Here is a 72,089-nt window from a genome sequence, read left to right on the forward strand (position 1 = left end):
CTTCAGCTGTTTGTATTGTAAATTTTTGGACATTTGAGCAGTAATATTAACAGCCAAATCTCTTCTCTGAACAACCCTTCCTTTTCCCCAGCAGAATGCCATGATGCGGATAAGAAGCATGTGTTAGCTGACCCAAAAACTTTTTTTCAGCTTGGTTTGATTTAGAGAATGAGAACTCTGTAACCCCACGTTTCATTAAAAAGAGTTATATTTAAAAAGTAAACTGATTAAGGGCTAACTTATTCCCCTAACATTCAAGAGGTGAAAATGTGGTTAACTGCTTAATTTTTAGGATATTGTGCCGACAGAGAATTTGCAGATTTTTTTTCCAAAGCATTTTCTGATTACAAAACAGTGCAATCAATAATCCACTCTCCCTTTTAATGTTGAAAAGTAAAGAACAAAAGCCCATTGTGCTGGTAATCTATCTTAGGTATTTGGCCCAAGAACAAAATTCTAAAAAGTTACAAAGCAAAACTTCACTTTTGGGATGGGTTATTTATTTGGAGCCTTGATATTTTTAAGTCAGGTGCATGAGGACTGGGGTAAGGATAGAGCAGCAGTCATTTTCCAACAGTGCTCCACTTAAAGTAACCCACTAGTCTGTAGATTTCACAGTGGTGGAAATCTCATCTTTGTTCATTCGCTAATCCTCATTACTTAGCACAGTGTCTGACCTAATACTGTTACAGAGTCCCACCTCCTTCTGCTCACTGCACAACAGGCCAGTAACTAGGAAGATGTGGTGTTGGGGCAAGGTACAATGACTTTATTCAGAAAGCCAGCAGACTGAGAAGATGGCAGACTAATGTCCTGGAGAACTATCCTAACCCAAGTCAGAATTCAGGCTCCTTTTATACTGGAAAGGGGAGGGGGTGTGGTTGGTTGTTGCAAGCGTCTTTGTGTCGGAATCTTTTGTTCTTGCAGCTGCCCACGTAGGTCAGGTCATGGTGTCCCTGTAAACATCCAACTAGACAAATGTTATTCTCTTCTGCAACTTTTTATCTCTGTATCAATGGAAAAGTGTTATACCCTTAAAAGTCAGAGCCTGGAGAATGGGCTGTCCTGTATATTTCAGGCGACAGGCAACATCCTTTTACAAAAGGTGCATAACCAGCATGACTAAGCACAGGAAACAGAGCACAGGGTTAGAGCTAAAGGAACAGATCTAGTATGGAGTCAGATTTATTCTTCCCTATTGCAGTATTACATTCTCAACAAAGATCTAGTGAATGAATCAATGAACAATAAATCAATTAATCACTGACTGAGTCCAAGCTTATGGCTTACAACAGGGATCAACAAACATTCTCCATAAAGGGCTAAATAATAAATATTTTTGGCTTTACACCATATGGTCTCTGTCTTAACTACTCACCTCTCCTGCTGTAGCAAAAGCATCCATAGACAATTTATAAACAAATATGCATGGAGTGTTCCAGTAAACTTTATTACAAAAACAGCCATTGGGCTGTATTCAGCCCATATACCATTATTAGCAAACCCTTGATTTCTGGGATACAATGTCCTGAGGTTTTGGCTTCAATTATCCTACCTTCGACTTTATGTTCTTCATGTACTCACTCATAAATTTCTTAATATTTATTGAGTAAAGCACAGTCCTAGGGCTGGGGAGAATATCTAAATATATAAAACATGCTTTCTAACCTTAAGGAACTTTCAGTATAATAGTCCCTCTTCCAAACTCAATCAAGTAAGTCCTCACTCCAGGGTCAGCGTAAGAAAAAGTCAGGGTTACACCAACTGGTAAATCTCCATTGATTAAAAAAAAAAAAGAAGAAGCAAAACAAAACTATCACATTCGAGGAAGGATTTACCTCCTAAAATGTGTTAACATTTTTTAAAAATTTTAAGTAGACTTTCTATTGAAGTATAAACTTCATATAGAAATAGGCAATCATAAGTATGATTTTGAAGAATTTTCACCTGACACCAGCACCTGAATCAAAAATATATGTTACTGGCATCCCCAAAGTCCTTCAGACATTACACTGCATACACCCCACCAATCCCAAGTTAGCTATTGCCATGGCCTTAGCTACATTGCCTACTTAAGACATGCATCTCTTAAGATGCTACCAGAGAATCCATGTGTTACAGAATTTTGCTTTGAACATATAATCACTTCCCTCTTCTAGCCCATGTCTTTCCGTTGGGAATTATTCCATTTTCATGGAACTTGGGTAGAGTCTGCAACATATACCAAAACAAACAGTGCTTTCTCATTTCAGGCTGCCTGTGTTTCAAAATAAGCAGGGAAGTAGCTTCTCTCTCTGGTTGGGTGAGGAATTAGGAGGGTGTGATTCTGAAGCTCCCAGGGGTCACCACACAGTCGTAGGATACAGCCAACTCCAAGGCTCCTGGAATCTAGCTGCACTCTAAACTAACTCTACGTCTGTTGTCTTCAATTTAATGAGTCAATAAATAATCCCCTCCTGCTTTTTTATAGCTTATTAGTTAGACTGAGAACCAAGGTCCTGAGACAGAAGACCAGGCTGGAATTTGTTCTCATTATTGTATAATTTGAAAATCTTTGAACACAAATATGATTTGTAAGCATAAGAATAAAGAAAAAGGTGGTGGGAGGAGCTGGGAAAGAAAAAAACAAAACAAAGCAAAACACCGTAGTCAAAGAGGTGGGAAGAAAACCAGAAACGCGCAGTGACAGGGATGCTGAGGGAGCAAAACCAAGTCCCTACAAGGGCGGCAGATGCTTCAAAGAGGAAAAATATACCACAGAATTCATCCTTTTATCCATTTGATCGTATCTATTGAGCACTACTGTGTGCCAGAGACTCTAATAAGTGCTGGAGACATACCAACATAGAAAAGAAACCAAAGGTCCCTGCTCTTGTGGGGCTTCTAAGCCAGAGCAGAAAAATCCTTCAATCTGATCTTATGGAACAGCCCTATAGACAAGATATTTCATTAGGCAGAACGCACATTTCCAAGAACATCAGGAGTGAATGCTGGCAATGAAGTGGAGACAGTGTTGCTTGATGCCAGGATTTGCCACACAGCTCTCAGATGGCCCTGTCACCAGTCTTTATGTTACCTATCTACATTCATGCAGGTTTCCTTAAAAGTGACACCGTGGAAGTGCAAATATTTGTTATGTTGGCTGTTTTTCCTTAAAAGTATTTAATTCCAGTGGCTTCTGTTGGCGTATTGACTTTATTTAGCAGCACTGCATGGAAAGGTCTCCAGTCTCTCCCACCACCATCTCTCCAGGGCCCACAGCCATTAGCACAAAGGCCAGGATGGTCCTCCCACACTGCTTCATGTGAATAGCACTATTGACATGAACCATGAGCTCAAGTTTTGGCTTTTAAAATAGGCTCAAATGTGATGAACACAGAATTATGATGACTCTTGTAATTCTAAGTCTCTTCTCAGATTTCCTCAAGACTGGGAAAGCTTTTGATTTTTTACGAGGTTGTCGGTGAGTGGTAGGGAAGAGCATACGTGTGTCACCATTGTTTCCCCAGGAAGTAGAAAGATCAGAGCTGTCACTGACATCTCCAGATGCTTCAGTTGTATCATAACCACCTTGGCAGCCAAGCATTTTCATTTTCTACTTGTCCAGGGACCTCTGGTTGATGTTACTGACAGTCTGAATTTCATAAGTGGACTTCTAAGCAGCAAACAAGAGTTAGATGAACAGCTCTTGCTATTCATACCATGTCCATACTCCAGTTCAAAATCATGTTTGAGATAGGATAAGAAGAACACAGAAGAGCCTATGTTGCATTTTATGGGTTTATGACTATGTTATTGAAATAGATCACTTAATACCCAGTTACTGTGTATAATATACATAAATTATCGATTTCTAAGGAAATAAAGTACAATAAAAATTCACTAAAACTCAGTTAAACCTGATTTACTCATTGATGATTCAGAAGTTACTGAATTAGACATTACTGAAGGATGAAATGCCTTCATTTTAAATTTCATTTAGCTTATACTCTATAGATAGTCAGAATTAATTTCTTTTATATGATGGAATGCCAAATAGTCCAACATTTGCTATAGATCTTGAAATCCATACATCTAGCTACATAATGAGACAGTATTCCACAATACCAATGAACTTCTGGAAATACTTGGTCTTTGATGACTCAAGCCAATTTAAAAGAAAGAAATGCAGATACATTTCTTAAACTAGAAATTTGAAACCATCTAGATGATGATTAATAATTAGTGGAAGTGAAGAAGTAAGACTGTCACTATTTGCAGATAACATGATACCATACATAGAAAATCCTAAAGTGTCCACCAGAAAAACTGTTAGAATAAATGAATTCAGTAAAGTTGCAGGATACAAGATTAATACACATAAATCTGTTGCTTTTCTATACACTAATAAGAAACTATCAGGAAGAGAAAGCAAGAAAACAGTCTTGTTTAAAATCCCATAAAAAAGAATAAACTTAACCAAGGAGGTGGAATATACTTTGAAAATTATAAAACATTGATAAAGGAAATTGAGATGATACAAAGAAATGGAAAGCTATCCCATGTTTGTGGATTGGAAGAATGAATATTCCTAAAATGTCCATAATACTCAAAGCAATCTACAGATTTAATACTATCCTTATCAAAATATCCATTTTCACAGAACTAGAACAAATAACCCTAAAATTCATATGGAACCACAAAAGACTCCAAGTAGCCAAAGCAATCTTGAGAAAAAAGAGCAAAGCTGGAGGTATCACACTCCATGACTTCAGACTATGCTATAAAACTGTAGTGATCAAAACATTATGGTACTGGCACAAAAACAGACACATAGCTTAATGGAACAGAACAGAGACAGTGCCATGTAAAAGAATGAAATGAGAACATTTTCTAACACCATATACAAAAATAAACTCAAAATGGATTAAAGACCTAAATATAAGATTGGATCCATAAAACTCCTAGAAGAAAACATGGACAGAACACTCTCTGACATAAATTGTAGCAATATATTTTGGATCTGTCTCCTAAGGCAAAGGAAACAAAAGCAAAAATAAACAAATGGAACCTAATTAAACTTCAAAGCTTTTGCACAGCAAAGGGAACCAACAACAAAATGAAGACAATCTACTGAAATAAAATATGCAAAAGATACGACTGGTAAGGGGTTAATATCCAAAATATATAAACAGCTCATACAACTCAATATCAAAAAATAAAAACAAAGCAATTAAAAAATGGGAAGAAGATCTGAATAGATGTTTTTCCAAACAAGATATACAGGTGGCCAACAGGCACGTGATAAGATGCTCAACATCATTAATCATCAGAGAAATGCAAATCAGAGCCATAATAAGATATTACCTCACACCTGTCAGAATGGCTATCATCAAAGAGTCTACAAATAACAAATGTTGGCAACGATGTGGAGAAAAGAGAACCTTAATGTACTGTTGATGGGAAAGTAAATTGGTGTGGCTACTATGGAAAATAGTATGGAGGTTCCTCAAAAAACTAAAACTAGACCTACCGTATGATCCATCAATTCCACTCCTAGGCAAATATCTGAAGAAAACAAAAACACTAATTCAAAAAGATATCTGTACCCCAATGTTCATAGTAGTGTTATTTACAATAGCCAAGATATGATAGCAACCTAACTGTCCATCAACAGATGAATAGATGTGATATGTATATATAATGGAATATTACTCAGCCATTAAAAAAGAATGGAATTTTGCCATTTGCAACAACATGGATGGACCTGGACGGTATTATGCTTCAAGAACTAAGTCAGACAGAGACCAGTACTGTATGTTATCAGTTATATGTGGACACCAAAAAATGAAACAAACAAATGAATATAACAAAACAGAAACAGACTCATAGACACAGAAAACAAACTATTAGTTACCAGTGGGGAGAGGGAAGGAGGGAAGGGCAAGATAGGGGTAGGGGATTAAGAAGTTCAAACCATATATATATATATATATTTATATATATAATAAATAAGTTACAGGGATATATTGTACAACACAGGGAATACAGCCACTATGTTATGATAACTTTAAATGAAATATAATCTATAAAATCTATAAAAATATCGGATCACTATGTTGCATACCTGAAACTAATAAAATATTATAGATCAACTACATGCAATAATTTTTTAAATTAAAAATAAGAAAACAATAATTAGAAGGAAACAAAACTTTATGTTACCAGTTAATACGGATTAACTGAGAACCTATACCCTAATTAATACTGACTAAAAGCAAAAACAAAACAAAGACAAAATGGGAATGTTATATGATTATCAATCGTGGCTTGTCCAGTTATCTTATTGTAAGTTATACAGATTTTGCATATAGATGATATTTGCTTTGCTTGGTTCTGCTTTGCAAATAGAATGAATTAAAATATTCTTCAATGTGCAACTAATACATATGGAGTTGGGGTCCAGGCTTGAGCCCAAATTCTGACACCTGATCTGTTTGGAGGCCTGGGAGGTAGCCTATCGTGAGTCTATGGGTGTGAGGAACCCAGAAGTTCTCTGAGGGAGATTTATCCAGAGGAAAGGGGCCTCAATGGAGGAGGGACTGAGTTCACAGTGATCGCTGAGCCCAGTGACTGGGGTTTTCTTTGTTACTCAGCAAAGCTCCATGAGTTCCTAGGCAAAAATGAAAGCTGAGCAAGATGAAAAGAACTGCTTTCACTCAAATCTTCACGAGTTATTGGAAATGCAAGACAGACCTCTTTGTGGCGTATTAAAAGGGAAGGGAGGATTTACCGCATAGGGTCTCTGAATTTTGACATTCTCTGCACTCATGAGACAGGAGTCAGCTGGCAGCAGGAGCGGCATTGAGAAGGTCACATGAGGCACCGTCATCACTTGGCTTTGGAATCACAAAGTAATCTGACACCAAAGATAGTGGACAGTGACAGATGTAAAAGGCCCAGATGTGACCCAACAGGTAGCAGAGTTTAGATTAGGAGGAAGGGTTAATGACTTAAGGCACATGGGGCTCTCAGAAACCATGGCTTGGGGCACTTGGCAGTGGCCTTTTGGTTTCAGAACAGAGAATAAGTGTGAGCCAAAGAAATCTTATTTTGTTGGTAACGTAATTCGGCTTTACGTATCTCAGGACTTCCCCAAGACACTGCTAACACACATCCATAAAGCCAAGCGATCAGAGAAAGGAGTAACTTGACTTCTTAAGTGCTTCCTTTTCTAAGAAAATACAAAGCAATCTCTCCTTAATGATTTGCAATTAAAATCATTCAGGTAATTATGTTTAATGAATAAGATATCTCTTCATCTGAAGGCATCCTGAATGAGTCAGAAAGGACATATTCTTGCGGAAGATAAATATACTTGTGTCTGTGGGTGTGCACACCCTCCTCTGCCCACCTTTTCCTTTGTCTCTTGTCCCTCCAAGGAGCAGAGGGTTCCATTATTGGAAGTGGGTGAGTCCGAGCCCCCCGGGGGTGGGTGGACAGCGGTGCAGTGAAGGGGCCCTTGTCTGGTAGGTGAACGCCGCTGGTTCTGGGTTTCTGAGACTGCTTCCCCACACGTGACTGTTAGACAAGCCTGGTCACCTGTTGACCCCTACACTCTGCCTTAAAAATCACTGTCGGAGCTCCCCAGGCAGCATTTGTTACGTGCAACCAGATTTGGTTTGGCTCGTCTGTAAATGTCGTCAGCCCCTGCCTTTTCCAGTCCCCCTCCCCTCATCACTACTTCAGGACACCAGGATCCAGCAACCTACCAGACACTCGTTTTCACGAAAAAAAAAAAAAAGAAAAAAAACCCACATAAAAAGAGAACAGAAAAGAGACGCAAAGCATATTCTGGTCCCCTGCGACCCTCTGAATGATTTCACAAGGCCTCTTGTGGATTTTTCTAGGCCTGCCTTGATCTTTCTGAGACCTGACGGGCTAAGCCGGTGCCTCTGGCCAGTGGGTACTGCAGAATCCTTTTTAAGTGAGTGCACGTTCCTGTTCCTGCTGCAGAAAGAACCTTTCTAAAGGGACCTGAACTGTGCTTTTCCAAAACATCGAGCTCCACATGTTCTTACAGGCCAAGAGCTGTTCTCTGAACTCAAAGGCAGGCTAGTGCTTTTATGGAGCTGAGTAGTGGCAGGTGTCCAGCACGACTCATGTGGTGAAGCTCACTGTACTGTGATTTATAAAATGTCCCCAATAAAAGTAAAAAAAAAAAAAAAAAAGAAAAAGAAAAATGAAAAATCTGTTCCTTATTTACCCTACAGTGAAAAAAGCACCATAATGCATTTCTAAGAATGCTTAATTTTATGTGTGTGATCATAATCTTTGAAACACTTGCTAGCGTTTTTCCAGCAGCCTTTCCTCCCTTAAAAAGAACCCAAACATCTTCCCCGCCCTGATTGTCACAAACCAAAAGTAATGAATATTTTCTTCTGTTAGAAGCCTGAAGGCTATTTAACTCCATGAATTTTGAAAGCTGAATTTTTTTTTAATTCTTACTTTCCAAGAAACAATGAAAGTGGATCACGTATAAATTAATGTTAGAATTTGACAGAGTTGGGAGAGGACAGAGGGAATTCCAGTTTGCCATTCTCCCAAGTTTTAAATATAAATGACTAGATACGTTTTTAAAGGAATATGTATTTATCCATTCATAGAACACTGTACGCCTGATTCAGTAACTGTTTTTATATCTTCAAGAGAAACTTGCCTCTCCTGGGCTTTCCAGTGATGATCACATGAACCCGATAGAATGAGTCAGGGCAGAGGCAGAACTGACGGGACCACAGATACTCCCCTGGGTCTTTTCTGTGAGCAATTCAGTTCTCTGGAGGAGCCCTAGCTTTAGAAGAGAATGGCTAACAGCTGAGCAATTAAATGTTGACTCACCATCAGACTAGAGTCAACGGGAGTTTCGGAAGTCCTCAGGAAAAAGGACTGTACCGTAGGGCACTGTCATAGACTTTGCTTAACCAATTCAGTATCAGATCTTAGGCTTTTCTTTTCTTTTTTTTTCTTTTTCCCATTGTAAGTGTGATGTATTTACATCAGTTCTGTTAAATACACAGAGGATCTCATGCTTTTTTGGGGATGTGGAGCAATTTGGAACAAAAAAATCTAATTAATGCTGATACCTGGAACAGATAAGAGGAAGCCATTATATAAGGCTGTTGTGACGATTCTTATAAGATACATGTAGGATAGTAGTTCTCAGTGGAGGAGATTTTTGCCCCAAAGGGGGCAATTTGGTAATGTCTGGAGATATTCTGATTATCAGAACCTGGGGCTGTTAGTGGCATCTAGTAAGTAGAGTGCTGGACTTCATATAATACCCAGGACAGCCCCTCACAGCAAAGAACTCTCTTGCCCCAAATGTCAATACTACCACTGTTGAGAAATCCCAGTCCACAAGGACAAAATGTTCGTTAGCATAATAGTGTCAAGGTTCTTTTTTTTTGCAAGGTACAGGGTCAAAGTCATTTTATGCAATCCTTTTCTCAAATGAGCTTAGAATGCTGACTACCAAGACAAATGTGATGCTCATCTTGGCAAATGTCCATGCTTCTCCTTGGGTAACTAGGAGGAAATAGCTTTAGCTGTCCACGGTGAAAAGACTGAGCTGGCATCACAGGGCCCAGCATTACCATTGCCTGGGGAACCAGAACCCTCCCCTTGCCGTCAAGAGTCAAGCAATGTCCAGGCCAAAGAATGTTTTTCAGTAGTATTGAGGCAAAAGCCAAAGAGCTACAGTTGGCAGAATTCAAAAAAGCACAAGAGGAGAAAATGTCTTAGCAATTTCCTAACTGGAGGGGGAGGGGTTGTAAAGACTAGAAGCTTTTGTGGGTCTTTGGGAGAATGAGGGGAGGATGACGGAGAGAGAGAGAGACATCTGGAAAGTGGGGCACATCCCTTGGGAACTTCCCTTTTGACTCACTCGTTTTCAAGACCTAAGCTTCCAAGGCTGCTTTCCCTGGACGTTACCAGAGGACAGTTTATATAAAACTGCAACCTGTCTTCATTCTACTTTGTGCTGGTTTTGAGATGTAGCTACTCTTTCAGTAAAAATGCTTCTTCACGTCCAAGATTTAAGAACATCAGCCAGACAAGGAAGTTCTCAAGAAAGGAGTGTGACTATTTGCCCACATCACTGCAAGGACCACTGTCCCAGCCCCTTGAGCAATGACTAAGGTTCCTGGCAGAGACAGTAGGACCACAGGACTGACAGGCCAGTGACAATGGATAACAGTCCTTCCCTCATTTCTGGTTGCCCTCCCCGACAATACTTCAGCAAGGAAAAAACAGAGTGGGTGGTGCCACTTGGCCACCCATCCCTGAGTGACAAGGGGCTAATTAGTATCAATTGATTCTTCAAGAAATGCTAGCAAAAAGTGGACATGATCACAGAAATCACAAGCTCCCAACACAGACTCCAAAAGGATTTTTAAGACAGTTAAACACTTTGTATTAACCTCATTCTGACCTTTGTCTCATTATTGATTGCTCAGTTCCTTGTCCTTGAAAAACTATTTTGGCCAACTTGGTCATATAAAAAAATTCTAAACCCTAATAGAACACAAATGTCTTTATTTTCCCAATAATCCATTTGGAATCATTGTATTTCAAGTCAGAGGGGAACTGGGAGACTATATAGTAATAGGAAAATCTTTCACATACAAGGTAACAAAGGACCTGAAGATCAAGTGTGTTACTCCAGGAAACGCTGAGTCATCCTGTCTTCTCAGATCCTGACTTTCTGATTGGTGTGTTCATTTTCCACCTAGGGATAAATCTCTCATAAGAAGAGTGATATAGCCAACTGAGATTCCAGATCAGTGAAACCAACATTATCCTTACCTGTTTTTCCCAGTGAAAACATTTAATTTCATTGTACTTGGCTGTATCATCTTCTCCCGATCCCTGGGGGAGCTCAGGCACTCGGCAGCTGTGGAGAGGAAGCTAAGCACATCGAGCCTGATATAAATTAGAGGCAAAAACTATTCTCTCAAGTGGAATTTTCCAGAAGCTGCAACCTCCCATTGTCTCTTCAATTTTGAATAGGCTTATCTTCAAAACTGTTGGAAATAGCAAAGTAAATAAGCTTTTATGGGATTACTCATACAAAGCAAGTCAAATGTAAGGTGTGATTAAGGCTTCTGTAGGCTTAACTCTGGCCAAAGGTATCTGTAAGTGAAATATATCGTTAAGGGTGGAGGGTGCGTGTGTACATGGTTTGTGTTACCTCTTATTAGTTTATTCTTTTCAGCTTCTATCTACTCCGCCACTTCCTCCTCCTCCCTGGCCCACCCCTTCCTCCAACTAATTTCTTCTTTTAAACATTGGACTTTATTTATTTATTTATTTATTTATTTATTTATTTATTTATCTTCTTAATGGAGACACTGGGGATTGAACCCAAGACCTCATGCGTGCCAAGCCGATGCTCTACCACTAAGCTATACCCGCCCCCCCCAGTTGATTTCTTTTCATCTAGTTTTTAAGTCCTGAAACTCTGGAAGATGAGGTGACGTTGATTTTGTAATCATGCATTTAACTGAGTTCATACAGATAGTCACTATCTATTACTAGATATGTGAGATCCTTAAGTTAATTGGGGACTGTATCAGGTAAATGAGCTCATTGCCAAATTTCCCATTTACCTAGATTTTTCCTCAAACGGTGCTGCTTAAATGGAATTCCTGATGTGCTTTAGTCTTTCCCTTCTCCTACACATTAGGGAGTGTAATAGCTTAACGTTTCCTTCCTTGTGCCTTGCCGATAAAGGGTTTTCCATGTGAAAGTAGCGTTTTCTACCTAGAAGCAAGAAGATCACTTCTTAACATCTACAGCTGTGAAGGTTTGGTGATACTTCTGCTTTTTTGAAAGGAGGAAGGGACCTGAGGACTTACCGTGGACTCCGTGTGCTCTAGAGCTAGGTGATGTGATGTGCATCTGCCGCGCCATCTGGGCCTGCGACGACTCTCTGGGGCTGGTAGTATTGCTTGCTTTTTTGCAGATGAATAAACTGAAGATGAAGAAGGCCAGCTGTCAGAGCGAATTCAGGCCTGTCTTTCGACCTCAGTATTTACCATCAGTGTTAAGGCTGTAGGTTCCCACATCAGAGTTCCTCTCCTTTCAATTCAGTCAGTAACTCCATTGCTTTGGGGAATTATTTTACTTTATAGTGCTTTTTTAATGTACCTCAGGCTAAGTTTACAAAAACAATTGTTTTGTATATGCATTTATTTATTTACTCAAAAGATGTTTATTGTATCATAGCCACGATATGCCAGGCACTGTGTTAGACGTTGAGGAATCAAAGTCAATAACACCATTTCTATGTGTAATTCTCCTGCATTTTGGTAAAGCCAAGTGCATAATCAGACCACAGGGGTGAGGCGCCTGTGCAGAAGCTCACACCAGCCGAAAGGCAGTCTTGGCTACGCTTAGGAGCATCCGTGCTTCAAGTGCAAGTCTGTATTCCATTACCAACTTTCTGAGAAATTCTGAGACAGCCCCCTGGATACCTCTGGACCTCAGATCTCATCTCTGTTCCTCCATAATGTACTCTACAAACTGTTTGCTTCCTTTTCCAAGGAAACAACAGCAATGAGCCAACTTTGTGTCTGGAAATCAGTCTGTTTCCCTAGCTTTGATTTCCTGTATAACTTCAGGCTGCCCACTTAACCTTTCTTTGCTTTGGTTAATTATTTGCACAAAACAGGTAATAGCTACCTTAGTGGCTGCTGTAGGGCTTAATTAATTAATGTTAATAATATCTTTGAAAATCTAGCATTAACGCTACTAAGTGCAAGGAATTACCGTTATTAGCGGCATCATCATCATCATCCATCGTTCGCATACAGCCAAGGGCAGTCTCTAAGAGGGGGGTGAATCACAGTGCTTGCTTCACGCCTGGCTCCATCTCCTGAGCTTGTTTGCTTGAGCTGAGATTCTGACCCTAATTGCAGGCAATTAGAAATAGAGCAATTGAAATAAGTTGTCTGCCTCTAGAAGGCAAACCATCCCCTGCTTCCACTTCCTTGACACTGTGTTTGCTGCAAATAGCTCAGGCTTTCTCCTGCTTCTCACACAACCATGTCTGTGTACACACAGAATATGTAGAAACTCTCCTTAGCAGCTGACATGGATCTCCTGGAAGCCCTGACCTCTCATCCCTTTAATTGCGTAAAGCAGGGGACTGAGACCAAGAACAACGGAAAAGACAGGTTGGCAAAGCTGTCACCATTGGCATCTTTTACATCAACTACGTTTAAGATGGGCTAGGATGTCTTTCTGTTGGTGATCGCACTAGTTCTTCCCAGGCTGGCACCACCAGTCACCATACCCAGGACGCCAATGTCAAACCTGATGGAATCAGTAACCTTAGGTCTCTGAATCAGCCTGAATGGTGTCATTCACCTTGATGGAAGGATCAGGGTGGCAGATGGTGTAAACATCATGGATCATGGGATGAGGGGTTCCTTTTGTGCCATAAGAGCTTTCTCACTCTGCACAGCTTGTAAAATTGGCTCCTCAGGCATAATACAGTGAACAGCAGAGAGACTCTTGCTATCATAGCTCAGATGGAAATTCTCTCTGGTCTTGTCAAAGCTGATAACATCCATAGAACCAGAAGCGGAGGTCATATCAGTTTGGACCTGGCCATCAATCTTTTTTTTTCCTCACATAGAATAATATATATATTTGTGTGTGTGTGTGTGTGTGTGTGTGTGTGTGTGTGTATAGCATGTATATATATATATATATATTGCAAACTCAAAGCCCTCATGCATTGAGGTAATAGATGTGATGTGCCAACTTAGCTTCAACAGAACAATTTTAATGTTCACATTTAAATAATGTGCTAAATTTGACTTTTATTGCTTTTTAGTGTTTAAAATAAGACTTTTAAAATTGAATTTGGCTTTATTATTATCAAATGAAATACTTCGTATAATACGATTCACGTATGAGTGTTCCCAGGCTTTCTCCTGTCCTCACCCCCCAAAGGGAAAACCATTTGTTCACTTAACACACTTCTGTTCCCTACTCTCCCCCACGCTCCAGAGGAGGGTCTGCTTCTGAGCAGATAAACGGAAAAAAACACCACCATGGCAGTGAAGCCCAGCGGACTCAGCCCATCAATCTTAGTGAACCACTGCATGCAGATCTTAGTTATCTTATCTCCTGACAGGGCATATTTAAGTCCGTTTCTTAAGAAAATTTGGAGGGGGAGACATTCTCTCAGCCTACAGGGACTGGTGGACGGACAAAGAGCAAGCACACTGGTCCATCCTTCTAGCATCCAGTGCCTCAGGGCTGCTGCATCTTTGGTTGTTTCTGGGCACCATTAGCTATGGCTCTATAGGTGCAGAATGAATGTGAGGGGTTTTATACAAGCTTTGGAGACATCATCGGAGGGAACATAATCTATCTAGTGACTTCCAATGTCTAGTTTAGAAAGAGTGACATAGTAGACAACATGTCAGCCTGGAGGAAAAAGGAGAGTGGGTTTAAAAGCTTTCAAGCGCTGATATTCCATATGGAAGAGCTTAAAGCAATCTTATTCTCTTTGGACTCAAGAACAAGAGGAGCCTCTCTTGTTGGACAGAAGGGCTTCTTTAGATGGGAGCATCAGGCCTTTATGATGAGAGCTGAGGGAGGAGGCTAAGACTCAGTGAGGAAGCCAAGCCAGGAAGGACCAATATTATATTCTGAGTAGCCACACAGTCTTTGCCGAATCTCAGTGTGACAGTTTGTGTGAATAGAATATCCACTAAGTATCTAGCATTAAATATTTATTTATTATAATCTCTCGAGTTTCCTTTTCAAGTTTCCTCGGTTATTCCCACATTTTACGCTCTTTTTTAAAAAAGAAATAAAACTGATTTTTTTTTTCCAGAGGAAGGACTCCATTTTCTTGCCAACAAAAAGAAAATTATTCTCTGTACAATTTCATCGATGGTGAAATATAGAATAATATGTTAAATTGCATTTAGGTTTCTTTTAATGTACAAAGACAAATTGGCTACTTAAAAGTTCCCAAGCATGCAAAACCTAAATACCACGATTATTAGTTTATTAATTGAATAAACCTTCTAGTAATTTTCAGACCTCAGAGTCATTTACTACCTCCTACCACAAAAGGCTAAATATAGAATTTCTTTGCTTCTATAGGAAAATGTGATAAATGTTTCAGCCCACACATGAAGAATAGTTTTGCTGTGACTTTTAGGGATATTCCCACATTTAATGATAAAAGCAGAAAGCAATTTAAGAACATTTTCCATGTGTGTCCAAAATGGAAGACACAACGTCGTTTTTTTAAAAAAGAGCCAGCAGTTACTGCTGTCTGAAATGGGCAGTTAATTCATACTAATGTGTACAGGGGCTCGTGGGTGGGTCCATACACACAATCACATACTCAGTGAGCCTACCAGAAATTTTAACATTGTTTTTATTTGTGCAGTTCATCAAATGCAATCTATTCCCATAGAAGGAGCTGCTTTCCCCATGGATTCTGCATACACGTTGGATCAAGGCAGCCACCCGATTCCTCCCAAAGGATGCATATGCAAAAAAAATGACCAAACCACACAGGTGCATAAAATCATGCGAATCCTCCAGCCACGTGTGGAACATAAGGAAAGACTCTGGAGTAGTTATTGCATCAGCATTTTCCCAGTTACTGCAAATGCGATTTACCAAGTGGAACATATCTAGGAAGGATTGGAAGAGAGTCAGGCAGATACTTTTTTTGAGTGGTCATCCGTTTTCTCTCTCTCTCTTTTATGAAAAATGCAGATTACTTTAAGGCCCACTGGATTTACGTATTTTGACTATGGATTCAGTTGCTACTTCCAAAACAATTCACTTTTTTGAGGAGGACAAGAATTTCGATTTCCTCACCCCCTTTTCCATTCCACCCCACTCCATGGTGACCACTGCTAGTGAGTGAAGCCTGATAGTAGAGATGTTTCTAGAGTGTTCCATCTTTTGACGAGGTAAAGTAAAATACTACATGACTGTATGTCACAGAGGAGGTTTTGATTGTGGCCACACAACTCGCAGATAAAATGGTTTGTTCTGTTTTTGCTCTAAGTCTCTTATTTGTATTGATCTCCATGGCACAGATAAGGGAGGGAAAATAACGAACAGTTTTCCAGGAGGATTTTTTTAAGAGCTTCAACCAAAGATCCAAAAAAATAATAGCAGAAATCAAATTCAAAAGAAACAAACAAGGGAGAGATGATCAAATGTTTTGGAAAAACAATTGAGGACAGTGATCATCTACAGGCTTCACCAAAGATTGGGTAGGAAGCCGAGAAGTAGCCCACATTGTTTAATGTTTTGTAGGCAAGTTCATTCATGGGCAGTTTTAGGAAGCCCTAGGGCTGATGGAGATGGTATAGGCATTAGGCCATTTTTCCACGAAATGATTCTAGCAGCTTTCAAGATGTGAGAGATGATATATTATTCTTATATAGAAGTAAATTTTGATTTATTAGAGTATAGGTTGGGAAAGTGACCACCCATGTTTTCTTTTTCATCTTCTTTTCCAGATGTATTTTGTATTTGTATTCTGTTGCTCTAGCAAACTGGACAAGACTTTTGCAAATTTTTGCCCCCCTAATAACATACAATGTTTATATAAGCCCTAGAGCACTTTTCAGACCTTCGATGACAAATTTGCATCAAAATCTAGTTAGAAAGGAAGACTCACTGTCAGTAAATCATAATTCATTGAATTCTTTCTAGGAGAGTGTTTTGTTTTTTGCAGAGTCTTCCCTGCTTATTGGTATAGAAAATTTTAATTTTCATTCTATAAGGCAGAAAATTAAACAGCCACAGATACATTAAATAAGTTCAAGTAAGGCCAAGATGGAACTGAAGTTTGGTCAGTTTAATTTTTGGCCACTCTTCAATTTAGTTTAAACCACAGTTATCACTGATCCGTTCAGTTGCATAACTCATTCTACTGAAGAATGTTAGTCTCTCCCATGCCACACAAGTAGAGCTGGCTGGACTTTCCCAGAAAGGGGGGGTGCTGAAGAGAGTAACACGGGCAGGATCAAGGTCAAGGATAACACACTTCTACCATGAAACAAGCCACAGCAACGAAGGTGGAGACCTTCTGGCCTGTTCCTCAGAATTATCCTTCTTAAAATGTGTCATGTATGATTTTATTGACTATGTACTTGAGATAAAAAAACACAGAGATATATTCTCCTATATGAAAAAAAATGTTTCTTATTTTGGTAAAACTTGATAATATGTCCCAAGTGTTCTAGAAAGAACTCTTCAGAACCCAGTGCCTGGAAATGAGAAAAATACCTAAGCTCTGAATTTCACGTATATTTAGAACATTCAGGGGAGAAGAGAAGAAATCAGTTTCATTTTAAACTCTTCAGTTTAGTTGCCAGCATCAGGATGTCATTTGACTTGCATGCCCTCAGCATATATTGGGAAGTTACTGAGCTAAATGAGGTCGGGAAGGAGTTCCTGATAAAATATCCCTGCCCTTGAGCTGTGTATAAACATGTGTATTCTTAGACGCTTTGTTAACATAGAATAATGTGCTGGTACATTTGTAACTCACTTAAATATTCTCGCAAACAAGATGTCACAAAGTTACATAGTATTCTCATGGCACAAAAATGTAGACATTTACGCTGTGTTTTCAGTGTATTTTTGCCTTGTAATTGCTGCCTGTGGGTAGCTATGGTGAATTAGCATTGAATAGAGGGTAAGACTTTTTCCTTTTCTTCCCATCCCAATAAGATAACTATACCTCTCTACATGAGCCGGTCTGCACGTTTTACTCCCGCATAACTTTTCCCTTGACTGATTCGCCTTTACTGTTTTAGATTCTAAGCTCCGAAAGCACCTGGGACATGTTGAGGTTCACTGCTGTATCCTGCCCAAGTGCCTGCCACACTGTACGCTCGCAATAAATAGTCACAGAAAGGAGAGAAGAGGGAGAAAAAGATGAAGGAAGAGGGAGAGGATTCTATGTCATATAAACATTGTGATCGCACTGGGCACAGTGTGTAGCTCAAATAGTCCTAGATCACTTCCTGTTTTGCTGGTTGGCACATCCTGTTCCTAAGGTGACTAGAACAAACAACCTGCTAGTGGGAAGCCAGTCATCATTTTAAAGATCAGATCCCAACAAGCGTCTACTTGTCTGATTCACTGTTGCTTTGCTCCGTGCAATTTGGTGTTCAGATAATTTGAACTTTACTACTTCAGGCCATTTTTTATGTTTTAATTGTTTTCCTTTAGAAGGGCTAGACCTTCTTTGACTACTCAACACTAAGTAACCGTGTAATTTCTGTGTTCAGAGGGGTTTCATGCTTAGATCCTGGATTCAGTGAAAATGACACTTATGTCGTGTTTCTGTAACATAGATGCACATAACAGTAGTCCCACTGGCTGGAAGGAAATGAGGGAAAGAATCTAGTTGTGAAAAACAGTTAGGTGACTGAGGAGGAGAGGGATTCCAAGACTCGAACCTCTCACTCTGCTCTCCTGCGTCAGTGACGGCAGATCTGGTTTCAGATCATCCTAGGCTTCGTCAGTGGGTACATTATAAATGCCCTTTTACTTATTAAGACAGTTTACTTTGATATTAAACATGCTCCAGATTAATCTTCTAACTACAGATAGTACATGACAACCTTATCTGTAGTGTGGAAGCAAGATTCTGTTTGTTCTTGAATTAAATTTGGTCAAAGAGTGGGGGTCAGACATCCTCTCAAATCTGAAAAATCTTTAAAGGATCAGAGCTTCCAAAATATTGCATGGCTATGAGATTTATCCCTTCTTACTATTGTGTGAAACGATAGTTCATTCATTCTCATTCAACTGTGACAGTATGTTATAATTTATGTATCCATTCTGCTATAAATGGTGTTTTCATGTCACTAAACATTTGGTGTTTTCAATTTAAGGCTATCATAAGTAGTTCTTCTATGGATACTCTTAAACATGCCTTTTAGTGCACATACGTACACACTGAGGTTTGATATATGTGTAGGAAGGAGTATAATTTCTGGGTCGTAGGGTGAGTTTATGTTTATTTTTACTCAACAGTTTTCCAAAATGTTTGTAGCAATATTCACTCCCACAAGAAGTATATGAGGATGAAGGAAGCCAGGCACAGAAGAGTACATACTTGTATAATTTCATTGTATATAAAATTCAAAACCGGGCAAAACTAATTGGTGTTGACAGATAGTGAATACTGGTTACCTCAAGGAAAGAAGTGAAGGGGAAGGAAACTGAAGGGAGTCTCTCAGATGCTATTAACAATCTATTTCTTGGTAATTAAGAGAGAGCATTCATTATAGTTACGTTAAAAAGAATAAAATACCTAGGAGTAAATTTAGCCAGGAGCTGAAAGGCTATATGACTATATGACATTGATGAAAGAAACTGAAGACATAAATAAATGGAAAGATATTTTATGCTCTGGATTAGGAGAATTAATATTGTTAAAATGTCCATACTAACCAAAGCAATCAAAGGTTCAATGCAATGCCTATCAAAATTCCAATGGCATTTTTCACAGAAATTGAAAAGCAATCCTAAAACTTGTATAGAATCACAAAAGACCCCAAATAACCAAAGCAATCTTGAGAAAGAGCAAAGCTGGAGGCATCACGCTCTCTGATTTCAAACTCTTCTACAAAGCTATAGTAATCAAACAGTATGAACTGACATAAAAACAGACACACAGATCAATAGATTATAATAGAGAGCCCAGAAATCAACCCATGCATGTATGGTCAATTAATTTACCACAAAGGAAGCAAGAATATACAATAGGGAAGGACAGTCTCTTCAATAACTGGTATTGGGAAAACTAAACAGCCACATGCAAAAGAATGAAGCCTGAAGCCACAAAATTCCTATTTAGGCAGTAAGCTTCAGGTCTTATGTTGAAGTCTTTAATTCATTTTTGAGTTGATTTTTGTGTATGGTGTAAATTAGTAAATTAGAACTCCAAACAAAGAGTTCAAGAACTCTTAAAGATTTATCCACAGAAGAAAAGCAATTTATGCCTTTATGTTCAGGTTGGGATTTTAAATATGGCATGCATTTTACCAAGTGTCAGTGAATACCTGGAATACAACTCCTATTTATAAATATGACTGACTCTTCCTGTCTTGCCTTCTATGAGGCCTTTCTATATTCATACAGCTACCCATTTTTTCGTGTGCCTTAAATAGATTTCTGTCACTTTTGCAACCAGAATATTAATACTCAAATTGGCAAGTGTTGTAAAAAAACAACAAAGAAACAAACAAAAAACAGAACCTTGGAGAAAATGTGGCACTAACTCACGAGGGCTGGAAGCAGTTTCCCCATTCCAGAACCAGAATGAAAAGCTGTTAATTTGGGGTAACAATTACCTAATTTCTCCTTTGGGATCAGATATTATGCTCTTTGAGGCTGAAAGTTTAAGAATTTTGTGGTCAGTTGTTAGATTAGCAGAGATTACTGAATATTTCTGATGGCCTCCATAGACATTTTTCAAGAGAGTAAGAAGTTCCTATCCAAGGTTACTTTGCTGAAAAGTAGAATTGGAAATAGTGGGCTAAGCATATAACTTTGTTATAAAGAAGATCTTAAACTGCTTAAGATAAGATCCTCATTGGCCTTTCTAAGCTGCAATATTAGTATAGTGTTTTTTGCTAGTATATTAGTCTCTGCTTCTGATGCTCAAGATAACAGGGTTGTGGTTTGAAATATGAATACATAGAAAAAGAGAAGGTGAATCAGAGAACCTCAATTTCACAGTCTTTTACTCCTCTTATTCCACAAAACACCCTTCGCTAATCGGTGGGAAATTAATCTTGGCATCCAATCATTCTAGAGCTGTGCTGTCCAGTATGATAGCCATTAGCCACATGTGTCTATGTAAGTTTAAATTAATTAAAATAAAATAAAATAAAACTAGTTTCTCATTAGCTCTAGCCACTTATCAAGTGCTGAATATCTGTATGTGCCTTGTGCCTACCATATTGGGCAGTACAAAATAAGAACATTTCTATCACTGCAGGAAATTTTATAAGATAGCTCTGATCTAAGATAAATCCTTTTATGGGAAAAAATATCTAACTGCCTCAAGTCAGCCTATTGTGTTTTATTTATGCTCCAAAGCTGATAACTTTAAGTAGAAATTAGGAAACTGGATAGTGTCTTGAGTTTGTAGTTCAGTCTACATTAGACCATATGATTTTCTATACTGCTGATTAGTTAAGAGTGTCCACAATAAGGATGTTGAGCAGCAGCCACTTAAATTCTTAGGATAATTGTATGATCAAAAGGTTCTCAGGACTGAAAAAAAGGTGACTGTGTTTCTCAGCGTCTTAGACAATTCACAGTCACCAGGATCACCACCAAGAGAACTGAACAACTTGGTTAGGACAGCCCAAGGATTCTACAATGCCTCTTTCATGGATAGTTCTGAAAAACACAGAGGAAATATTTCCAGGAGTCTGGTCTTGAGTTCCACATTGACCAGTTCTGGAACTTAGATAATTGTCAAAGAAGTCATTCACTCATCCAATGTCCATCTTACTACCACCATCTATAAGTGTCCAAGGTATGGTGTGTTCCCCTTTCTAATTTTTTAAATGGGAATTTTTACTGCTGCCATCTTCCGCTCCCACCCACCATTATAAATTGGGCTGCAAGTCCATATATTTTATGCACCTCAGGAGCCATACTTGGATCTAACTGAGCCATCTAGAGAAGGAATCCTGAGTTTCTGAACTTAGAGTGATCATATCATTTTTGGAACATTAACACGGTGAAATCTCTAGTAGTCTTATTTTGAGCTGGGTTGGATGGACTTGAGGTTCTATGTGGAACAAGTGAATTATGTTAAGCAAGAGGTCACTAGGAATTTTGTGTGAAAATGAGGAAATGCATGTGTTAGAGCAGCCATAGAATGATGGATAGCTTTTTAGTTGTGGCTAATTCCAGGCTTGGTAGAACATCTCTCCACAATCTGACATATTCTTGATTTTTCACAACATGGCCCCTTCTTGGCTCCAGGACATGGGGCAAACTTGTACTTACCCCAAGACTTTTCCTAGACTCTACCCTGTAGCCAGAGCTGATCACTCTGAAGCTGAGCACCAGACCTAGGCATGATAAAATGAAATACAAAAGTCAAGAATGTGGTCATTACAATCTTTCAGAAAAAAAGAACGTTAGGTTAGGGGCAAGGAAACCCAAGTCTAGTCATAATTCTCTCAGTGTTTTCAACTTGGTTTGGTACTAAAATATCATTATATCCCAATGTGTTTTCTATGGAATGTTAATGATCATCATGCCAGGAGGGAAAAAAACTTGTGTTGGTCATATCTGTGTTTAGTGAAGTCTCTGTGCCGTAAGACTTCTCAGACATGTAATATATTAATGTGCACTGTGAATTTCTAGGAAGACCTGTATATGCAATAATTCTTTAATTTCTTTGATATCAGATCATTTTCTTCCTAAGGAGCTTTTCACCAGGCAGCGCTTCCATGGAACACATTTTGCGAAATGTGTGGTAAGATCTTCCCTGAGATCCATTGCTGCTCCAAGATCCCGTGGATTTATGGTCCCAACATTCACTGGCTTCTGGCACAGCCCAGTCGGGGAGAGAGCACTTCATGTTGGGTCTACACAGGTCTAAACCAGCCCCTCACTTCAGTCAGAAATCTTGCGAGGCACCCAGATGTGTTGCTTGCATGGTGCCAAACAGGCGGCTTGACTGGATTTTTGTTCAGATCAGGCGAGCCTGTTGGCATGGAGTAGACAGAGAGCGTGCATTCCTGAGTTCCTTTTCCATTAGCCACGCAGCAGCTGCAGCCCAAGGCTGAACTGTTCTTCATCTTAACTGGGCATGTGTCCAGTAGCGCTGAGGAATACAGAAGGGGAAGGAGGGGGGATTCATTCCCATTTAGGATCCGAAGGATAGCAAGCTCCTACCTATCCTTCACCAAAGGAATCCTAGAGCATTCATCCCGGGTTCCAACATTTGAAGAAATTTGAACGGTCGTCTCATCCAACTACTCAGTGGTTATTTGACTTCTTTTTGTCATTGTGTTAGACACTCTCAGTAACTACAAAGTGAACTAGTGCACCCAGTGAGATCGAATAGGAAAGGCTCCTTTATTTGGGGTTAAAATGTGACTCCCTACAGATGTCATCTGTTGGTTTAGTTCTGCCTTCCGGGGTCGTTCAGAATGAGCCTAAACCGGCTCACACAACAGCCCTGAAAATCAGAAGGTGGGTCACCTTGTAGTTCTGAAGATCAGATAAAATGCCAGTGAAACTGCTTTGAAACTGTTCAACAGCATGACAGACAAATATCGACTATTATGGTGAGCATTTTTTATAGCCTGTTTGCACCATCTTCTCTCAAAGTTTGGGTTCATGGTTTTTGCCTAGATTACTGTCTCTCTCTGTCTCTCTGTCTCTGTCTGGATCTCTCTGTCTCTGTCTCTCTGTCTCTCTCTCTATATACGTATGAATAACTGTATAGCTAATGCATGCAATACATGTAACATAATGCTTTTGCTAGCATATGAGTAAATATTATAATTGACATTGTGTAGTAAGAGAGAAATCCCCAAATATATATGCAGCAGCTGTAGTAAGTCCATGCACTGGCAGTGAATTATCGTCTGAAGGTGAACCGTGTAATAAACTCTGCAATGGTCAATGGGTGAAGCACTCAGAGGAGAGGGTTTCATCTAGGGAGCTGTTTGATCTGTTGCCAACTTGGTCACAGATATCGATTACAGAAAATTCTATGAGATATGCATATCATTAACTTGGTAATACAATATTTTGGTCTCTTTGGTGTTTCTCTTGAGTATATAAATGTAGCTAACATGTGTTTCTGCCAGTGAGAGAGATTTTCTTAGGTGAATCACAGTAAAACTTGAGGGGAATAAAGAGTTTTCAAATATTTTAACTACAGAAACTAGACATGCATTAATCAATCTTCTTGAAGTTTTTCATGAATCACTTTATACCCTAATGGACTTGGGAATAAAATGTTTCTAGTTAAATTGATAAGTTACTCATTTGACTAAAGCTTTTCTCAAGACCCCAAATATCAGCAAAACAGCAAGTTACAAGTTTCTAGAATCTTTGGTTTAACAGATTTTGTTATTTTTTTCTGTTCAGAGGAGAATTTGGTATATTTTGAGCAGGTCTGAGGAAAACTTAAGCCAAATTATTCTTCTTTCCATTTTAGTCATTTTAAGAGATCATCTTTATGGAATTACACCCTATCTCAGAAAAGGGATTCTTTGTTATTATCTCAACTAATTTGCCTCCAGCCACCATTCCTTTCCTTGGACAATTTTTCACTAATGTTTTTTACCAGAGATAAATGATTATTTTTTATACTAAGAAATTCACATACTTCCTAGTGAATACTTTGAAAACAAAAATATTAAATCCTCTTTTGTCTTCTTACTTTTTTTTCTCAGAAATTGAATTTTGTTTGGCTTGTTTGCTGGCTCAGAGCTGAAAACCACTTCAAATTACCAAGAGTGATCTGATAAAAATATATATAGAACATGTATCTAAATGTTGAGTAGACAGACCTCCATCATTATCTGTAAAATTTTCCATCCAATCCAGGAATATATAGAATTTCTGACAGTTTAATATTCAACCAGCCTGCCTGCCTGCCTGCCTTCCTTCCTTCAATTTGTCTGTTAAGTTTAAATAGGTAGATAGACAGACAGACAGATAGATATTCTGTCAGGAGACAGAAATCTCTGGATCAGAAAATGGATTGTTTATTACCCACAGAGCATTTTAGCATCAGTTTTCCAACTCTGCATAGGGCAACAAAATGAGGGCAGATGTTCACTTGAACATTTATCAAGATTGTACCATAGGAGAGAAGCTCTGAAATTATGAGACTCATGCTTACATAGGGTGGCTGGCACATGATCCTACCCTCTCTTCCAGAAGGAGAAAGTCATTCAGTCTGGAATGTAAACAGATCTTCTCTGGGGAAGGGAGGAGAAATCTCCTGGGTTTTTACTACCCTGGAGCGTAAGCACATGACTCTGGGGTCGACAAGTCTTAAAACTTATTCACTCTGCATGATCTGTCACTTCCAAGATATGGTTTTTATTCAGTCCATCCTTTAACCAAATTTATTAGTGTTCTTTCCCAGCCTGTACCGTGCAGAAACATGGAAACATTCATGGAAGTGCAAACATCATCCATTCATTCATCCCACCAAAGGCTCGCATCTTTTTATTGGTCTTCTACATGTAAACATACTACATATATTAAAGATATTTGAACTTATGAAACATGGCCATTGCTTCTGAATGTTCACATTATGGATTTTGTGTTCCTCCAGTGGCAGGAGGTTATTACTTCATGATGCAGCTCATTATATTTTTGAAATGTTCAAATTGCTAACAAGTTTTTCTTACTGTATGTATAAGTCTAGTTCTCTTTATTTTAAACTTGCCTAATGGTTCTTTTTAGACCCACTAGAGAAACACACAAAAAATCAAATTCTAGTTCTATTGGTAGCTACCCAATTGTTTAAAGATTTTTAAAATTTTGATTCTTCCTTCCCAAATATTTTATCTTCTATGCTTCTCTATGCACCTCCAGATTCTTAAACTGCTCCTTTTTTTAAATTAATAAAGTTTATTTAACTCTTTCTTGTTGAAAATAATTTCTTGGCATCTCAGCATCCTGTTTTTTTTTTAATCCAATATGGGATGATCTGTCAACAATATACTTAAAATATGTTTCTTAAAAAACATTTTAGATATTGACCGATCAGTTCAGGATACAGAATGAAATTATCACCTCTATTTATTTTCATATGACAGAACTATCTGGGCAGTCTATTATGCTACTTAAATTACTTTTAATGTTATTTTTCTATAACTAAGTAAGTTATTTATAAGGGATTTTGGCTCCATTCATAGATCCTACTTGATAATAATTATAGAACAGTAAAAAATATTATTCAGAGTTATTATTCTGCTTAAGTTATTCTTAGTGATAATCACTAAAATTCAGAGATATTTTGTACCTTCTCATCATTTGAATAGTAGTGTGCTGAACAGTGGATTGTTTGGAAGTACTGATTTATTCAGCTTAATATTATGCCTAAGAGAACTAGGCAAGTTACAGTTATTTCAGTTAGTAAGTTAATCCTATAGAATACATTCATGGTTAACAATCACATGTAGTTTGTTTTTTTTAAAAAAGACAAGCATTTGCGTTTCTCTACTCTATGTTTATTCTAATTTTATAACTAGACACCACAATAATTTAAGTTTGAATCTAGTCTTTTGTTCATAGTAGAAATATAAGATCTATTTAAGATGAATTGAATATAAAAATTACTCTGAAATTATGAAAAACACTTCAAACTCATTAGCCCAAAGATTTAGAATTCATTCAACAACCAATATTAATAAAGTACTTCTATATTCAGCACACTGTTTTGGGCAGTGTATTTTGTGTATAGACAAAAGTCTGCCCCCATGGGGCCTACCTTCTAGTGGTGAAGACAGTATAAACAAAATAAAATAAGTAAAGTATATTATATGTTAGAAAATGAAAAGGGCTAAGGGAAAAATCCAAAGCAGAGAAGGAACACAAAAATGTGAAGTTGGGCGAGGCAAGTTGAAAGTTTAGGGAGTTTCAAAGATGTCTTGAAGTTGTCATCCTAATGTGTGCCTCAATTTCAAATTACAGATTGCTTTGAAATTAAAGATTTCAGGAATTTTTAAAAATAATTTAGTTTGTTATTGCTACTGTTTTTTAACTCAGAAATTCTCTTCTCGGCCTTTCTTTTCCTCTCTTCACACCAACTTTGCCATTCTAAGAGACAGCATATGTGGGAAAATCTAAGGTCCTCATTTGATGGGAATTCTTAACAATTTTGCAAGAGGACACAAATCAAATTAGAAAAAAAAAATACCTCAGTCCAAGCACCAAAAAGCAAGAATGTGTGAAAATATGACAACTTGGAATTAAAATGAGGAAATCCCAGATGTTCTGAGGCTGTTTGTGTTTGACCACAACAACATGAAAGCGATTCAGGGACATTTGCCATCTTTTTATCCTAGAGTGGCTTTCCCTCGCCCCCATCCAGAGCCGAGTCATGCGTCTCTGGGCTGTCTCATGTGTGCTCAGAAAATGCAAGCCGATTTTACCACTTGCCTAAACAAACCGGAGTAAGGAGGACAAACAGGCTTCAAGAAATATCTCACGTTTTATTCCAATTCCAAAGTAAATTGTTTTTGAGTTATTCCTTTCCCTGGGACCAATAATTATGAGTTGATGAAATGCAGGTATTTCCAGTGACAGCACTGGCTACTTAGAGCTTTTGATTGGGAAATAGAAGATAATACGAACATGGCTCTTGGTATTTCATTGTATTCACCTGTTGGAATTCTGTGTGAAACATCATCTCTCAGATCAACACCAGTTTACCCTGAAATCTCTGTGTTTTCCTCCTCTGATATTTATTATACATGTCCAGATCTGTTTAATGTTCATGTTTTGCCTTATTCCTCTAATATGTAAGTTTTTTAAGGATCAATTTTCCTAAGGTATTTTCTTTTCTTTTTTTTTTTTTTCCATTCTTGTTCTTTCATTTATTTCATCCAACTTGAATAACTGAATTCTTCACTTCACAGGGATACAGGACAGTCACAGGAGCAAAAAGAATGGACTGACAATAGACCTGAGGGATTAAACATAGAGAAGACAAATTCAGATGCTTGTCATTTTTTCCCTTTTATTGAGATGTCATACATCATAAAATGGTCTAGTAAACACTTATAATCTAATATAGACACAACATTAAAGAAATAGAAAAGGTTATTTTCCTTGTGATGAGAACTCTTAGGATTCATTCTCTCAATACTTTCATTTATAACATGATGTTAATTATCTTTATCATGTTGTACATGACATCCCTAGGACTTCTTTATCTTATAACTGGAAGCTTGCACCTTTTGACCACCTTCATCCAATCCCCTCTCCTCCCAACCCCATCTCTGGTAAATCTGATCTCTTTTTTTATGTTTGCTTGGGTTTTTGTTTATTTTTGTTTGTTTCTGAAGTGTGATTGACCGACAACACTATGGGAGTTCCTGGTACACAACATAGTGATTAGGTATTTCTATACATTTCTTTGGCTTTTACAGTAATAACTTCCTGTTTGTATAGTTTTAATGCTTTTTTTTTCTGTGTGTTTTCCTAGACCTTTAAGCACACATTTCTATAGGGTATAAATATAGGAGTAAACTTGCTAAAGCAAGAGGTATATACATCTTCAAATTTACTAGAACATGACAACTATTTCCCAATGGATTTGATCGATTTTGTTGCCCCAGCAGTGAAGGCTTTTACTGGTTGCTCCAAGTTCTTACCATTTGATGTTCTTACGTTTTCTTTTATTACTGTTGAGGCAATCGAATTTGAATTTATTTTCTTATGAAGACTCTCAGCTCTCTCCCTGTGTTTCATAGGTTTACTTCTTGTCATTCATCTTTTGCGTATAGTTCCATTAGATTTCTTTGTATATTCCAGACATGACCCCTTTGTGAGTTAGATGTGTTACAGATGTCATTTTCTGTGGCTTGCCGTTTCATTTTCTTTATGATATCCTTTCATAAACACATTTTTCATATTTTTAATATCATAAATGTATTTTTTTCCTTTATGGTCTGTAGCTTTTGTATCTTGTTTGGGATAGCATTTCCTGGCCCCAGATCATGAAGGTATCTCTTCATATTATTATTATTATTTTTGTATATATATATATTTTTTTTATTGAAGTATAGTCAGCTTACAATGTTGTGTCAATTTCTGGTGTACAGGACAATCCTTCCGTCATATAGGAACAGACATATATTCATTTTTCATATTCTCTTTCATCATAAGTTACTACAAGATGTTGAATACTGTGCTATACAGTATAAACTTGTTATTTATCTATTTTTTATGTATTAGTTAGTATCTGCAAATCTTGAACTCCCAACACAACTTATCGCTTCCCACCTCCTTCCCCCCTGCTAACCATAGGTTTGTTTTCTATGTCCATGAGTCTGTTTCTATTTTGTAAATAAGTTTGTTTGTCTTTTTTTTTTAGATTCCACATATAAGTGATATCATATGGTATTTTTCTTTCTATTTCTGGCTTACTTCGCTTAGAATGACATTCTCCAGGTACATCCATGTTGCTGCAAATGGCATTATTTTTTATGGCTAAGTAGTATTCCATTGTGTAAATATACCACAGCTTCTTTATCCAGTCCTCTGTCATTTAGGCTGACATAGACATTTAGGTTGTTTCCATGTCTTGCCTATTGTAAATAGTGCTGCTATGAATATTGAGTGCATGTGTCTTTCTGAATTAAGATTCCCTCTGGTTATATGCCCAGGAGCAGCATTGCTGGACTATATGGTAAGTCTGTGTTTAGTTTTTTGAGTAATCTCCATACTGTTTTCCATAATGGCTGCACTAAACTACATTCCCACAGCAGTGTAGAAGGGTTTCCTTTTCTCCACACCCTCTCCAGCATTTGTCATTCGTGGACTTTTGAATGATGGCCATTCTGACTGGTGTGAAGTGATACCTCACTGTAGTTTTGATTTGCATTTCTCTGATAATTAGCATATTGAACATTTTTTTCGTGTGCCTATTTGCCATTTGTGTGTCTTCATTGGAGAGTTGCTTCTTTAGGTTCTCTTGCCCATTTTTGGATTGGGTTGTTTGTTTTTTTCTTATTAAGTTATATGAGCTGGAGATTGTATTCTGGAGATTAAGCCCTTGTCAGTCTCATCTTTTGCAAACATTTTCTCTCTTTCCATAGGTTGTCTTTTTGTTTTGGTTATGGTTTCCTTTGCTGTGCAAAAGCTTCTAAGTTTCATTAGGTCCCATTTGTTTATTTTTGGTTTTATTTCTATTGCTTGGGTAGACAGCTCTAGGAGAACATTGCTTGAGCAGGGAGCTGTCAGCCAAGATGGCCAGTGGAGGCAGCTCCCACTGCTGCTCAGTCCACCTGGACTTTTATGGGAGGCTTCTGCCATCATGTCCTGCTGGACATGATGCTGGAGCCAATTGCTTTTCTTTTCCACCCTTGTACTTGGGCTTTTCCCATTGTTGTCATGGCCGTTGTCAACTCATGGCACTGGTGGGTGTCATTTAACATGCTAATAATGCATTACAATTATAATGAGGCTCAAGGTCCACTCAAAGTCAAATCCTCTGCCATCTTGGGCTTTGCAGGTTCTAACCGGTTCTTGTTTCTTCTGTTTGCCTCCAGAGACTTAGATAAGAGTAAATGGTTTCTATTTGAGGGAGAGGCAGGGGTATGACCCTGGTGGCAACAGTCTTGTTAGCCAGGACCCTGCCCCAAGGCTGCACTATTGTGTCTTGATTGTTCCTCCCTTGTTTCTGCATTTCCTCCCTTCCCTGATTAGCGACTGTTTGAATCTGCCCTTTGGAACTCAGGGAAGGTCAAGGAGGCTGAATGAAGCCTGTTTCCTACAAACAAGAAACGGGGAACACGAAAGATTTGTACCAGCGAGGACCCCACAGGGTCCTGCTTGATATCAGTTCCCCTCTTTTCTTTCAATACTCCTCAGTCTTGAGGAAAGCAAATGTTGTCCAAGAAAAGGAATAACCTTTTGGTTAGAGAGATCAATCATAAACTCAGCAGAGGAACTCAGTTTTAGGAGGACTCAATTCCATTTATAAGAGGAAATTTGGACACAGATAGTTACAGAGGGAAAACCTTGTGAAGACACAGGAAGATGGCCATCTACAAGCCAAGGAGAGAGGCTTCAGAGAATCCAATCCTGATCACTTTGTTCTTGGATTTCTAAGCACCAGGACGATGAGAAATAAATTTCTGTCCCTTAAGCCCCTCAAACTAGAGTGCTTTGTTATGGCTTCCCAAGCAAACGCATACATTACACGACTCACGGATGGTCTGAACCAGACTGGAACTCTGGCCAGTCTGACTCCCAAATCTGTGCTTTACCTGAGCCCCTCTGCATCACCTACCACAAGGGGAGAATAACCATAGCTAAATAATCATGGATTCCCATTTCTGACTAAAGAGTGTGCTGTGCCAGGAACTTGCCCTAGTAGATGAGCTACTTTCTAGACTGACTATGATCTCTTAGTTTATGATGACAATTATTGGAGCAGAAATGTTTAAAATTGCTATACTATATTAGGGGAAAGAAAAATAGAATTTCATGACAATGTACCAAAGCTTTGGAACTCTGGCTTCCATAGATGACTGGGAACTTACTCAAGGCTAAGAATGGTATTCTTGGATTGCTCAACTGATAAAGAGAAAGAGAGAAAAAGAACAGTATTTGATACAGATAAAGCTTTGCAGTGAACTAAAAGGAAGAAAGGAGCTAGCTAAGTTACGCATTAACTTAAACCACATCAATTTGCTAAGCCTGAGGTTCTTCTCCACAGTGAATGTCATATTTCTTATATGGTCTCAGGATTTTTGCATTCTTTCATAATGATATGATACATCTGCCTAACTATGGCAGTTGCTAATCCAACACCAATGACAATAACATCACAAATCAATTTAGTTGCTCTGTTCAGAGCTTCTAAATCTTTCCTTTGCAATATGTGAACTTCCTATAACCCAGAATTTATGAAATGGAACCATATGTGACCTCCATACTTTCCCTATTTTCAGAACTTTATCCTACTAAAATAATTCTTTTACACTAGCTGGCTCAGAATTATCAGGTAAATCATGTTACGTGGATGTTTATGAAAAACTTTGACTCGGTCTGTGTGAAAATCTATTTTGTCACTTATTAAAAAATGCAGTGTTAAGGAAAATTATAATTTCATCATAGCTCATAAATTTCTTAATATGTTTGATCTCTGACAGTATTCTTGCCCTGTGAATAATTCACATATTTTATCATGATTTCCCAATAATAATTTTAACATTTAACTCTCTCTTTTAAAAAAAAAAACAGTATGTTTGAGGTCTTTGCTAAAACTCTTTTTTTCTTTATCCTCACTGCCTAGTTCAAGCTCTTACCATGCATGCCTAGACTATTGCAATCACCCCTCAAGCTATTCCTCTGCCTGGGGTTGCTTTCCCATATCTAATTCATCCTACACATTGCTGCCAGATTAATAATTCTAAACCAGACCTTTGATGGTGTTAACCACCCTGCACAGAAAATATCCATGGTTTCCCATTAACTAGCTACAGGTTTAAGTCCGAATTCCTGGGTGATCCATAATCTGGCCCTACTCAATCTTCCGGTCTTTCTAGCCTTACCTCCTCCACTGTGAGCCAGCTAAACTGATGTTCTGAGCTCCTGCAGAATTTACTGTCTATATTATTTCTTCCTAGCATTGATCCAAGTTTTCAGCCACAAATTATTACCTGATTTCTTTAGCTAGATGCGCAAACACCTTAAATGTTCTTCACTAAACTTTATCATTCATGAAGTGATCAGCCCCTGTCAGTGTAGTTTGCTTCTTTGTATCCCTCCCAAAGGTTAATGGAAATGATTATTTCTGTTACTTTCAAGAGATATTGGGAAGTTCTCTACAGAGGACACAAAGGTAAGTAAGACAAGGTTCCTGCCCTCAAGAAGTTCACCACTAGAAGAGAGATGAAAAAAATACGAAAGTAAATATACTACAGTATGAAAATTCTAATCTGTAGGGCTGAGCAAAGGACTGTGGGAGCAAATGCTTGTGTAGGTAAAGAGTTTGGGGAATGGGGAGGTCGTTTCCATATGACGGAAGAATCAGAGAATAACATTCGAATTGGACTTTGGAAGATAAATAAAATGTTTCCTAGGCAGAGAAGAGGGTTTGCAATTGAAATTCCAGTGTTTTCACTTTTATACTTCAATCCATAAGAACAGTCACTTAAAAAAGTCTCTGAGAAGATTCGCATTTGCTCCTACCAGGAGCCTACAGGTTTCCTCTGTTACAAAGGATGTTTATGATAATTTCTCAGGTCAGGCCATTTCCACCCTCACCTTGGTTAGTAGAATCTGAGACTTGTGCCCAGTTTAACGTTAAAAGTCTGACTTCTTTGATGTAATTCTTTTCTAACCCACTGGCCACTTCTCAGATGCCTCCCAAAGTCTTCTGTGGAGGTTTTCCAGACCCCTTCACCTCTCAGCCTTATGGAGGCAGCCCCAATTCTAGTCCCTCAAAAAACATGAGTTCCCCAGACTTAACTCTGTACCTTCCTGCAAGTGGGCATTAAGACCCAGCCCAGGTTTTGAGATCCCTGAGAGTCATTCAGTTTTAACTCCCATTCAGTGCTCTTTTATTATTTCTCTCTTAACTCTACATTTGAGAGCTGGAAATGAAGAGAGAGAAGCTGAGGGGCCCAGGTGCCCCCACAAACAATGCATCTGACAGCATCGAGAGCATTTTCCTTTTGGCTCTGTGTTTTTAGTTTTTGTTGTGTGTTTTGCTTTGTTTTGGTTTTGAATTTATATCATTATTATTATTTTTGCAAATTGATGCTTCAGTTTCAGTAAAAGGGGAGGTGAGACAATTGAAGAGTAGGTCTTAAAAAGAGTTCCAGAGTGGGGATTGGAGCAGTAATAACAGTGTCTCCACCCCACAAGAAGAATTAAGGGAGGGACATTCAAGTTGTGTTTTGAAGATTCAAGTTGTGTCCTCAATGTGTGTTATTTCATGATAAAGCCAAAAGTAGGGGCTCTGCCGCATCTGGGGTCGGGGGAAGAAGCCAACCCTGAGCTTCCAGCCCCTTACACTGCGGCTCACCCATCACTGAAATGGATCACCTGACGGAAGGAAAGTACTAGAAAGTCCAGAGGCAAAGCAGTCCTCAAGGAGCAGAGCTGCCGCATGTGAAGTTACTTTATTTACTTGTTTGTGTGACAGATGCCCTGCCGTCATATTCACATGAGGAGAAAATTCCCAATGAGAAAAAAATACATATTTGGAGAATCAGGAACAAATTGGACCGGACACTGATCTCAATAGCAGGCGCTGGCAGGGGCGAAATTATTTTTCAAACACTTTTGCTTCTCCTGGTAAAGTAGTTAGTGTTGTATTTTCATGCTAGAAGGAAAAAGTGATGAAAAGTTTTTCAACCCAAAGAAACAAAACCTTGGATTTATGTCCAAATTTTCTGCAAAACAGGATCCCATACAGTCAGTGCCGGTCTTAGTAGGTCTGAAACAAATCGGATGGGGCACTTCTTAGGTGTTTTGCCTCATTTTTGTTAAGATTTTGCTTCTCAGGATGCCTGTCAGCCTTGCTCCGGGAAGGCGTTTAGTTGGGGGAAGGAAAGAGTCCATTTTGTACCATTTTTAGTATTTGTGGTTCCCAGCTTGCAGGTGGCCTGCTTGGTCATCAGGGCAGCCTGCAATGTAGGGGTGTGTATGAGCGGTGCCAAGAGGCGGTCATGGCGTGGGGGTGGCCTGGAGCACACCCACGGCCACAGTAGATGCCACGTGCCACCGCGCTGGCTCCACCAAGTGAGGCTCTCAGCCGTTTCCTGGTGCTAGAAAGTAATAGAAGATTGCCACCAGTTTGCTGCTCAGGCCTTGAAAGGCCAGAAATTCCAACCCAAGCTTAGCCACAGTCTTTCTTAAAGGGGAGAATGCTAAAGAAAGGTGAAGGAAGACTTTCCTCAGCAAGCTTGTTGCTGATGCCCTCCCAAGTTCAAAGAGAAAACTCTGTCTCCTTAAGATGCCTCCTGGCTTTGCCCCCCCCCCCGGGGGGGGGTGTTTCAGGTTTCAGCAGTTAACTTCGCTGGACTTACAGCTTTCATACATTTCTCTTTTTATTGGATAGACATTATGATTGGGTTTTACAAGCAAAATAAACAGCTTAGGAACAAATGAAAGACTTTTTCTTTATTTCTCTCTTAACTCTACATTCGAGAGCTTGAAATGAATTTGGCAAATAACTCGTACTGCTGAGGAGTTCTGTGGCCGAAAGGCGAGATTTCCAAAAATTCTTGAAAATCCAAGTAATACCAGGAATAAATCCCAAATTCAGCTTGTGGAAGCTTGTGTCTCTCTTAGAACACTTCTTTTTTTCCTTTTAATAAAAAAGAAAGAGAGAGAGAGAAAGAGAGAGAGAAGGAAAGAGAGAAAGAAAGAAAGAAAAGAAAGAAAGAAAGAAAGAAAGAAAGAAAGAAAGAAAGAAAGAAAGAAAGAAAGAAAGAAAGAAAGAAAGAAAGAAAGAAAGAAAAGAAAGAAAGAAAAGAAAGAAAGAGGAGAGGAGAGGAAGGAAGGAAGGGAGGAAGAAAGGAAGGAGGGAGGAAGAAAGGAGGGAGGGAGGAAGGGAGGGAGGGAGGAAGGAAGAAAGAAAGAGAAAAGAAAGTGGAGAAATCAAATCACAGAACCCCTGTGACTCCTGCCCAGCTGTCTCTTTGCCATGGAGTGCAGAGCTGGGCTCTGACCCGGGCCAGGTGCTCTCACCACAGCCAGAGGAGCCAGGCAAATACATGGTCCCCTGTGAGCTGGGAAAGTGGCTCCTCTACATGTGATTGAAGGCCTCCTAAATGCACTTCTGGATTATAGGCATCTAAATTGACTCCTTACATGTCTCATATTTATTTGATTCTTTTTTTTTTTTAAGTCAGCCTTGAATTTTTGATCTGAACTTTGTGAATTTTAATGAACTTAACTTTGGCCTTTTAAGTAATCGTAAATTATTTAAAACTAATCACTGAGATAAGCAAAAATAAGACAAACAAAAGATTCATACGTATCAGGCAGATGCCACTAGAATGGCCTTTCACCTAAAGACCCAATTCAAATTCCATCTTCTGCATAAAAATCCTTCCTTAATCAGTTCTCATCAAAATTACCTGCATCCACCTTTAGGAATTGTTTTAGTCATTGAATGACAATACAGGCCAGGCCTTGCAAAAGTGCTTATCTTTTCCATGCTTTACTTTTAATTCTCCAAAGGTAAGTCCATGTTACCTGAGGAGGGAGAAACGGAGGCCGAGAGGTTAGTCAGTTTCCTCGGGGGTCAAGGATGGAGCAGATTTTTGAACCTAGATTTGTCAACTTCCATAATCCTTGCTCTCTCTACCATGTTCACTTCTGTGGCTCTATAACAGGAGTGTCCACACAGTATCTTCCACTTATTACTCAGCTGGTACAGAATAAGAAACAGGTTTTATTATTCTCTATGCAGCATTTAGCAAAAGTGCCTAGCATCTAATAAATATTCAATAATTTTGTTGAGATAAGATTATGAGCTTAAAGTTGTAAGCTAGTTGAACACTTCTGCCTTTAGGTAAACATGATGTAGTTGAGTTTAGGGGCATTAGCTTTGACAGAGAGCACATAATCTGACAGCTGGCATATCAAAATCCATGTAATGGTCAGCAACTCTGACATGAATTATAGTAACCACCACCATCACCTTTTATTGGGTTGTAGTTGTGAATCTTTTTCACTAAGTACTTCATTTTCATGTTCACAAATTAACTTCCAAATCATTATGAGGGGTTGCAGGGAATTATTAGTCCCTGTATTGCATTGAGGAAAGTTAAAAAATAACTTGCTTGAAATCACAGTCTTAAAGAACCTAGCCATGCTCTGACCATCCCCAGTGTAGGACAGAAATGAAACATGGCGCCACTGAAACATGGCACCAGCATGCCTAGAGCATGGGGTAGCAGCCAGACTGGGAGTCAGGGAAGAAGGGCCTTCAAATGCAATGAATATTCAGTAAAGGCTTAGCAAACAATGGTGCCCAGCATGGAGATTCCTCACTAATGGCAAGAGTTGAATAAAATCTCCTCCTGAGAGCCCATGCCATGCGCTGATCCCTACACTGTCCTGAAAGCCAAGGAGTCAGCATGGAGAACACACGGGATTTTTGTTCTCAGCATCCCAGAAACAGTTTCAAAAATCTAATCATTTGGAGCAAAATAATATCAATACGATTGTGTGAAAGATGTGTTTATTTTGCCAAATCATAGGACTTACCAATGTAGTCTCCCAATGCATTGCCTTTTTATATTTTTGGTGGCCACACGGTTATACTACCAGATATTTGATATTAAAAAAGAAGGCAACAAAAAAGACAATACCATGTCATCCACTTTATGAAGGCAGTACAGCCTAGTCTGGTACAGTGAATACTTCTGATACATAAATTAGTGATGGGCGATTAGAAAGTAAGGGAAGGATGTCAGGACACTCTGCAATTCTAGCTTTCCATATGCAGTTTTTCCCCAATGTGCTCACATGTCATGCCATATAGGCACAGCAACAGAATGAAAAGCACACCAAGTCAGCTGAATGCAGCAAAGCATGAAGGAAGGTAGCTTGATCCCCAATGCCCCGGCACCCCATTTATTTTCTCCTGGCTCAGTTTGGCTATGACCTATCTAAGAAGTGTTTACTGTATATCGTAACATATTATTGCAATGGCTCTGAATCAAAAAAGCACTCGATTATGTTCCAAATATTATCTTTCAGAAGGTGGGGAAATAATGTAATCCACTTAAGGCTTTCAACAGAATAGTTACTGTTTTTCAGTTCCCATGTATGAAATAGATGGCTAACCAGCTGAAATGCCTCATTCTTCATGTTATGTTTTGAAGAACCATTGAACTCCAACGCTCACAATCTCTTCTTTTTCAAAAATGATAATATAACTCAAAATTTCACAAGCAATAGTAAAGATGACGCCAGAGTTAAAATGAAGTCATATAGAATAGACAGTGGATAGTAATTACTACTGATTTCCTGCCCAAAAAAAGATGGAGAGAAAAGGAAATCGATTTAAATGATAGAAAGAATGACTTTGATTAGGTACACAAAATCAATGACAAATTTTGGATTGGCAACTTCCTAGAATATGCAATGAAGATTGTATAATCTTTTTTCTTCTTTCTAAGGAAATAATTAAGAATAGAAAATTACTATATTTATAGACCATTAGTTTGATTTTTTTTTTTCTCGGCTTCTTGCTACACTGGTTTCTACTGTTGATAGCTCATTTAATATTGCCTATTTTTATTTTAAAATAAAAAAAAATAAATTAAGACTACTATGTGTGTCAAGTAAGGATTAAACGTCCCGTCTCTCAAAGGCAATGAGGTAAAACACAGCAGAGATTTAGAGTCTGGACATAAATTAGCCTTAACAAACATGCTCAGGTTCAAGCTTTGCTTCTTTGAACTTTAGCCGATTACTTAAAACTTTCTCTGACTTATTTTCTCTTCTCTTTTGTCAAAATAGTATTAATGTGACTGATCTAGAGATGTTTGAAAGCTTTTATTGACTATATGAATATATGCAATTGATAGAGTACCTGGCACTAAGTAGTAACTCAGTAAATGATTATTACATAAATTATGAATTATCACTCACACACACATACATACGTGTATTGAACCTCATACTATGAGGGACTCACAATTAATGAATCTAGGTTTATTATGTTTTGCTTTTTCTTTCTTATATAGTTATACAAGATCTCTAAGGGAAAATGAACACAAGGGTAAGTAAAACATAGTCCCTTAGCAGAGTATTATGAGCACTAATAAATGATGAATTGCACTGTGCATGTTACAGTATTTTTAAATAGGCAATTATATATCATGAAAAATACTTTTGAGATTTATATTGTCATCTTGATGTGGAAAATAAATTTAATATCAAGTCATATAAAATCATAAATGGGAACACTTTAAAAGTTGTATTTAGGTGGAGAGTATAGCTCAGTAGTGTAGAGAGCAGGCACTACGCCTGCTTAGCATGTGCCAGGTCTGGGATTCAACCCCCAGTACCTCCATTAAAATAAATAAGTAAATAAATAAACCTAATTTGAACCTAATTACCCCCCCCAAAAATACAAACCAAAATACCAACCAACAAAATGAATAAATAAAATAAAATAAAATTTATATTCTGCTTCATGTTTCTAATTTTTAAATACATTAATTATCATAGTTGGCTGGATTTGCTTTATAATAAGAATTTTGCTTCATGCCCTATGCATCAGACTCATTTAATATATGTTGATTCAGTTTTGACATCTCAGCTGGCCTACCCACTGTAAAAGACTAGAAAATGAAACAAATAGCCAGCTTTCTTTTTGAATTTCTTATTTCAATACAGATTTACTAGAGTATTCCTTGGACACTGCTTGTCATAGCTTTGAAATCTAACTGTGGCTTTTAATTCTTAAGGGTGACTTGGCCTTCATTTTTGATATCTCACGAAGCATAACACCTGCTTAATGATTAACTTAGTATTTACAAATGGAGAAAAAATGCATTTGGCTTTTTCAGGTTTCTAGTACTCTTGGTAAAAGCAGCTCATGAACTAAACTGTTACTATCTCTTGAAGCAGAATTTTAAAGTTTTCCGAAATAAGAGATCTAGTGGATATTATCTGGAATTACAATTACGTAATTTCCACTGCCATCACTGCAATGGAATACTTTTTAATAATTAAAAGGCATGCAGTCAGGCTTGGGCAAAATGGAATAAGAAATTAAATTGTCCCTTAGTGGAGGTATAAAAAATAGACCTTGCTTGGTTGCTCTAGGGAAGGGAGAAATGTTTTGACTGTGTGCATGGGGAAAGAGGAAAGGCTCAATAAATAATTTGTTTTTCATCACTCATCTCAGTGCCAGCTCTGAATCTCAAATAATAAGTCAAGTGCAATTTCATGAAGGTACATCAAATGACATTTTATCCTTTTTCAGATCTAGAGAAATGGATTTCAGGATGAGGAATGGCTGACTTTAGCAAACAGAATAAAAATAGCACATTACCTAAATGTTGAGTAACTCAAATTTAAAAAGCACACGGGCCTTCACATGTAAAACCAAAGTGTTTTTGGCTATTGAGAAAAAAGGTTGTGACCTGGCTTCTAGCCTGTCTCCATTCTCGACCTCCTTTCTTGTAGTTCAGAGAGATTAAATCCCTTTTCCTGGGCCAGCCGTGGATGAGAACACCATGGACACTTCGGCTTTGTGATAGAGAAGGAAGAGATGGGAAAAGGAGCTATGACCTCATAGGTCTTTTCCATCCCTGTAGCCTGGGCTTGTGCCATTGCAGCCCACACAACCCACACTCCTGCCACCCCAGCTCTCTTGCTGTTCCCCAGATGCACCAGACATTTAACTAAGTTTGCCTTTGTACATACTGTTCTGCCTCTAATACCACCACCCCCATTTCTGTTTTGCAAACTCCTACTCATCTGTCAGGAAGCTTCACCCACTCTGAAATTTTCCCCAGTTTGTCAGCAGAGCTAATCAGTCTTTCCTGTTGGCCTTCATACCACTTTGTTTATTCCTACTCTTACTCCAATTGATTGAAATGTGTCTTTTTAAAAAACATCTCTGCCTCTTAACTCTCAGCTTTTCGTGAGGGAAAAGAGCTGAGCCCTGCTCATCTTTTTTTGCCCAGACCATTACAGATAGATAGATAGATAGGTGATAGGTAGATAGATAAATGATGATGTATGATATAGACAGATGGAGAAAGAGAAAGGTATAGAGGCAGCAGTACAGACAGAAATAGTGATAGAAATCTAGAGATGATGCTTTGAGTACCTAAAAGAAAAAGCTCAGAAACAGGATGGCACTAGACCTGTTATTTACACTGAGATCTGAAATGGAGATAAGTGGAGAAAAGGAGTGGGAACTAAATTCGCAGTTAGACCGCATAAACACTGTGCACATTGGCAAGGGTTGCAGGCAGGAAGCTGTAATGTTTCCATAGGCTCATTTTTAATTTATTTGATTAAGTTCAGTTGTCTTTAGAGCTGAGTTCTGAGTCGTGAATAGGAAGTATAGAATGTATTTGAATAAAGCGTAAACAAAAGTGGATTATCTTAAAGAGAGGAAAAGCTGTTTGTTTTCAGATGAAGTGGCAGAGGCCTTTGTTATGTTAAACTGGATGGAAACAGAACCTTCATTACAATAATGTCAACTATACATTCCAGGAAGAGAATGGGCTTCAGACCCAATTGAGAAATAGAAGTAATCTAAAACCCCCCCTCTCTCTTTCCGTATAGATCCACCTGCTATAAATAGCAACAATGAATACATGAAAATCTGGGAGTCCCTTCTGGTATGAAGGTCAAACACATGATGTAAAAGAAGATCAGACTCAATAAATACCTGTTATGGTTGAAAATGGCTTTAAGAATGAAAAATTAGAATGTATTCAACACTCAACACCAACGCACCAAAGAACATAACCCAGATGAGCTAATCTGCAAGACCGGAGTAAAAATGAGCTAATGCTGTTAGGAGATTTTATGCAAACTGTGGCAAGAGATCAGTAACAATTGAGAGAAGAAGGGAAAAAACTACTCAGTTGCTAACAATAAAGAAGCAGCAAATTTGCAGAATGCATTAACTATTTCAGTAGCTCGTAGGATAGTACCGGATTACTGGGTAGACTGACCATAGAGCTGTGATTATTGGGCCTGCCTGCCTGCCTGCCTGCCTTCTTTCCTTCCTTCCTTTCTTTCCTTCCTTCCTTCCTTCTTTGGGGGTCAATGAGTATAGAAGGGGGAGTGGAGAATGGAGGATTTTTCTCATTCTCCATGCAGTGGACTTACAAGTGCTATCTCCATCATGATAAAGAGGCATGTGTAATATTATTCAGGCTGGCAGTTGAACGGACAACTTATTTTATATACCACCCAAAATGTTGAAGAAGAAAATTTGCAATAACCTAATATTCATTTGTAAAAGCATGAAGTTGGCCTCATCAGCTAAGAAATTGAATTTGCGAGCTGTTAAATGTCAGAGACGACCCCTGGGAGTTTTTGAGGTGGGATGATGTGGTGAAGGGCAGGCTTCAGGTCATGTTTTATACAAGAAGTTTAATTGTTCTGGCTAGGAAGTAGAAGTGACTCATTGAGTTGAAGTGGTCTCTATCTCCCAACACAGATTTCAAATGGGGGAGGAGAGTGTAGGAATAATATCTTTAAAAGAATTGGACTAGTTCACTTCAGTCTTTTAACTACTTCCATACAGATTCATTTGTTTTGGACACAAAAGTTGATAGCAGGCCAATGATAGCAAAAAACACTGTCTTTGTCACCCCTTTTGAACCCATACAAACCTTTTCACTGTGTTTAAACCAGGCTTATTTTGCCAAAGAAAATTGCATGCTATTCGAACTTCGCTGAGCTTTTATTGAAGAACATTAAATGGTTTGTAGTTATAAAGAACTGTAAAGTCATCATGACACCAAATTCGTGGTGTGGTATTTTTCCAGTTGTGTTTTGATTATTCTCTTGGAAACTTTCATCCCACTCAGGTATGAGTATTTCTGATTTGACATCAGAAGATCATTCATGGTGATTTCTTAGCCATAAGAATTAAGTGCTGGATTTTTATATCACTTTAAAGGTCTATGACCAGAGCGAAATGTAAAGCAAAAGCAAGTTTATTTAGAGAGATACACACTTACTAGAGAGTGGCATCTGTCTCACTCAGAAGGGAAAACGGCTTAGGAGATACACACCGAACAGTAAGCAAAACAAAAAGAGAGGCAACTATTAACTCCAAAAAAAAAAAAAAAAAAAGATACGTTACTAAGAGCATAGAATCAGCATATACCACTTGTATCAGCTATAAATAATATCTAGGTACTTACTTTAAAAACAGATATTGATATAATAAAATTTGTGATGTAACTGTTGCAAAGATGATACCTGAGGAAATATGGGTGTAAATGGGATTAGCGATCTAATGCCTCATTTTTCAGAGTGGCAATCCAATAGGTGATATCAAAAATGTAAAGTAAACTAAACAGTCATATAAGCAAATATGCATATAGTTTAGAAATCTAGAGACAGGTACCAAAGGAAACATCTAAAATAGTTAAAAGTGGTTGGTTGCATCTGACAAGCCATAAACATCCAGGACCTGGAGGGACATAGGAAAATACTCTTTTACGTTATAAGACTTATAAAACTATTTTTCTTTTCTTAACCTATGCATTAACATAACTTTGATAAAATAAAATTTTGGTTTTTTTAAAAGTTAATGCCATACAGTTGCATTTTATAAAATAAATAACAAAAAAACTGAAAAAAAAATTGAAGAAAGAATATAATCAACATGAGAGGGGAAGAAGAAATTCTTTAAAAAATTGAGGCTTGGACCAAGGAATGGTGGATCCCAAATTATAAGAGGTTGAGGAAGTAAATAGGAGATGTGAATGTTTGGAAATGAAGAGCCAGGCACACAGATATTCAATTCCTATTTATTTTTACAAGAAAGTAACACACATTGGAGGAGAGAATGTCTAAATGGCAGAATATAAGATTAAAAAGGATTTTTTAAATAATATGGAAGATTATATAACGTTGTTTGTGGGGGAAAGAAAAACCCAGAAAGGCTGAAAATTCACAAAAAGGGGATTAGTTCTCTATCAAGGTAACAAGCTGTTGGTTTCACAGCAAACAGATAAAAACCATCAATTCATTCATATGATACCATTGCTATGAGCAAAGCTGAGGGCTAGGGTGACTGTAAATTACAGGTAAGAATAAAATGCCATCTCTGACCTTTAGTTGCTCACAATCTTAAAAAATACCTGTAGCCTGATGGAGGGGAAAAGAAAATATAAGTTCTCTGTCTTTGCATTTAGGAGACAGTTCTCTTTGATAGACGGGGGCATTGGAGCCCAAGGGTTTGGGAATGCTGCTGCCTTATCAGGCCACTACCTGCCTGGTGTTTATTTGAATGCTGGGGATGATTTAGTGGACAACGTAAAGGCTGCTCTCTGTGCAGCCATCCCTGAGGATTAGAAGTGTGCACAGTGTAATCTAAACCCCTCTTCTTATGCCTCCTCCTCCACTTCTTTCTGCCCAGTGTTTCTTTTCCCACACGAAACTATTCCTGGAGAAAAGAAAAACCAGCATGGATGAATACCAGCCAGAACCATCATCATTTCCTCTCACTTCACATATATTATCAACATAGCGTATCACTGTTAGTATCACTTGGCTGAGGTAGTGTTTGTCAGATTTCTCCCAAGTAAAGCTATTTTTCCCTTTGTCTTATACTGTCCACTTTGGAGGGAAGTCAAGATGGTATGGCCTAGGTATAGAGATAGAGCAATAGAGGATTAAGTCAAACGCACAGAACAGACTCTAGAAATAGACCCAAACGTATATAGACTAGAGATGTTTGACAAGGGTTCAAAGGCAATTCAATGAAGAACATACGGTCTTTAAAAAATTATCAGGCTTGACAGTTGGATATACCTAGGCAGAATGTTAACTTCAACACAAACCACACAGCCATCATATGCAAAAAGGGACTCAGAATGGATATTAGATCTAAATGGGAAGCCTAAATCTGTAAAACTTCTAGATGAAAACATAAGAAAAACTCTTTGTGACCTTGGGTTAAGTGTATTTCTTAGCCATGACTGCTGAAATAAAATCCATAATACTTTTTTTCAAAATGATAAATTGGTCTTGATCAAAATGTCAAATTTCTGCTCTTTGAAAAAGATTATTAAGAGAATGAAGAAATAAGCCACAGACAGAGAAAATACTTGCAAAGGATACATCTGATAAAGGACTTGTATCTAGAAAATACGAAGAACTTTCAAAACTCAAGAAGAAGAAGATCAAAAGCTCAATTTAAAAATGGGCAAACAACTTGAGCAGACACTTCCCCAGAGAGGACATATGGATGGCAAACAAGCACATGAAAAGATGGTCCACAGCATTAGTCATTAGGGAAATGCAAATTAAGACCATAATGAGTAATCATTACACTCCAGTGGAGAAAGCCTGCAATTGGAAAGACTGCTCACCCTCACCACATGTTGGTGAGAACTGAAGGAACTGAATTTCCCACACGTTGCTGGTGGGAATTTAAAATGGTATAACCACTTTAAAAATAGCTTAGCAATTTCTGAAAATTTTAAACATACACCTACCATGTGATTCTTTCATTGCACTCCTAGGATTTACTCAAGAGAAATGAAAGCATATATTCATACAAAGACTTATACACAAGTGTTTATTGGTCAAAATGGAAAACAGCCCAACTGTCCATCAAAATGTGAGTTTATAAATAAAGTGTAGTATAGCCACACAGCTGAATACTACTCAACAATAAAAATTAGCCAACTGTTGATAAATATCTACATGATGACTCTCAAAGTAATGATTCTGAGTAAAAGAATCCAGGGGAAAAAAAAGCACACACCATACGATTCCATATATACAATTTTTTAGAAAATACACTTTAAATGTATTTGGTTTACTGTATATCCATAATACCTCACTAAACTATTATTTCAATTCTCAAAAATAATGATGACTATTTCTTCATATTACTATGGTGTGTTCTCCAGGATATATTGTTAAATTTTAAAAAATCACAGAGAACATATAGAGTATGTGAACATATAGAGTATGCTACTATTTAAACAGAAAGGGAAGAAAAAGTAAAAGGGGCATATATATACATAAATATATACTGAAGAAAAGATTATGGAGGGACAAATTATTAAAAAATTGATGGTTAGCTATGGAGGGAGTATGATGTGTGAAAAATAAATATTGCTCAACACATATATATGCTGGTGTAGTTATCAAATTTTAAGAGTAAACATAGAAGCAAACATGTGAGTAACAAGGTAGAGAAAACGGGTTATGTAAAAGGGAAGGAAAAAAATCTTCACCTGACTTTGGTATGCCAAGAGACCTGGGACCAATATTTACAAATTTATAAAGGAAGGAAAGTATGACCCAGAAATTTTACATCAAATCAGATTTTCTTCAAAAGACACAGATCCTCAGACATGCAGGAACTCAGTGAATGCTGAGCATGCCTTGATATACATACTTGAAGATAAATTCCTGCTCTCAGAGGTTAATCAAGATAAAGAATTCAGGATTAGAGAAACCCTAACAAAAATACAGTTGGTGAGCAATGAATGAATGCTTTTTTATTGGACTCAAATGAATGTGGGAAATAAGAGATTCAGAACTGGGTATAAATTTTAGAAATTTCGGTAAGGAAAATCTAATGATACAGTTAAATGAACATGGGTTTTGGAAGTCTGAGAGCCTGAACTTTCTCTTTTTCATTCGTAAGGGACTGATAAATACCAGATAAGGTTGAAATATGTAATTAAACATAAAGGCCATAGCCATTTGATGGTTTTCAAGCAATTTGAAAAACCTGAGTGATTTTTTAAGAAACTCTTAACTCCTGATGTGAAGAAACAACATTCAGTTTCTTTGTTTTCATCTTTCTTTTTTTCATTAAGTTTAAGACTAAATCTACCGTTTTCAAAAAAATCAAAATGCATGTGTATGCTTTTTTGTAGAATTGCCTGTCTATCTGTCTGTCTATCTATCGATCTATGTATCTATCTATCTATCCATCCATCCATCTATCTATCTATCCATCCATCCAATTATCTACCTACCTGCTATTTGCATGTTATGTATCTAGGATGATGTTTACCACAGATAGTGATTATTTTGGCATGGAAGAATTTGGGTAATTGTATTTCCCCTCTATTCATTGCATTTCTTTGTGTCATATATTTGCATGCTGAATGTGAATCATTTTTATAAAAATTTAAGACTTTGAAAGGTGCAGTTAAATTGATCAGTAAACAAACTAGAAGTGTCAACCAGGAGAGGAATTAGTGAGTCTTATGGACTGAATTGTGTCCATCAAGACTCATGGATTGAAGCCCTAACTCCCAGTGTGACTGTATTTGGAGATGGGGACTTTAAGGAGGTAATTAAGGTTAAACAAGTTCATAAGTGTGGAGTCCTAATTCAATAGGATTGGCATCCTTATATGAAGAGGAAGAGATACCAGGAATGTGAGTGCACAAAGGAAAGGCCATGTGAGTGGTCTTACCAGAAACCAATTCTGCCAGAACCTTGATTTTGGACTTGCAGCCTCCAGGGCTGTGAGAAAACAAAATTGTGTTGTTTAAGCTATCCTCTGTGTGGCATTTTGTTATGGCAACCCTGAGAGACTAACATAGTGAGTAAACTCATTTTTATGCTGCTATTAAAAAGAATAATTCAAATACAGATCCACACACCCCTAGAAAATATTTTTGATACATTAATAAATGACAAAAGCAAATTTCAGGGTAATACACACATAGTATGATTCAATTTCTGTTTTGAAGCAAGCCAATAAATTCTGTACGTACATGTGTTGACATGTTTGTATAAAGGGATACACACCAACTATTGACACTGATTTCCTCTGGAAGGGAACTATTAGGGAAAAGAGCCACCAATTTTTTTAACTTACACGTTTCTATATTGCTTGAAATGTTACAATAAGCATGCATACTTTTGAAATTAAGAAAAAATAAGGTTAATGAAGCATTATATGTTGAAAAATAGCCCAGAACATGTTTAATTGGTATTTGTGTGGTATACACAGATGATTCCTGTTTGTCATTTATCCACCAGCACTTGGTCAGGGATCCTGAAGTCTTTCTATGGAGCTGTTCTTTTTCTCACTAATGCAAATAACATAACAACGTCTCTTCTTATGGTTCTGGCAGTAATTCTCAGCGTACGTAGTCACTTCTTGTTTTCCAACAGTGACGTTTCTATGTATTACTTCTTGTAAGATCTGTGCATGCATACACGTAGATGTGTACACACGTGTGTTTAAGTGGGCAAAACAGGTGTCTTGCCAGGGCCTCTGCTGTGCGTTATATTGTACACTCTGCCTAAATGTGGGTAGCAATTAATATTGGACAGCGATAAACATAATTTAAACTGTGAAATCCAACTGGTAAAGTATTATTAGGAGATACTTTTCTTTTTCTCAATCCAAAGTTCCCAGACTGGAGAACTGGTAACTTACCTAAAACCGTTTTGATGAAACAGTTAGAAAAAGCTCAGGATTGAATGGTTGCCTGTGGAAGGCGAGATGGAATTTATCAAGTAAAACAGAAGCAGAGGTCACAGGGCCAAGAATTAAAAACAAATGCAAATCTATGAGCTGTTATTTTAAAACCGAAGAAAAGTAGGTTACACAACCCACTTCCATTTTTAAATGTTACCCTTCTGGTGGTATTGGGGAAACCTTTGCCCACTTGTCCTTTTTTGCTAAAGATGCTGTTTTTCCACGGAGGCAAAGAGTAATATTTGAGGAAGAGGTTTTACAGATGCAATTACAGCAAGACACTAAAGCTCAGGTTTGCACGTGGGTAAACACGTGCTTTCTCACCCAGAGAAAAGTTTAGCTTGGCAGCCTTTGCTGCAAAGCATGACTCTGATCCTCGAGAAAGCCAGAACTACAGAAACCCAAGTCATCTCCAAAAATAACACCGAAAGCAGGGCCTTGAAACTCCTCGCACTGGTCATGCTGGGAAGGATGAGACTCCGGCTCAGGACCTATGAAGCTACCGAACCCTCAACGTTCTCTTTGTGCATTGACTTCACTTGGCATCTCAGCCTTTAGAAGAGGCTGTATTCTGGACTTGAGTTTTAGGGGTTGTTAAATTTAAATATTTCTGGAAGCTTCTAGAAAAAATAAAACAGGAAAGTATCTTTGAAAACTTGGCAAAGATGTCTAGGACAAATAATTTCATCAAAATCTGTAAAATTTTCTGTTTACAAAAAAAAGAAAAGAAGTCCAGTATGTAAGTTCCTTGAACAATTAAAAACAGAACTACCTTATGCTCCAGCAATTCCATGTCTTGGCATTTATCTGAAGGAAATGAAAACACTAACTCAAAAAGATGCATGCACCCCCATGTTATTGCAATATTATTTATAATAACCAAAGTATGGAAACAACCTAAGTGTTCATTGATGGATGAACGGATAGAGAAAATGTGATGTGTGTGTATATACATATATACACATACGTATAGTCAATGAAATATTATTCAACCCTAAAGAAGGAGATCTTGCCATTTGTGACAACATGGATAGACACAGTTTGTTTTCACGTCTTGTAAAACTTGAGGGCATTACGCTAAGTGAAATGTCAGACAAAGACAAATACCATATGATCTCACTTATGCATGGAATCAAAAAAAGAAAAAAAAAAGAAGAAACTTGAATTCATAGATACAGAGAACACACATTGGGTTTTGCCAGAGAAAGGGGGTGCGGAGAGGGTGAAATGGATGAAGGTGGTCAAAATGTACAAACTGCAGTTATGAAATAAATATCATGCGAATGTAATGTACAGCATGGTGACTGTAGTCAATAACACTGTATTGCATATTTGAAAGCTGCTAAGAGAATAGATCTTAAAAGTTAATAATATAAGATATTAAAGGTACTGTTTTCCTTGTAGGATATTATTCTGTTTTTCAAGCAATTTGGGATTTTTCTAATATTTTAAAGAAATAGAAGCAAAAACATCCTAAACATCAATGAGAACAAGTTTTATTTCACAGTGGGGGGCTTTATATAAGACAGTGACCCAGGATTTCATTAAGCCTCTGGCTCATTATTTATTATTTAGTCCGACAATAGAGGGCATTTAATATTAAAGATTTTATGACAGTGTACAAGAAGGGCCTAGTAATGTCATCAGCTTGCACAAGGCCCTGGGGACACAGGCAGCCCTCCTGTACAGTTTTTTTTAGCATCTTGTGAGTATTAACGTGGCAAATGAGGGCTCAGGCATCGAACTCAGAAGCTTTTAGGCAGCCAGCTAAGTCTGGCCACTGAGGTTGCTCCCGCAGGCCACTGGCCTAGGCAGTGCAAGAGGGGAGAAAGCCTCCTGTGGGGTCTTTTGTGAGCCAGCTTTGCTGTTAATGCCTTATATTAACTTTTATAAGTGCCCTGGGATTGGCGGGACGAGGCCACCCTCAGGGTGAATCTCCCTTTTCCCCTGGTGCATTTTTATTACGAGTTATGTGAACCACTGACTAAGAGCTGACAAGGAATTTACTGAATTATGGCTGAAATAATTTTGTGCTCCAGTGAGCAAGGAATCTGACTCCACAGGAGCTGGGTCCTTCCTCTGTGTGACTAAGAGCTGAGACATTGTATGAAATCCACGGGGAGGGCTGGTGAACAGCTTTGACAAGCCCGTGTTCTGTGGCTGGAGCTTGCTTGGGTTTAGAGTCGGGGTAGGGACTGGGGTGCGGTGGGGCCACTTTCCAGCCGGGGTAACTGCTGTGCTTGACTTGTTGGCCCTGCTGTTTCAACCTGGGCCAAATGCTCCACCCCATCCCCACCCGCATAGTCCACCATGCTATAGATTTCTGCAAATACAATACTACTCACTTAAAGAGAAATGGTAGACTGGATACTTGCGGACTTCCAAGGAAAAGTCTTCACTGAATCCTCAGTTTATAGAAGTCTCTCATCTTCCCTAAACAGAAATCGCTGGCAGGCGCTGAGGAGCTAGTGCTCAGATCTGCAAACACATTTGTGTTGGAATTAAAAACAAAATTGAGGCTGATGGAGCTGGTGTGCAGCAGGCAGACTGGTGACACCAACGCAATTTTTGGCAGTTTCAGAAAGTGCTGCCTGGGGAATCTTAGCCCTGTGGACGAGGTGAGCTGGATAGAAACAGCAGCAAAAGATCGGACAGGAGTGTTAAAGGATGCTCCGAATGTATGCCCTCTGATACGTGAAGTGCTCTTTATTCTGGTCAGATAAAGGTCTCCCTGCAAAACCAGACTTCAGAAAAGTCGATTTCACATGAGAGTTAGCTGCGATCTTTTCCGTTTGTGAGTTAGCCTGTGCAGTCTTCCCCAGGGTGAAGGTTCAATTTCCAGGCTGAAGCTTACAGTTTTGAAATACTGACAGTAATTTAAAGGACACTGTTTCTACCTTGGTGAATACTTTGAGGTCCTGGGACACAGGATGACAACCAGCAGTTTAACCACAGAAATCTATCAGGATTGTGAGGGGAAGACGAGGCAGCTCATGGGCTCTCTGGGGATACGCGCTGCTACTCAGGGCAGAGATGTCCCAGCACCAAGCACAGTTTCTGTCGCAAGAGGTGGTTAATTGGCGGGTGCTGAGCTGAACTGAGCCAGAGCATGAGCTAAGTAAGGTCTTTTAACTAGAAATTCTTCCCTCCTTGCATTAAACCAGGGATAATAACATTACTCTGCCTACCGTGCAAGCTTGTCATAAGCATTTCCTAGGAAAGCACTTTGTAAACTACAAAGGAAGGATGGCTGTGGAAATAGGAGGGAAAATGATGGTGACGAATGGGCTGATGATAAAGACAATGACAGTGAGCTCAGTGATGAGGATACAATGAAAAGAGATTTTCAGGATCAGCTGTGAGCCCAGATGTGCCAGCTACTCCATTTGGTGCACGTCCAGGAAAAGGTATGTGCATGTGGATGTGGTGGGTAGGAAGAAAGGAGGAAGCGGAATGGAGTGGAAGGAGGTGGAGTGCACCTACCTAGACCTGTGCTGATGTCACCATTATTTCCACATTTGGGTCTCTGCCCACAAGACACTATGCCAGGATACCTGGGCTGGCGAGGACATCAGTGGAGGAAGCTGCCTACTGCTATTGGTTTTCTTTTTGTGAATTAAAACTACAGCTTCCAGAATTGCCAGTCAATGACATTTCGATTATCTCTCGATTTCTTTCTCCCACTGTCATTTAAAATTTTCTGTATTTGCATGTTTTCTTTGAGGGAGGTCGACCTCACTCCTGGGGGAAAAGAAAATGTCTAGTGTTGGATGAGTTGCTTTCATCCAGTTGGTGCCAATAAGAAATATCAAATGATTATGTTTGTTCTCTTTGCACAAATTTGGCCTGAGGAGGATGACATGCCAAGCCTGAGTTCTAACAATTCACTAAACTAGGAAAATTTAAGGGTTTTTTTTTTCCTTTTTCTTTTATGTGAGACAAAAGCCCATATAGTCTGACTAACAACATCATTAGCTCTCTTCTCAAGCATTTGACTTCTTGCACGCTGTGAGTCAAGGCTACATTAATACTCATCACCAAGCATCCACTTAGATTCTCTGCAACCTGAGACGAGCCTTGTATCCTTGTTAGTCTCAGATTCCCTATCTGTTAAATGGAGACACTCATGAAACCTTCTGCTCTGGATTGTGGAGGATGGTCTAGGTAGTGGCATGTCCACATGCGCGGCTGTAGGAAGTTACCATCGTCAAGTGTCCATTATCATTGTTAAAGGGAAAGACCATTTGACTAGCAGTCTGGAACTTGTGTTCCCGTCTCCCAGATTAGCTGTGTTATTTGGCACAAGTGAATTAAACGTTGTGGGCCTCAGTTTTCCTAGCTGCACATTAAAAGGCTTGGGTCTGTGGTTCCTGTATCATTTAGGACTTTTTCAGTTGCAAGGGACTTAAAACTCAACCAAAACCTACCTACGTGAAAAAATACGTATTGTCACATGTGAAGGAAAAGTCTAGATGCAGCTAAAGGCGTGAGCAAATTTAGGGCTCGAACGATGACTTAGGACCTGGTTTCTGTCTCGATTCTTCCTTGCTTTGTATGGGTTCAGAAAGCCAACACAGCAAAGAGCTGGAGCCGCGTGAAAATAGCTGATTGAGTGTCATGAAGTTTAAATCAGTTAAGACACGTAAAGCACTTAGACCCCTGCACTATCCTGTGCTCCGTGACAGGGAGCTAGTAGTCTTACATGGCCTTAGGTGTCACTTGAGGCAAGGTGATGGTAGCAGCTCCAGTTAGATCTTTTTGGATTCGTGCCTCACAGGACAGAACAGCCACGTCCATCCCGGAAGTCTGAGCACATTTTTATGGCATCTCCAGACTCTGAAGGAATTTACACATATCCTCAAATATTAGATTTTGATTGGCCAGCCCTGGCTCGTATGCAACCTGTAGCAGATGCTGTTTGCTGGTCACTTATACAACACACCCTCCTCCTTGTTAAAAGGACTCTGAGTCTGATCAAACGTCCACCTGCCCTGTCACAGACCCTCAGTCTAAGCCCATGGTGGTGAGCTCATCCCCCTGGGCAGGTGCTGGTTAAGATATGAGAATATGACCCAAGTTCGACCAGTGGTATATGAAGTTGAAGCTGAAGGAGTTCTAGAAAGCTATCAGCATGGTATAGTTCATGGCCAGTGATCGGAAAAGAACTAATTAGAAAATGTGAACTTGCTCTACCTCGGGAAGAGCAGAACTGAATTGAATAGCATCTCTTGCTGAGCTTTTTTGTTCTAGCTTTAGAGGCGAGCCAGCCCTGGGCTCTGAGATAAGAGAACTACTTTATAGAAAAGCACAGCTGACCGGGAATGTCATAAAACACCAGCCAAAAGGTTTATGGGAGTACTTCGGCTAATGTAGCAGTTGAAAAAGTTTCATTGTAGCTTAGTTATTGAGAATCAGATTTTATAAGAAACATATTTTACAATCTATTTAAGATGGGCTATGCGGCATTCTAAGTAGAAGGTTATAAACGAAAAGCAATGAATTGAATACATTAACTGAAATAAGGCCAAGTTATCCTTTGAAAGCAAAGTGACTGACGAAGATCATTGTTACGTTCCTAGTCACACAGAGATAATGGTTTATTCCTGGGATCTTTGTGAAATATATGTGGGAAAAGGACTAGCAGTGGCCTACCTCTGTGATATTTAAAAGGCACTTGTCGGGGAGGGCAGAGCTCAGTAGCAGAGTGCATGCCTAGCATGCATGTGATCCTAGGATTAAGTCCCAGCACCTCCATTAAATAAATAAACAAATAATCCTAATTATCTCCCCCCATAAAAGTTTTTTTTTAATTAAAAAAAATTAAAAGGCAGCACTCAGTAAATAAGTTACTCATTCTAGACTTTCTTCTTTCCACAAAACTAATGGCATCTTTTTAAGGGCAGTTTGTTACAGCTCCTGCTGAGCAAGATTTCCCTCTGAGGAATCCCTAAAAGTAGGGAACACTGGGGACACATCGTCCAGGGCTTGAGTCTATGAGCCAGCACAGGCAGGTATCAGATCCTCAGAAATGAAACTCATCAACATCATGGATAGAAACTTCAGCTGGACCATCACTGGCTCCCCTCACAACAAAGGTGTGGCTCACCTGGCCTCTGTGGGAAAGGGATGCCGCTTGTGTGAGGAATGACACACGTAAGATTTGTAAGAACCTAAGATTTTAACATCACACACACACACACGTGCGTGCACACATACGCTCACTCAAATGTCAATATAAAGGATTTCATTTAAAAAAAAAAGAAAAGTCCTGCATAAGATTAAATTATTATTCATAGAAATGTCTCTAGGACGTATAGAATTTCTCTTCCTCTACAGTCAGGCATTAATTCGGTTGTTTTTCTTCCTTGATTTTCAGCCTTCGGTTTCAAATCACTACCCGAGCTGCCACTTCTCCGCATTGAAACTCTTATAAATAAAGCCCAGGCTGTTTGGGAAATGCCTAGTGAATCGTGTCAAGCCACTGTCTTTTACGCTTTTAGCTTTTTTAATTGACTTTGCATGCATCGGCTCTGCCTTCCAGTAAGCAGACACGGTTCCCAGGGATTGTCAAGAGACGCCAGTCTCCAGAGCAGATCTAATCCAGTCGGTGCCATTGAAAAACCTTAAATGGCAGCTTTCAGCTTATTTGCAAAAACTCTCGTGGTTCAGGTTACATTTTAATCCCAGTTGCTGTATCAGCTTGATGGCAGCAGAGGTGGGGGTGGACTTGGGGGGCTGTTTCTGGAGAAACTTTAGTTTTCCTCTGCTGCTATGTAAATTATTAACTCAAGGAGAATCCCATAATGGCGGGCAGGATCTCAGTCTGGCGGTCAGGACAGCTTTGAGCCCAAACTCCTCACCACTTATTCCTGAAAAATAGCTGTAATATACATACAGATTTAAAGCTTATCATTCTTGCTTTGATGAACAGAGAAGGCTGCCGCCTGTGACAGAGGAACAAGTTTCTTTGTGAGTCTTTTTCCAGCATCGCTAGGGAAAATCCAATCCCTCAGACCATTATACAGACCTCCAGGACTGAGGGCAAAATGATCACTACAGTGGTGACACTTTAGCTCTAAGCGATTTTCCAAAGTAAACAATGTAGCTTTGTCTTTTTTTTTTTTTTTTTCGGTATCCAAGACCAAACTGGGCTTGTTATTCTTCGATAAAAATCTCATTTGGTTTCTCCCCTCCCCACTGTGTGTGTGTATCTGTCTGTATGCAAGTCTAAGAAAATCATACCAATCATCCTAGGTTTGGTTCCCATTTATTTTCTGCATAGGATTTGGTCAGTCGATTTTTGCCTCCAGATGTGAATAAAGGATAGGTGAGGGGAACCACCTAACCCATGCACCGTGTGTGGACCATGCTTTATAAACAGCGCCTCATTTAATACTCGCAGGAACTCAGCCAGGTGGTGGCTAGCATTAGTTGCATTTTACAGATAAGTAAACCTGAGGCCCAGACTGGGATTTGGTCACAGGTTGCCTCCTCCCTCAGACCACACTGCTTCGAAGCCAAGTGTTCATTGATCTACATGCGGGAAAGAGCATGGCCATTCCTTGTCTGCTTCCTTCCCCTGCCCCTCTCCCCGCTGTGTCTGTGTCCCATCCGTGCCTGACACACGAGACACTCGCTGGGAGTTTAGAGGTCAGGTACAAAAGTCTGTCACTCGCGGGTCTCACTTAGATTCTACTCTTACACAAAGCCCTCATTGGCTAACACTCAGTGCGATCTGAAGTTTTCCTGGAAGCACCTTCTTCCTCTCCATTTCCCAACCGCCCCCACTGAGTGTCATTAGACACACACTCTCTGTGCATTAATCACTGCCCTTTCCAGAGGTCTCCTTTGCAGTTCCCAGTAATGAGGCAATCAGAGTCAGACCATGAGGGATTAAGTGTCGTCCTAACAAGTGGCTGCAGTGTCATCCATCAGAGCTTTGCACCAGTAACAAGGTGGCATCTGGACCCCTTGAGGACAAGGGTGTGTCAGGGGTTCTAGGGATCACAAGACGAAAATTCAGATGGTCTTGGTGTTTGGAGACAAGACAAACAGTGTCCAAATCTCTGTTAACTGGCCTTAGATGAGCAACATAGCTCTCAAGGCTCTGTTTTCTCATCTATGAATTGACGGTAGTAGCATCTTCCATGCTGGGTGTGGCATGACAGTCAAGGAGGCAACACAGCTCTGGCTCTGGAACGTGGTCCATAGATGGTGGCTCTGATCAATGTCAGCACTCAGCCCCGTGCTCTCTGGGGAGAGGACGGTGAGCTGTGTCAAGGCTGCACAGACCCCCTGATGCCTTGGCCATCTGGGATGCTGTAACAGAAATGTCACAGACTGGGCAGTTTATAAACAGAAATGTATTTCTCACAGTTCTGGAGACTGGAAGTTCAGGATTAGGGTGCCAGCCTGGCTGGGTGCTGATGATGGCCCTCTTCTGGGTGGTCAACTGCTGACTTTCCGCTGTGTCTTCACTTGGTGGAAGAGGCAAGGAATCTCTCTGGGGCCTCTGTTATAAGGGCACTAATCCCCTTCATGAACACTCCACCCTCATGACCTGAGTTCCTCCCAATTCCCCCACCTCCTCTTACCATCGTTTTGGGGGTTAGGATTTCAACATAGGAGTTTTGGTGAGAAACAAACATTCAGACCAGAGTACATGGGTCTATCAGTCACCAACATGGATGGTCAAGGGTACCTGGAGTTCTGTAGAAGCCCCATGCTCCTAGCCCTGGGTAATTCCCAACATAAAAGGCAAGAAAGCTCAAACATGTAAAAGAGTTAAAAAGCACTAAAAAGATAAAGAGTCAAGTAGAACAACTGACTAATTATGGAGCTAAACATGTGAATGTCAATGGTGGGAGTGATGGAGTGTTCTGACCCTCATGGGACTGGTCTAAAATGGGCAAGACTTTGAGACAGGAGGAAGACGGATGGGGCAGTTGCCTTGGGTGTTGCCACTTGTCCTTTGTGGTGCTGAAGTACCGGAGTGTTGTGTGGCCCAATTCTCTGATGATTGTTACATTTTAAACAGAAAAAAAAAAAAAACCAGCATTGTTGAAACAGTTCTAGGAGCTACGTATTACTCTCATGTATATTATGAGACTGAGACTCAGAGCAGCTTTGTGCTGTGACTGAGGTCCCAGAGCTAGTGGTGGGGAGAGCCAGAATCCCAACCAAAGTCTGCCTGATTCCAAAGCAGGTGCCCCTTCCACCCAAGAGAGTGTCTCCACGCAGCTGTTCTGACAGATGAACTGGGCGCGTGGCTTCAGGTGCCTGCATGCGGGCTGTTGGCCTAGTATTGGGCCACCTGGTTGAATTTCATAGTGGAATTTTTTTGCAACCTCCTTTATCCACCTACTAGGCCTTCCCAACCGCTAGTAAAATATAAGCACTCAGAATTCAGCATTCACCTCAGAGGGATGAAAAGGGCACAGGTTTAAAGCACTTTGTGGACATGCTCTGCTCTCTCGAATTCTGTTTTTAACTCGATGACTACACACCCGTTAATCGTCATGGGAGTGGCTGATGCTGGGGCCACTGGGAAGGCACTCTGTGGTCCTCCACATGGCCCAGAGCCAGGCTTTTTCCTTTGTTTGGAATGAAGTGACTTTAAACTCTGCTTCTCAAATCCCTGCCCACACCCACAGAAGACCTTGAAAGGCCTTCCTCTTCTCCAGGGACAATATCTAGAACGACTGAACAGCGGGAGGATCCAGGGTGTTCAGGGAAATCCCTTAGAAGAGCCGTCAGAGCAACTGTTGACCAGCTGCAGGAGCCTGTCAGTGTTTTAACGTGCTTCATGGCTGCACTGGTCCCTAGCAGCTGAGTAGCATCCCTCCCCTGCTCCTGCCTTACCCCTTCTCTTAGAAATGCTGCTAGGCCCAGCAGAAGTCTAGGGTTGCTTTGATCACAGTCAGGCCTGGGCTTTGCCTGTACTGAAGAGTTTCATAGTTTTCCTCAAAGTAACGGGTGGAACTTGAGTAGTCATTTTAAAATAGGGGCTTGGATCCGCCACCCTCCTCAAACTCTACAGATTTCGAGTAGCCTTGGACCTTCAGACGTCGCGACCTATGGCTCATTCCAACCACAGCAACAGCAGCCGAAGCTAATAATCGTTTAAGAACATACGCAATTGGCAGAGCTTTCTCAGAAAAGTCTTGTCATGAAGACCTGGAAAAAAGTATTTCCTGCTCCACGTCCTCATCTGCAGGAACGAACTGGAGTTTGTCAGCCTCACTTCTTATCGCGGCCCCCGCGTAAACAGAAAGGCAAACGTGCGACGGTATCCTCGCAGGGCAGCCGAAGGTTGTGCAGCGAACCGGGACAGGCTGTGCGCACGCAGCCTCGCCTGGAGGAGTGGAGCGTTTTCCAATAGACGAACAGAAATAAGCCAGCTTGCGTAACCACCACAACAAGCCAATAAAAACCATCAAGTTTAAGCGTAAAGGCAGCTCATGCGACAGTAAATTTGATATGACTGGGACCCCCTCCCCCCAGTTAGCGCAACCCTTTCTAATCTGAGCTTAAGAGGCGTCTTCGGAGTGAAGCTCTGTGTATAACCCGCAAGGAGACCTCCCACCCCCGCATCCTTTAACTGCATTAGGTCTGGAAAACTTGAAATGATTTCTGAGCGTTCCATCAAAACCAGGATGCTTATCACTCTGGTTTGGCTACTTGCCTGCATTTAGCTCCCAGTTAATCTCAGTGCTGCCGAGTCTCTCTCCTGGGGGGAGGGGGGACTTCGTGGGGGGCTGGGAGTGGCGAGCTCAGCTGCTTTGCTGGAAGGTATGCAGGCAAATGGAGGAGTGGATTAACCCCTGGTGTTCCAAAGGTATCCAGGAAAAGAACTCAACTGGAATCAGGATCTTACTTAACATTTAAAGAGATCAGAATCTTAGAAAGGCCCAAGTCTAAGGAACTGATGAGTAGGTAGGAAATGATCGACTGTAATGTTCCCATTGGACGATAGAGTCAGTTAAGCATGAGACAGGGAATATTTATTAATAATTAATTATTATGGCTAATAATTATTTAAAAGGCTATAATGGTATTTATTATATTGATATATATGATATATTATGTATTATACTATAATAATTAATAATTAGCCATTATTAATGGCTCCTTTACCTAAAGCTTGCAGTTTATTCAAACATCACTAATTTGAAAGGATGCCAGGCAACCTCAGACCATTTACATTTGTAGGTTCAAATCATATCGATTCTATTTGACATGCACGTGACTTTGAACAAGACATTGATCCCCTGAATTTCAATTTCATCGCTAGAAAATTTAAAAATGCCTTTCTCATAGCCTTAGAGGATTTTTAAAAAATTAAACGAAGTTCCCTGATGTAGGTTAACGATGCTTATCATGGGGTAGGTTCCACGCAGTTGTTACTTCTGCCTCCTCGTGGAATTTCCAGTGTGCCGTGCCCATGGGAAGCCCACAGTGAACACAGAAAAGCCTGCAGCCCTGCAGCACAGGGACAGGTAAAGGAGGATAAGACAGGAGTGAACAGGAAGAAGGTAAAGACATGGAACCTGAACGTGAGTCCTTGTTTAGTCCAGGCCCAGTAGGAAGGAGGTCAAAGGGAAGACAGATTTCCTGGTTCCAAAGTCCTCCTCCAAACTGGCCCATGCTGACCATTGTCTCCACCCTGGATGCACCCATGTGAGGGACACCAGGCCGGTGCTGGCTCATCTGTATCCTTCACCTAAGCCAGGCTCATATCTTCTGATGCTTAACGAGAGCTGAGGGAGAACTGACCAGTGTGCATGTTTCCTTCCCATCCTCTTGGGAACCCTGTCCAAATTTTCTCAGATCTTAGCTCAGGCAGACTACCACCATCTTCCAGTACCAGGTATGGTGCGTGAGAATGACTTCTGGAATCAAAACAAAGAACAAAGAACTCAGACAAAGAACACATGTTGTTTACTAAGACCTCACACACCTCTATTGATTCAAATCCCCCCTAACACCTCGGAAAATCAGCCTGGTACATTTTAACATGTTTTACAAGGGGTATTGTTAAGAGAAAGCGTTATGAAAAGTATTTTGATTTCAAAAAATAATCACAAGCTAAGTGAACTTCTGTGTCTTAAAATGCCATCATGAGAATGTCCCCAGGACCCTCAGAGTCACCAGTTGACCTAGTTTATGTTTTTTTTTCTTGGCAGCTAAAGTAGCAGAAGAAAATATTCTGTTTTTCTCAAGTTCTCATATCCTGATGCCCACACTCCTCTGAGAAAGAGGAAACATCTCCCCGCATGTTGGGCAGAGTAACACCCCCTTCCAAAAGTTCACTCCTTAAAACCTGGAACCTGTGAAACCCTATTTTCCACGGCCAAAGGGCCTTTGTCAGTGTTATTAAGGTTATGAACCTTCAAATAGGATGATTGTCTTGGATTATTCAGGTGGGTCTGGGCAATCGCCTGAGCCCTTTAAACAAAGGACTTTCTCCTGTGGGGTCACAGAGATGCAGACGGGGCACTGGGGAGGTCACAGAGGCTCACAGTGTGAGAAGGTCTCCATCCACTGCTGCTGACTTTGAAGATGGAAGGAAAGGGCAGAAACCACAGAGTAGGGCTGTTCTCTAGAATGATCCCTGCCTAACAATCAGCTAGAAAATAGGGACCTCAGTCCTACAACCACTTAGAACTGAATTCTGCCAACAACTTGAATGATCTTGGAAGTGGATTCTTCCCAGAATCTCCTAATAAAAAACCAGCCCCCTGACATCTTGATTTTGGCCTTGGGAGACCTTGAACAGAGAAACCAGTCAAAGCCTCTCAAAGGCGTCTGACCTACAGAATGAGATGCTCAACATATTGTTTTAAGCTGCTAAATCTGTGATAATTTGTTAAAACAGCAACAGACTAATATTTCCACTAAGTACTTTCTTCTTCCATAAATGGCACAAGTGAAGTCATCGGCCCCCATGCTTGGAGAAATTTCAGGTCTGTTTGGAACCGAAAGCTGGCAAATCTTCATTTGAGAGTGGGAAATAGAAGAGAAAAAAAAGGAGAGTGGGAAGCAGCAAAGGAAAAAAAAAAAAAAAAAAAGGAGACTGTCCATGGCCACCTCTCCCCTGAAGCTCTCTTAAACAAAGATGGTCCATCAGTTAGATCAAGGATCAACACATAAGGAAGGAAAAAAACAAAACAAAACAAGAATTCCTAAAAATTCACTTTGGGAAATGTTAAAAAAAAAAATCCCAGAACAGATTAAATACACAATGTTATTACTATGGCTCCACATTATGAAGGATAGTTACTGTTAAAAACTCAGTAACTTGAGATGTAAAGCATGGAAACTATATTTCAACTGAACTGAATTGAAGCCTGTATTTATCTGACATTAGGGAAGATTCTACTAGAATGCATTTCCAGTGTTTTCTCCAAACACATCATTCAATAGTTTGGGGGAGAGAAGAACGTCCTCCGAAAAAATAAAACAGAGAGTCTTTCATAATACAGAGATTAAAAGAAAAAATATGTTTTCTTGCTGGAAATGTAAAATATAACTAGTGTAGTGAAGATGACTGTAGCCATGCAGAGTAAATGAACAGTTAGCCCTACGTGTGCAGAGTAAGTTACTTAGGTAAGAGTTACATCCAATGGGATATATAAAGCTGAGAAAGTTAACTAACCCAGAAGACTCACAATGCAATAATATGGTTTTGATTATGAGTTTTTGATGATGTGGCCAGTGGAGTATATGACTCATCCCTTATGAGGTACAAGAAATGGATGAACCAAGAAGTCGCTCATTAGGGAAAAGAAGGCATGAGTTACAGTAAACAAGTTGCTATATACTGTCTGCAAAGTAGCAAAACAATTACTTGAAACAGTGAAAATCTTGGCTGGAGATTGAGAAAGCAGTGTTGACTGAGTGCAGATCATGAGTTCTTCCTTCCTCATTCCCTCGTGAAAAGGAGAGAGGACAACATAACAAAATCCAATAGGGTAGAAATTATGACACTAATGACGTCTGGCGTGAACGTGGTCTTTCCTAAGCGCTTCACAGGCAGGTTTGCAAGCGTAAGCCCGTGGAGGTAGACATGTCTGAGGTTTACCTGAGTTCACCGTGGGCATATTTCTTGGTTCAACTTAAACATATGCTCTGCATTTTTAGACCTTGTATATCTATGAGAAACAGATGCTTCTTGGTATTACCGACATGGAGATTTATTTTGCTCAAGTCAACAAGGTGAAATAAAAGAATAGACCATTTTGGGTGAAGTCTTTAAAATTTTCCATCACACCATCTGCATTCCCATTCAGTCCCCAGATTACTTGGGAAAGCAGCAAGACTTCACTTTCAGGCCAAAGTTACTCAAAATCAATTACTTAAACACTTCCCCAGTGGGATTATCTGAACTTGCAAGAACACGTGTGTCTTTTATACTTACCAGTTCTTTTCTTCTTTATATTTAAAAACATCTGAAATAGCTCAAACTTTTAGAAAAGTACAGCGAATAATTTATTGAACAGCATTGTAATTACTCGGCAGCTTTATTAAAATTTACTTTTTTTTTTTGTCAAATTCATAATCAGATCATCTGACATAAGAATGGCTGGAGGTATCTGATTGGTCCCAGACATTGAATCAACACGTTAAATTTTATATTTTGAAGAAAAACAGTACAGAATTTATAAGCTTGTGTTCAGCAACACCGTTGCCCTCTCTGTGATTCCTTCTTTCTAGGGCAATCACTGTGAGTTCATTCTGTTTTCTAGAAAGAAAGGAAGGGGAGCTTTACTGGGGATTTCTCTAATACGGTTTCTGTGACTTAGATGCTTAGTATTACATCTTTGTCTCCTTGATCTTCCCTACATCAAACACCGTGTTCTTTTACTTAAGATGAATCACTTGTCTTCTCCCACAGCCTCCTCCCCGCATAGTGAGATAGTCACTGCTAAGACTACCAAGAGCTGTAATACGTGCCTGCCCGTCCTGACGCCTACCAGAGGATCGTCCCTAGCCTCTCCGGCTTTCCTTTGCTGTCTCCCCTTAGCAGGCACTCAATCATCCTCCCCTCCCTCCAACTATAACCCGCAAACAGCTTCTCCTTGTCAGTGAGTCCATCAGTTCCTCCTGAAGAGTGTCTCCCTTCCACTCCCTGGCTCCGTTTTTCTTCTTATCTCTACCGTTTCTGAGCACGCTTTGAATTCTTTGTTGCCAAAGAATATCCAAGACAGACCTTTAAAAACAACTCAGGGAAGCAAGGCCTTTCTCGAAGGAAGCTCAAACGTCCTCTTAAGAAAATGCATACTGTTCGGGAGTGGTCTCGGGGTTGGGCTGGCTCAGCCCACCAGGACCTGCCGGAGCTGGCGTGCTCTCGTATGGAGTTCCGTGTGTGTGTGTGTGTGTGTGTGTGTGGGTGGGCATTTTACAGAGGAGTGAAGTAGATACCTGATGAATTTAATTTCTATGAGTTTTAAAAAAAAAAAAAAGGAAGATGGTTCAAAAGTTAAGCAGTTTGTCCAGATTCACATGTGTTTAGAAACTGACTCCCAGTCTAGGTGTCTCTAAGTGTGCTTTCTGCTCTCCAATAGCAGCCCCCAAGCAGCTGGCAGGTCTGCGATCTTTGCCTCAATGGAAGTGTTGAATGTATAGCTTCGCCCCTCATAAGAGCAGGTAACCTTCCCTCTCTCCCGCAGCCACAGACAACAGCACGGCCATTTGTCTTATAGCCTGCTCTCAGGCAGAAAGCAGGGGTGATAAAAATCATCACCCGCTCCTTGAAAACCTTTAGGGGCATAATCCATGTAGGTTTTCACTTCTTTATTTTGATGGGAGCACTTCCTCTATGGTCACGTGGGGTCAATTCCAATTCATACATGGTCGATTACAATGGCTTGAAGAGTTATTTTACAGATTAAAAGCAATCTGAAGATGAATTGATGTGAAGGTAGCTTGAGTCAGAACATATCTTGGCTGTATTGAGATAAAGGCTTAAACATTTTTCTGAAGATTCATATTTAACCCAGTTAATACTTACGAACAGTTTGGTTCAACATTCCAGAGGTCATGACTTCAGTGGTGGCTCCTGGTTGGTCTTCCAGGGCTGTTGACTGGTACGAGAAAGAGGAGAGGAATCCAAACATCCTCTCGACTTGATTTCAGACCTTCTACGTCAAACCATGATTGGAATAGGATAACGTACAGTATAAAATCAAGACTTCTTTTTAAGAAAGTGTCTTTTGCACGGCACTGTGAACTTCGTGAAAAGTTCAATTTGGAGTCATTTTTGTTTAGAAGGAGAAGGTTTGGGTCGTGTCTCATATCCCCCTAACTAGTTCATGCATCTCAGCCTCTGAAGCTGAAGGAATTGAATCCCGAAACACATTTTATTGCTGTTTCTTTAGGATAGTGAAGGAGTCTTGGAATTTAACATCTCCCCAAAGCTGAAGAAGTTAAAGGCCCACTGTGTACTCCAAAATCAAAATCATCTGTGCAGGGAGGATTGAGACTTCCTGTGGAAAGTACAAACTTTAAAGGTTTCCATTTTCACTGCTCATCTGAAATAATGTAGGATTTATGATTTCATACTCCACGCAAGTAGGAAAGCCTCCTATTAGATGGCAGGTTATTCCCGGAGATTTTGTGAGTGTCGGTCTAAGGGTGGAGGGGGTAGGTGGTAGAGGTCCAGATGTGTGCAGAAACAGATGTGCCTGGCTCTCCTGTGGAACCAGAGATTTGCAGCCGTGGGTGTAGAGTTTATTTTTGCACCCCAGTTCCCTTGAATTATTTTAAAGGTCATTATTAAATGGCTGTTATCCTTTTAAGAGTCGTTGCCCATTTCAATTTATGGCTGTTGCTTTTCTGTTATTTTGGATTATGCCTTGTAATACAAATAAGTGAAGATTTTCCTTTGGGCATCATATAAAATCTGTTTCCATACTGTTGTTTGTTGGTGCTTTTCCCTTTAAGCTTTTTTCCTTTTGAGTGTGTGGCGTGGGGCAGGGAGCTGAAGCCACAATTATCTCTGCCCCAAAGAATGTCACATATATTTCATTGCGCGTGTCAACAAGCGTGCAATGAAACTTCAACAGCTGAGCTGTTTCTCCCCGCTCCTTTCACAACAACAGTGCATCTACAGAACAAAATGAAGAGGCTGGTGAAAGCAGTATTTCTGTCCATTTCAGACCAAAGACTTAACACTGGCTGTCAACCTCAACCTGGTTCCTTATGGAATATCCCAAGGCCTTGAATCTCTTAACAGATAAACACAGCAGTAAACAAAACGGTTTTCAGAGACATAAGAAAAAGGAAAGTTCAATGTGGGATCAAACCTTTGTCTTCCCAATCACTTTCTCCATTTTCCAAGCGGGAATAGACATCAGAAAGAGTGCATAGTGGGTAAAAATGATGATTAAGAAGAGATGGATCTAGAATGCTGCATTCACATTTTCAAGAACTCTCATAGAAGCCTGAGATATCCTCCCATAGAATAAGCTAACTGCCATTTACATTTGCCCTATCTTTATATAATCACTTTTAAATATCACATAAAATTACATTAAAAATAACTTGGACTAAAAGAATTAAACAACAGCTGATCCATCATCCTAACATATCAATCATTTTTTTCTCCTTCCTAGACTCCAGAGTTTAGGTCTACAATTTTTAAATGTCACTGCTCATTAAGATCATAGTTGAATTTTTCACTAAACTTATAAGAATTTTTTTTAATGTTTCTTTAGTCTTTATAACCATCATTAAAAATAGTTCCATTGAGTTGATGTAACAGAGTGTACTTAACTATTGTTGAACATTTACCAGCTGCATGACCCTGGGCATGTTACATTAACTTTACGTGCCCCAGTTACCTCATCTGTGAAATAGTAGTAATAATACTGACGTCATGGGGTTGTTGTGGAAGACGAGATGAACTAATGCGTATAAAGCATTTAAAACAGTGCCTGGCGCTTAAGAAGGACTCAGTATATATTAGCTTTTTAAAATTATTTTTGTTGAAAACGTGTAACTTCTTTAGTGAACATCTTCACTCCAGAAATTTCCCTCCCCTTCCTCCTTTCCTGTCCCTTCTCTCTCTCTCTCCCTCTTCCTCCCCCACCAACTCTGTCCTTAAAATACGCCCCCAAGTGTGAGATTCCAAGGTCAAATAATATTTTTCCCCGCATGGAACTGATAGGTCTCTATGCAGATTGGATCGTGCAGCATAAAATTTGTCCGAAGGCACCTGCGAAGTATCTGTTTCAGCCTGGTGTTGTGTAGAATCCTGCAGCAAGCACGTTCACGTGACTTGCATTCCTTGACTATTACATTCTAAAACAACACAATAAGAGAAATATGTAAGCATCCTGCTGGTTCAACTATGGACTAAAATAAGCCAAGTAAGGACAACACGAGGCCATGCGTGATGTGCCACTGGAACATCGATAGCTCCAGGTTTCTCCAATTGTAAATAAAAGACCATGATACACACACACAAACGCACACACAAAACGTGTTATGTAAGCAAATGACTCTGAACAGTGAATAAATACTAATGGTTAATAAGGGACAAGGAGAAGACCTGAGCTCTTGTCTGAATAGTCAGCAGAGAAAGATCAGGATTTGTCCTTGACGGCTCAGCTTCAGCCACACAGAAGTGAGAGAGACAACCAATGTGGAAAAGATGTAAAAACTGGTCAGGAACATTCATTTATTCAGGCAGGTTCTTGGAGATTAAAAAAAAAAAAGAAAACAAAGAAAAGGAACAAGGAAGGACGTATCAAGGAAAGAAAACCTTTTCTCTAAAATGTGATGTTTCCAAGAGTCAGTGAATGCATTTTCTGTCAAACTGGCAGTCCCCCTCACACACCGGGCATTTCTTTCCCTCCGTACTTTAGTTAATAGTGTTCCCCTTCTCTGAGATCCCCTTTCCCTTGCACATGTCCTCCCAGCTGAACTACATCCTGTCTCTAAAACTCTGCCTCTTCCATGAAGCCCTCCCTTGTTGTCCCAGGACTGACAACATCAGCCGGACAATTACTTGTATGTGTGTGAAGGCAATAGAGTAGGTGAGATGTAATCCACAGGAGAGAAAAGAATAGGGGACTGAGGAGAGCACCTTGGGAGATTCTGACCTGTGGGGATGGGGTAAAAAGAGAAAAAAGCACAGGCAGAAATTGATGGGGCGCGGACAGTACCATGTCTGGAGACCTAAAAGTGATGAGCATTTTCATGGCAGGGATTTAAAAATGGAGCTAGGATTGGGGTCACACTCACTCTAGGACCCTTACTCATCGTTCTGCTCTCAGTTGAGGGTTTCTTTAGACCCCACGGATATCCAAGTTTCCTTTTAAAGTCAAAGACCACGACACAACCGCAGCCAAACAATCACAACCCCTTCATTCGCTACAAACACAAAAGTCTCTTCCATGTTTTCTAGTTGTTTTTTTGCCCTCTTTAAGGATCAAAAAGCACTGATTCTATTTTTTTTTTTTAATGTTGAGAAAATTCAAAACTTTTTCCAGAGTATTGTAAAGGGTCAGTGACAAGGATACTTTTGTGCCCTAAAAAAAAAAAATGCCACTGTGGGCATTCCATAATAAAATGGGCTTTTGTGCTTTTCATAGATTACAGTTCTTTATACAATGGACTTGTCTAAGTTTCTTCCTGTTTTCCAGTCAGTTAAATTTAGAACGATTGTTTCCATCTCTTACGAGATATGATGTCTAGGAAAGTGAATGCCTACATGGGATACCAGGGTCCAGCAAGTCTGTGAAATTCAGTGGTAGCTGGGGATGTCACGCAGTTCCCGAGCCTCTCTCTAGGGTTTCCCATGGGCACAGAAAGAGCGTTTGCCTTCTCGGTTGTTAGTCTGCAATTCTGTAATGTAAACGCCAACCTTAATACAAATGGCCTCCATTTTAAATACAAGCCCGCTGTTTTTAGAGACACCCTTTTACTTCATGTAACTTTTGGAATGAATTTGTGATTATTGTAATAAAATGGGAAATACAGTTAAGCAAAAGGGGAAAAAAAACTACCCATTCTCCTATCATCCACATATAACCACTACTAACATTTTGATATATATCCTCTTAGATTTCATATAATATTTATAAATTGATTATATGATTATATTTTCATTTAAAATATGTATCTATTAACACAATCTTTAAACAAAGATGAATATTGTTCTCTGGTTTGGAAACTTGTTTTTAATCTTTCTGTGTCAACTAGAACACTTCTGCATTGCTTGTCAGCTACATGGTTTTCGATTGCATAGATAAGCCAAAATTTACGTACCCAGTTACTTTTCTTAAAAAGGGAGGTCCTCAGACTTGAATGGTGCTAATGTCCAGTAGCCTACGTAAACAAACCAGAATCTAAGCCTATAAATGCCTCAAGTTTACAGAAATTAAAAAGCTAAGGACATACAATACTATCAATCCACTATACTTCAATAAAATTTTTTTAATTTAAAGATTAAAATGAAAAGCTAAGGACAGCCAATCACTGACAGACAACTAGGCTTTATAACAGCCAATTGATTTCCTTTCCTTGATTTTGGACCTTCTCTGTGTAAGATTTTTCCCCAGCTCCTGTGGACTGAATGCTCCTGATCACCCTTGGTTTGGCGTTGTCCAATTCAAGTCAATTTTTGCTCAAATAAACTCTTAAAATTTTGAACATGCCTCAGTTTATCATCTAATAGCCCCATCCCTGTTGTTGGAGATCTAGGTTATAAGAAGTCTTTAAAAAAAAATGCCACTTTGAGTTATTAGCATACTTCTTAGCCCACCTGGAGTCCGTCTCTGCCACTTACCCTCTGTGTACCCTTAAGTGATTTACTTAACCTCTTTGTCTCATCTGTAGAATGGGGATAATACCGAAATGTTCTTCATTGGTTGATTCTGAGAATTAAGTGTGCAAAGTGTTTATGGTGGTGCCTTGCACAGAGCAGAACCTTAGAACTTAGATGCTATTAGCTTTCTTCAACCTGATGCCAAATTTTGAGTAAGAATAGTTATAATTTCTAGAATGTCCTAAATTTAGGTTCTGAGGATCCAGGGGAAAAAAAAAGAGGATTTCTAAAAGAACTTCTAACTTTAGTTAGTTACAAAAGTAACTGCTCTTTGGTAGAAGTTCCAACAAGTTCTTTTGAAGACTCCTAGAAATCTGTGGACTGTTTGGTGTTTTATGCCTGTGGGACTTGAGACAAATCCTGGAGCTTCAGCACGGGCTCCGCCTTTCTCAGGGCATTATATGGTCTGGGCACCTTGGCACAACTGGAGGCTGGTCTTTTCTGGCTCTTGTGCTTGAATTAATATGACCTGGGATCTGAACTTACTCTACTTTCCTGTACGTCAGCCGGCGTCATGCTAGGTAAGGCCCATGGGAGCACAGAAATCTCTTCCAGTTGTGATCACTTTCGTCCAATGACTAGAGTGTGACTAAGCACAGAACGATGATTTCAGAAGTAAAGAAACAAAACCATCTCCTTAACCTTATGGGCGCCCATGTGGCAGCCTTACAAAGAGTGGCGCTTGCTGATTTGAACTTGACTCTTTTAGACATTGGCTGGAAAATCATAGTGAAAAGTACTCAAATCTGAAGAAATCCCTGGATTGAAATCTACCTCTGTTTGATTTGGGTTCTCCTTTCTCCAGCCTCCACCAGGTTTACCCAGAAGTCCTGAGAGTTCTCGTGAGTTTCTAAGCCTGTTGATGGAAGGAAGAGTAAATGAGTATTGAGTGGGTTTCATAACTTTGTCTCCTGTATAGCTTTTTGACTATGGAAAAAATTACTCGGCTCTGCCAAAATGAAAAAAAATACAGAAACTTGTTTTGTTACACATTCAACAACATGTCTTAAAAAAAAATACTCCGGCAGCATTTCTGATATTCTAATGAAAAGCTTCTAATTGTTCTCATGCATGAAGCATTCAACTTAGAAAAGGCCGGCTTTGTCCAGCACCGTTTCTGATTCGCCATCGCTGTTGATACCCTTGAGTGAGACGTGAGCAACAGAAGAGGCAGAGAACAGGACAGCCCTGCCCTGGAGGGCCTAAAGCATTGTAGCCCAGAAGAACAGATGGAAAAAGTCCTATGAATACTCTAGATCCAAGACCTTGCAGTACAAGGTTAAAGTTCTTGAAATGCGTCAGAGGCAGCTTAATTGCAGCAGAGAATACATTTACCAGTGGGGCGAGGGAACTAGTTGCCCCTGCCCCAGGGCCTAAAACCTAAAAAGGGAAATAGTCCCCGTAAATGGCTGCCTACAAAGATTATTTTGGTCTCCACTGATGTCAAAGCTGCTAGGCAAGGTGTTCCCAGCAGACCTAGGCACCCGTGGTTCAGTGCTGGTGGTGTGCCCAGAGCTCTTATCAGTTAATCCCCTCATTTATAAGCAACACTTCTGAGAGTTCATGTTGGAAATAGAAAAATGAAATAGACACTCCAGCCTTGTGAGGGAGACAGACATGTAAAGACTGGGGTACAGCCCCAAGAAATCAAGAATAGAAGTCTTCACAAAGTGGTATTGAGATCATAAATGAGAGAACTCCATGGGCAAGGTGATAGTTTGGCCAGATTCTGCAGGAAAAGAAGAGGCTGCCAAGTGGAGACATTTGCAGCTCATGCAAAGGCCTACAAGAATCTGCTGTACTGTGAAAGGCCGAGAATTTGGGGAGGGGCGATGTTGAAGAGGTGGACGGCATTAGATGATATTAGAAAAATATTAGCTATTAGATATAATATAATATAATGATAACATGATATAATAATATAACAATAATATACTATTAGATATAATAAATATTAAAGCTGGAGACTTTCGGTCACTTCAAAAGGTTAAGACTTATTGTATAGTCAATGGAGTTTTTATGCAAATGAATGCCAAGAGACATTTCTTTACTTTGGCCAATGAATGGCAGAAGTTTTGGATTCTTAGACATCAGAGGTTGTTGAGGCTGGAAAAATCAGGCCCTACTTTGAGCATGAAATTGAGAAAAGTGATTTTGTTCCTTTACCTCCCTTTCTAACCCCTCTCCTTGGGCCCCTGGGTCCCTCTTCATGTCCCTGAGTCCAGGATTTCAACTTCCTGTGCTTCCAGGCCCACTGCGTGTGACCCAAATGTGCTGGCAAGTTCTTTTTTCATAGAACTCTGCATTCCCATAGCTGATTGGTCAAGCGTTTTATGTTTGAAGATTTAGTATGTTTACCCTCTCAGCTAAGCTATTTTGCATTTTATTTGAGGCCCTCGGTCCCAGAACCAGTCAACTGAGAAAAGGCAGACACTTCAGGCCCCGTGGCACCTGCAGGAGGAGGTACCTGTTGGCTGGAAGGGTTGCACGTTTCCTCCGATCCCAAGAGGTTCAAGGTGTCTTATTCCAGATGGCACTAAAGCCTTTGCTGGAGAGAACACTGTGGGTGGAGGCGTGAATACCCGGAGCACCGGAAAGGGGGGGCGATCTTGCTCTTAGCGTGACTTGGCTAATTGTGGTCTCTCTCACACAGAATGTGGGCCCTGACTGCTTAGCCTAAGCGCTATGCTATGCTCCTGTGTTAAATGGGAACCATAATACAATAGGATCGTAAGTGATCAGAACAGCCAATTCTCTAAGGATTCTCTCTACGAACCACGCTCACTGGTAAACTGAATGCCCGTCACCAGGGCCACCTTCTCATGTGTTTCCACTGTGGCCAATTCAGTTGTCCACGGTCAGTTGTATTTGTTCCCAAACTCATTAATGCCCATTGTGTTTTTAAGGTATTTATGTACTTTAATTAAATATTATATAAACCAGTAAAACATAAGTATAAGTTAGGACTGTGCATTTTTGAAATTTAAGTTGAATAATTAAAAAAGACTCTACAGAGGTGTGTCAGTTAGAAAAACTGAATGAAGAAAGAAAAGAAGAAAACACTGTCAAATTAGGTGGGGCAAGATAATTATAAAGATTGAGGCATAAATTGTAAAAACTCATCCCATAGACATAGTTTGGAGACATCTCTGCATTTATTTGAATACCTGTGACCCCATCTCTTTCTAGAATTTGTAAGGTGGTTTGAAACATTAAAGAGGATTTTATCACCTCCATGTTTCATTTAAAATGTGATCTGAGACTGATTAAACATTTTCCAACCTGATTTTTATTAGATATTTTATTCATACATTTAGTATA

At 39.5% G+C, this 72,089-nt stretch overlaps 1 long non-coding RNA gene and 1 pseudogene across 1 annotated transcript; one reads left to right on the forward strand and one right to left on the reverse strand.

The window, feature by feature from the left end:
* Positions 1–13,268: 13,268 nt before the first annotated feature.
* Positions 13,269–16,358, reverse strand: LOC102546058 (small ribosomal subunit protein eS4-like; annotated as a pseudogene).
* Positions 16,359–23,244: 6,886 nt separating this feature from the next.
* LOC140688769 (uncharacterized) lies at positions 23,245–41,189 on the forward strand. Its single transcript, XR_012063580.1, has 3 exons — positions 23,245–23,372; positions 38,505–38,539; positions 41,068–41,189. It is a non-coding gene; the product is annotated as an uncharacterized lncRNA (long non-coding RNA).
* Positions 41,190–72,089: the final 30,900 nt, after the last annotated feature.

The sequence above is a fragment of the Vicugna pacos genome, chromosome 23 (assembly GCF_048564905.1).
Source record: "Vicugna pacos chromosome 23, VicPac4, whole genome shotgun sequence".
Taxonomy (NCBI): domain Eukaryota; kingdom Metazoa; phylum Chordata; class Mammalia; order Artiodactyla; family Camelidae; genus Vicugna; species Vicugna pacos.